The sequence below is a fragment of the Medicago sativa genome, chromosome 1 (genome assembly GCF_051527215.1).
Source record: "Medicago sativa cultivar Bolivia chromosome 1, Bolivia_mono, whole genome shotgun sequence".
NCBI lineage: Eukaryota > Viridiplantae > Streptophyta > Magnoliopsida > Fabales > Fabaceae > Medicago > Medicago sativa.
Window position 1 is genome coordinate 52,909,429 of NC_140749.1, and position 72,089 is coordinate 52,981,517.

The 72,089-nt window shown below is 33.1% G+C and overlaps 3 protein-coding genes and 3 long non-coding RNA genes across 10 annotated transcripts; 2 read left to right on the forward strand and 4 right to left on the reverse strand.

Annotated features, from left to right (window-relative positions):
- Nucleotides 1-12,597: 12,597 nt before the first annotated feature.
- Nucleotides 12,598-16,219, reverse strand: LOC146955308 (uncharacterized). 3 transcript variants are annotated; one of them, XM_085721040.1, is made up of 2 exons: nt 16,150-16,219; nt 12,598-13,874 (listed from the first exon to the last, which is right to left on the reverse strand). In XM_085721040.1, exon 2 carries the CDS (start codon nt 13,858-13,860, stop codon nt 12,826-12,828), a length of 1,035 nt encoding a protein of 344 aa, XP_085577166.1. In that variant the 5' UTR covers nt 13,861-13,874; nt 16,150-16,219; the 3' UTR covers nt 12,598-12,825. The 3 variants fall into 3 exon arrangements, with proteins under 3 accessions (XP_085577166.1, XP_085577162.1, XP_085577171.1); XM_085721036.1 differs by having other exon boundaries at nt 14,355-16,219; XM_085721045.1 differs by having other exon boundaries at nt 14,172-16,219.
- A 1,704-nt stretch (nt 16,220-17,923) lies between these two features.
- On the reverse strand, nt 17,924-20,572 carry LOC146955309 (uncharacterized). Its single transcript, XR_015016580.1, has 2 exons — nt 20,374-20,572; nt 17,924-18,706 (listed from the first exon to the last, which is right to left on the reverse strand). It is a non-coding gene; the product is annotated as an uncharacterized LOC146955309 (long non-coding RNA).
- A 2,374-nt stretch (nt 20,573-22,946) lies between these two features.
- Nucleotides 22,947-26,748, forward strand: LOC146955310 (uncharacterized). Its single transcript, XR_015016579.1, has 2 exons — nt 22,947-23,001; nt 26,500-26,748. It is a non-coding gene; the product is annotated as an uncharacterized LOC146955310 (long non-coding RNA).
- A 2,612-nt stretch (nt 26,749-29,360) lies between these two features.
- Nucleotides 29,361-31,568, reverse strand: LOC146955311 (uncharacterized). The gene is made up of 3 exons (XR_015016578.1): nt 31,412-31,568; nt 31,229-31,322; nt 29,361-29,575 (listed from the first exon to the last, which is right to left on the reverse strand). It is a non-coding gene; the product is annotated as an uncharacterized LOC146955311 (long non-coding RNA).
- An 11,103-nt stretch (nt 31,569-42,671) lies between these two features.
- On the reverse strand, nt 42,672-47,270 carry LOC146955312 (E3 ubiquitin-protein ligase ORTHRUS 2-like). The gene is made up of 8 exons (XM_085721050.1): nt 47,014-47,270; nt 46,088-46,758; nt 45,771-45,870; nt 45,598-45,659; nt 45,386-45,488; nt 43,898-44,048; nt 43,597-43,787; nt 42,672-43,112 (listed from the first exon to the last, which is right to left on the reverse strand). The coding sequence occupies exons 1-8, from the start codon at nt 47,260-47,262 to the stop codon at nt 42,825-42,827; spliced, it is 1,815 nt and encodes a 604-aa protein (XP_085577176.1). The 5' UTR covers nt 47,263-47,270; the 3' UTR covers nt 42,672-42,824.
- An 8,535-nt stretch (nt 47,271-55,805) lies between these two features.
- LOC146955313 (uncharacterized) lies at nt 55,806-61,006 on the forward strand. Of its 3 annotated transcripts, none has more exons than XM_085721054.1 (2): nt 55,806-55,928; nt 60,112-61,006. In XM_085721054.1, exon 2 carries the CDS (start codon nt 60,117-60,119, stop codon nt 60,753-60,755), a length of 639 nt encoding a protein of 212 aa, XP_085577180.1. In that variant the 5' UTR covers nt 55,806-55,928; nt 60,112-60,116; the 3' UTR covers nt 60,756-61,006. The 3 variants fall into 3 exon arrangements, with proteins under 3 accessions (XP_085577180.1, XP_085577187.1, XP_085577183.1); XM_085721061.1 differs by lacking the exon at nt 55,806-55,928 and adding an exon at nt 58,101-58,242; XM_085721057.1 differs by lacking the exon at nt 55,806-55,928 and adding an exon at nt 59,375-59,543.
- Nucleotides 61,007-72,089: the final 11,083 nt, after the last annotated feature.

Consider the following 72,089-nt stretch of genomic DNA (forward strand, 5'->3'; position numbering starts at 1 on the left):
TAAATTTTGTACCAATTCAGAAACTATTTTCTGAAAATTTTGTTCTTCATAAGAACTTTTAACAGTATAATAAAATTTATATGCTAAAGAAATTCTAAATACAGAAAATAAATAAAATAAATGTATCATGATTTAAAACATATTTAAATAGGTCTTTAATTAAATACGCTCCCACTATTTTACTCAAATCAAATGACCTTCAAAACACTTGATTCGGAAAATCCCGTTGGAAGATTTTCTAGTGGGTTGAAATCCATATTTCACCTTGCTTTAAGTCAACGGGGGCTGTACTCAAAACTCAGTTATTTACGTAGGAACTCCTTCCAATTGTATCTCATACAACTTTCAAATCATTGAGTGAATAACTCCTTACTCTAATCTATCATATAGATGTTCCCAAACATTGCTTCTAAATTTATTTTAATCTTATTAAAATTAATTTAGTTAAGTTAAACCCAAAAGAATAACACTTGGGTAAATTGGATTACCGCACCGCAACTTACTAGTATAGAAAGTGCACCTCGCGGAGGCGAAACCTACACATTTCGATATTAGTCTTGAAGGGTGTTAAACTTTTGGAAAGCATTAAACTTAATATTTTGAATTGAAGGATTTTTATTAAGTTTGATCTCACCTCACCACGGCTTATATATCATATATATTCGCACTCCAATAATAACATGCATAACGATTATACAATAATAAAAGTGACATGATTATGGCCATCCTAACGCTATGACTCTCTCAAGCCAATGAGAGAATCTAAACTAATCCTAGAAACGACCTTGCTTCTCCAAGCTTGACCTCCAGGACTATCCTAACGTCATGAGCCCTATTACTTCTTTGCATTCTATTTACATTACATATGAAAGAAACTCGTTTTACATACGAGGGAGTGGATGAGAAGAGAATGTACAATAGAGATATAAGAGAGAGGCACGACACGCAGGCCGTATTTTAATATCCAAAAGAAATAAAATAAAAGGACTAGGGCCATAATCATTCACATGATAATAATAACAAACACACTTTTATTATTATTAATTATACCTTATAATTAAATAAATTAAATTAAAATTTGACATATGATCACACTACGCAGATTAGCTGGGGGTTTAATTGAGTACCAAAATATATTATATTGAGTACAAAAATATATTATATTAAGTACAAAAATATCTCATATTATGTACCAAAATATATTTTATTGAGTACCAAAATATATTATATTATGTACCAAAATATATTTCAGATCAAGTATTAAAATATATTAGATTGCATACCAAAATATCTCAGATTGTGTTCCAAAATATTCTAGATTGCATATTTCGCATCAACACTTGACACGTTTATGAACACCCAAATCGTTTCGGCAAATATTATGATCAAATCCAAAAGATCATATATGATATTGAAACTCTTTCAAATCATGATTCTTTTAAATTATAAACAAATCAAGTTAAAGTCATGCAAATCGATTAAATAATTTCAAAAGATCATATATGACATTGAAACTATTTCAAATCATGATCTTTTAAATTAACTATCAATTTAGGATCGTTTATTACCTTTCAAACAACTTTTGAAAAACAATCCAAAAGGTAGAATTTTTATTTACTTAATTATAGTAATATTGACACTCAATAATTATTATAATTAAATCTGCTTTATTTAGGCAATCAATTTGTTTCCAAAACAAATCACAGGGCTAAAATTAAGCAAATATTTTATTACCAAATTCAAAAATCATATCTGATATAGAAACTCTTTCAAAATCATGATCTTTTAAATTTACTACCTTTCTCCAATTAAATAAATTAATTAAACATAAATATTTTCAAGGATTGTTTGTTTAGCATGAACAACCGGATCTATGATGCTTCACCAGATTCGGATATTGAAGCTCACTCTCACGAATTGTTCAAATTCACAACAATCTCTTTGAAAACAATTGATCAAATGATACAACCATAATAATACAACGCTTGTATAGTTAGGTATCCTAATACAACAATCAAACATCAATAGTTTTAACAATTGTTTGTTCAGTATGGACAACCGGATCTTTGATGCTTCACCAGAATCGGTATTCGAAGCTCAATCTCACGAGTTGACTACAAATTCACAATCAATTATATAAAACCTATTGAACGAATGATATCATCAATATATCACATATAATGATGTTGTATTAAAATCATATATCACATATATGATATTGATCAATCAATTTTAATTAATATTTAAATTTAAATAATAAAATATTAACACTTAATATTCTATTTTATTAACGGATTTGCATTCCAAATTAATTCTTTATAGAATATCAAAATATTAGCAAATCAAATATTTGCGAAAATATTATTATCTCTTAAAACAATTTTAAAAGATAATCTAATTTGATTTGTTTCCAATCATGTTCCCGTCGATATGTATAATCGATATGTCGATACTTCACCAGAAACGGTTTCTGAAACATCAAACAAATCGAAAAGCCATGCACAGAAAACATGATACGATGCCAATTTTAATTCTCTTTATTATTTAATTCCGATTCAAAATGTTTAATCATATTAAAACATAAAGCAGTAACAAAGCAATCCGATTCATGGTTTCGTAATTGGCTCTGATACCACTGAAGGAAAATCGAATTGAAGAATGGAGTAGAAGCAGCGGAAAATTTTTGATTTTCATTCCTTGGATCATTACGAAATTCAAACATGAATCAGTGATTCGATTGTTACCTTGAACTGTGGAATCTGAAAGCTGGAACTGGAAACTGGAATCTCGATCATAGCCAAGCAAGCAGCAAAGCCTCTAGCAAGTCCACACGAACAGTGCTCCTCCAAAACTCGGTGCTAGCCAATGAATTGGAAGTGCAGAGAAGAAAGGGGTTGCTTCAAAACGTGTAACCAAAAACTTCAGCACCAGAGTTCTATTTATAGAACTTCTAGTGTGCTCTGCAAGTCATAAGTCACTATTGGGCTTCAGTAAGCCCAACAACGAGTTTAGTAATTTTGCCAACTAATTAGCGTTATTTACTAAACGCACCCCTTATATAAGTCATACTTATATATTTCTCTTTTGATTGTTCTTTGTGTGTGACCCTATAGGTTCTAGTCACGTTGGCAATAATATTAAATCTAATATTTAATATTATAAGCAATGAGCGGTATCTAGCAACACATCATTGCTACCCAAGTGACAAGAATGTCAAGTGATCTGACGAAACCTTTCCATGATAATACTCATGTGTACACTTACTCCTTTGTCTCGATATCTTTATTGATCCCAAGGCATAGATATTGTCACCCTTGTATAGATCAATGTTTATATTCCTTGATTCCGAAATATACTGAATAACGAATAAGTCAAATATCTTATATTGACTTAGTTCGGCATGGCCATGCAGTTTTACAGTCATATTTCATCAAGAGGCCTAAAGATATATCTCCCGTTTATGAGGAGGGACAAATCCCATCTAGGACACTCATGTCCCTCAGCATGCTTCATCAAGTACCCATCAACCAACGTTATGGTTATCCTTTTACAGACAACGTTAGAATGGCAACAAAGCACTTGAGTTCACATCTAGGGATCATAGTGGTTTCAGGTCTAAGAGCGATATACACTATTATCATTGTGAGTATATCTTATGACAATTGCATAACTTACTATGTATTATTCTCACGGTGGGTCAATCCAATATAAATATTACTCCTAATATTTATATCTATGTGAAGACTTGATAACTCTTTATCCATGATCTGTGAGATGTGATCATCAGTCTACCCACATAATAGTCTCTATGCTTTAATGATATCCCACTTCTCAAAAAAGCTTGACTACGGATTCTTTTAGAATAGTTTCCTTATGTTTAACGGGGTCTCACAATTAAGTTATACTTAATGTTCCATTAAATGGACTAACTATTCTAGGGACTTTATTATTTTGAAACAAAACAAAATCAATAAAGAAACGCCTTATAATTTATATTTTCACAATATATATATATATATATATATATATATATATATATATTTATATCAATATCATGATACAAAGCCAAACCCAATCAATATAGATTGGCTTTTAGGGCTTACTCCAACAGCTGCCCCTCTCCATCTCTGAGCATATTCTCGGAAGGTTTCATCTGATTTCTGAGACAAGGCTTTAAGAGAGTCTCTATTTGGCCTCAGACGGGTATTGAATTCATATTGACTCTCAAAAGCAGCAGCCAGATCCTCAAAAGTATGGATGTTGTCTTTACTCAAACTAGTGTACCAATCTGCTGCATCATCTGTCAAGCTACTCTGGAAGCAATGGATCATTAGTGCATCATTGTCGGCGTAGTTAGCCATCTTTCGGACATACCGGATAACATGGTTGTGTGGACAAGAAGTCCCATTGTATTTGTCAAATTCTGGCTCTTTGAATTTCTTAGGAACCTCAAATCGGGATACCAAGCATAGATCACGAGCTTTAGCAGGAGCACCATTGTTTCCTCGGCTAGCCTTGACCTCACGGAGTTCTCCAGCCAACTCCATCAACTGTCTTCTCATAGCTTCCATTGCGGGATCTTGTCCACGCGGAGTATCGACATCAATTACCTGTTGCACAGTGTGTACAATAGGGTCTGTAACAACAGTAGTCACCTGAGGCATAGTAGTGGACACAGGAATCTGTCCTTGACCAGCACAACCAGAGACACCAGCAGCAGTATTAGGAGAATAGTAAGCTGAGAGACCATAAGGACGCCCATTGGGCATAACAAAACGAGCATCAGTAGCCACAGTAGATAGTGGGATAGACGGAATTGCTTCAGTAGAAACTGGGACAGATGTGGCTGGTTGTTCTTGTGCAGCCAGCAAAGCAGACATAGTGTCATGGGCCTTAGCCAAGTCTTCCTTCATAGCAGCCAATTCGGCACGGAGCTGAGCATTTTCTTCTTCAAAGTTAGCCATGATTCTTCTCTTGTGAAATCTTGTCTGATGAATTCTATCTGGTTGGTAGACTTTGCGGGCACGAGCCACTTTTCAGACTGCGGCGGACAAAACCAGGAGGCAATGAGCACGAGAGAAGTTCTTTGTGGCCAATGAATGCATATGATGCATGAAATGTGTTAATGCATATGCAAAAAGACTCTTTTTTGTGTTATCGAAGGGTTTTAGACAAATTAAAAACTTGTAAACATTACTAAACAACAATTAACATAAACGGGAAACAAACAACCAACATATAGTTTTACAAGACAATTCTGACATAAACAAATGGAAATAACAACAGGAAAAAGAAACCCTCAAGCATAGGAAGTGGAAGCATCATCCTCAGACTCAGACTCATAGCTGCAGTATCGTGCATAGAAGTCACGGGCACCCCTAGCCCTCTTGGAGTCCCTCATAAGCATCCTATCTTTCTCTTCAATCTCTCTCTTAGCCTTAGCTAACTCTTTCTTCAGTGTCAAGACCTCATGAGTCTTCTGCTCATCCTTTCCATCCAAAGTCATGATCAAGTTCTCAGCCTCATAGTATCTAGCCCTCCACTGATGTTTCTCCCGACTCTCCATAGCTAGATGCTCCTGATACATCTCCTGGGTAGGTGGGAGTAGAGGCAAAGGCATGGTAGGAACAGATGCAGACACATATCTCATAGAGGGGTAAGGCATACCAATCTCCTCAGCTTGGTTTATCACCCACTGTGTATAGGCCTCATGAGCAATACCGGACCTTACACCCATATGCTTCACCTCTTTCTTCCGAAGCTTAGTCCAAGCTTCCATGAAATCCTCTCTTATTCCTGTGGGAGCATTGGAGTAGTGAAAGAAGTAAGGAGCTGTAGCAAGATTGATGGGCTTATCTTTCATCGGGAAACCAAATTGTCGCAAAGCAAGCTCCGGGTTGTAGTTGATTCCACCCTGGGTACCAAGAAGAGGTACATTAAGAAACTTATCACCACCAAAGATAATTTCCTTAACCCTAGAAGCGGGAGTGAGCCAAACCACTTCATTAGGAGTGAGAGCCATAATCCTCTGTGAAATAGACCAACTCTCCGGATTGTCATGGAAAGACTCCGGAAGGTGCGAAATAAACCACCTATAGAGGAGAGGCACACAACAAAGAATATATCCACGACCTTTGTCGGAACGATCGTGAATAGCATGGTATGTGTCAGCTAGCAAAGTAGGGACCGGATTCTTGGAGTGGAAGATCATAATAGCATTCATGTCCACGAAGCCATCAAAATTCGGAAAGAGGATAAGCCCATAGATGAGAAGTGCAAGAATAGCCTCGAGAGTGTCTTGACAAGTGGTATTGAGGTTGGCTTTCCCAAGAAGATACTCTGAAGTGAACCCTCGGATGCGTGCCTTAGTGACAAGATTCTTGGAGACATCGGTGGTCTTGAGATAGAGATCCTTAGCAATGACCAATGGAGTAGGAGGATTTTCAGGTCCTGAGAAAGGTATCCCCTTAGCAATAGGTAAACCCATCAAGGAAGAATAAGCCTCTAGAGTAGGCACCAACTGAAAGTCTGGGAAAGTGAAGCACCGATACCCCCGATCATAGAATTGCACTAGAGTGTGCACAAGCTTCTCATCCACATCAGTCTGGAGAATAGTAAGTAAAGCCCCGTAACGATGTCGGAAACCAGTCGGATCCTTAATCTTGAGTGCCAAATCTCTCAAACTAGCCAAATCCACTTCCTTGAACTTGTAGGACTTAGTCATCTTCATCCCTACAATGTTTACAAATTCAACTTGTCTAAGCCCTTCGATAACAATGCATGGAAAAAGTTTATGCATGTATGCATGTATGCATGAATGCATGATTATGTTCAAGTTCGGAGAAAACATGGGGGGTTGAAGTTCAAAGTCGAGGAGTCATGGGTGGACACGGTGTCCGGTGAATCTAGGGCTTTAGGATAATAGTAACCGGGTTCTAAAAAGGTTCCCAAGGTGCAACCTCTCCGACGTATATCACGGTGTCACGAGACAACACTCGCTTCATGATTATCCGTGGAAGGTCTAACTTGAGTGTAGTATCGCGTGACAACTAAAACTCGAGACAACACTCGGTTTAGCCTCCGCACTACGTCCTAGAAAATGGCCATGGATGGGTTTGGTTATCTACGGTTCATAGCGTCATAGAACAATTAGAAGTAAAGTGCCTAAACGCGACAACACGCGCCGACAACATCACCCCCAAAATGCCTCAGCTATGTGGGATTGATCGCATAATCCAAAACACGAGGCAACCCCCGGAATGAATTGTCGATTATATCCCTCCTAAATCCTAAGTTCACTCAGCCCGGGTGCAGGACTTTTGATATTCTCACCCCACACGTTTGCAAGAAATTAAACATTTATTCACATAGGAAAGCAAGTAAAAGAAACAAGTAAAAATACAAGCGCAAGCGTGGAAATAAAGACTAGGCGTAACTCTCGAATCTCCCCAGTGAAGTCGCCAGCTGTTTTATCTTGGTTTTCGGGTGTCAAACATTGATTACGTTTGAACCTTTTAAACCGGTGATATCTTATTTTTTCTTGGGAAGGGAAAAAGTAAGGAAAACCCTTGAGAATCGAGGTCCGGGAGTTGTTTTCGCTACGGGAAGGTGTTAGGCACCCATAACGACTATAGTAACCTATAGGAACCGTCTTTAATTTCTACGCGCGCGCTTTATTTTTAAATGCTATTTTGAAATGATATTTACACCTAAGAGTTACTAAATGAAGAATTGGAGGGAGAAGAATGTGTTTGAATTTTTATTTTAGTTGAATTGAAGGAATTTTGTTCCTTGCCTACGTACCCGATTAAGGGATCAAATCCACCGTAGTTCTCTTCCAAAAAATGTTTTTGTTTTTGTTGGTTGATTTTAAGTTTGAAAAATTGGATTTTGAAGAATGAGAGAGAGAGGCCTCAAGGGCATGAGACTTATGAAATTGTGAGGTTGGATTAGTCATTTTGCAAAAGAAGTCAAAGTTTGATTATTTTTCATTGAAGTTTGATTAAGAAAATAAAAGGAAAATTCAATGGGGTTTTGACCCCAAGGTTTATTATGAAAAATATTTGAGTGAAGTTTGTTCAAGTTTTTTGGGAAAATGATTTTTCTAAGTATAAAGCCTAACCATTCATCTAAACATACAATCCTAAACATACATCTAAACATGCATATTCTAGCTATTTATCTAAAGTGAGGTGTGTGCATGTGTCGGTGCTTGTGTCGGTGTACATCATTAGAGTCCATTGTCCTTTACATCATACCCTAGATACATTCTATGGCCTCTTTGCCAAGAAAATTAAATTGCATGGAAGTAAAATATTACAAAAATCCTAAGTATTACATTCTAAGTCTTGGCAAAATTTAAAGTGCAAGAAATAAAACTAAGGCCAAAGGATGAAATATGCTTATGAAACATGAAACAAAAAGGGTTAGTAGAACCAATGATATAGAAACAAAATGACAAATGCATAGTAAAACAAATATAACTTGCAAGTAAAGTAAACTAACAACTTTAGTAACAAAAAAAGTGACAAAGGGACTTGAAATTCAATATACTTCTAAAGCAAGTTTGAGACCTAAATTCTCACAATATTGGAAGTTTTAGGTGACTTATTTCAAGGAAAGGAATATGAGAATCAAGGAAGATCGACATGCCAAAGATTATAAGATTTTCAAGTCCTTTATGCACTTTATTTCACAAGAGCATTTCACATTATTTACAACACAAAGTCCACAAAAATCTAACTCAAAACAGCAAGCACATGCCACATTTAAAGGGAAATTCACTTAAAAAAACACATGTCCATGGCCACAATTATGCACCAAAATTCAAGGATAAAACACACCACAAAATTCGCAAGAAACTTAACAAAAAGTGCACAAACGCGAACACATATATTTTGGAGCAAGTGTCAACATATAATTGCATTCAAAAACAAGTATCAAGTGCCAAAAATTGATCACAACAAACTTCACAAAACTTTAGAAATTTTTATCGAGACTTGAACAAAAATTAACACATGGAACTAAAATATTTTTCACATATTGTGATCAATTTTTGACATGCAAGATATATTAAAAATTATCAAGAAAACATAAAAAGACTACTAAAATTTTTGTGGAATTTTTAGGCATGAAAACAACACACAGAGGGGGTGCAAAAACACTATGGGGGTACGCAAACAGTACAGCAGAAAACAACAAGAAAGCCAGCAATTGGGCTTGCAGCCCAAAACGTATTGGGCTAGGGTTCATGGGTCTTGGAATGGGTCGGATTATGGGTTAAAGGAATGGGCATGGCATAAGACTTGGTCTGAAGCGAAAAGGAGGCTTCACGTTAAAACACATGTTCTCTTCTCTCTCAAAAAGCCTGGCCGAAAGGCCTTCTTCTCCAACAACTTTCCGGCGGCGGTTGGCCGGCCAGGGGTGGCGGCGCCGCCGCCTGGACTTCTCTTTTCTCTCTAACAGTTCCTTTCTCACTCTAGAATCGTTCCTCTCCCTTCTCATCCTCAAAACTGATCGTCCCTAACCTTTGCTCTGATTCAACAATTTCCATTATTTCACACATCCAATTTCATGCTGGTTTCACTAAAAGCCTCGGATTTCAAAGAAAATGGACACAAGAAGGTGAATCTGAGATTAAAGACAACAAAAACGAAGAACAAGTAATTTACCTGCTGAAATATGCGTTCAGCTCGAGTTTCTCTTTCTTTGTTACAGGTTTAGATCTTTCCTCGTTTCGTCCATTCCGATTTGCTCATTGCTCGCGTTTGTGTCCTTGTTCAATCTGGATTCGGCTTGACTCACTGATCTCGTCTTGTTCGATTCCTTTAATTTCGGTTCTGTTTTCTTGTTCCCTCCTTTCTCCCTCACGTGATTCAGGATTTGTCCAGAACGGTGCTGATTCCTCTTCGCGCCTCAACCTTGATCCGAATTCGACATTGTTGTGCTCGATTGCTCTTCTGTTCGATGCGTTGCTGTGTGATTCGGAATTGGTGTCGACGATTTGCGATGTGGTGAAACTGTGGCAGGACGAATCTGCTGTTGTGCGATTGAACCAGCTTTGCAATTGAATTTGGAAGTTGAATCCGTGATGCGAAAAAGAATTGGAGGAGATGAATCGATTGTGGAGCTTGTTGTGAATTCCGGGGATTGTGATTGCGCGTGTTCGATCAAAAAGTTGCTCTTGAATGTGGTGGATTGAAATCGGTCATGGTGTGTAGTTGAACATGGTGTGGAATTGATGAGTTTTGATTGGTGGAAAAAGGTAGTTAAGGTGGTTTTGGTGGTGGAGGAAAGTTGTTATGGTGGTTGAAGGTGGTGGTTAGGGTGGTTTGTGGTGGTTAGAGTTTGTTAGAGGAGAGAGAAAGTGGAAAAAAGTTAGTTAGATGGGAGGGAAAATTGAGAGAGAAAATAATTAGGAATGTTGTGATTTTTTGTGGAGTTTTGTGAAAATGATTGAATGTGTTGCAAATTGACCTTGACTTTGACTTATATAGGTGATGTGGTAAGCTTTGGACCAATGACTGGCTGCCACATGGCACTGGACTTGTAACAAACTCTTATGGACCAATAGCATTTGGACACATGGCACTTGGACTCTAACAAACTTAAAAAGGGATTAAAATGTAAATAACAAAAGTGCGAGGACTAAAATGAAAACTAAAACTAAAATTGAATTGAAAAAGTAAATTGAAAATTAACGTAAAACGAGACGATTAACAACAACAAAGCAGATTAAAACGAATCAGAAATATTATGTGAAATGACCAAAACGCCCCTAGGGACTAAAATGACTCGAAACGACTCAAATGCAATTTTAAAATGATTTTTCTAACAAGGGATTAAAGCAAGAGTTTATACAAGCGAATTAAAAGACTCAGAGACAATTTTTAGAATTTAAACAGGGTTTTAACACATGAAAAGACTAAAACGCCCCTAGGGGCAAAATTGACTCAAAATGACTTCAAATGCAATTTAAAAATGGATTTTGACATGAGATTGAAACAAGGATTTATACAAACCAATTTAAAAGACTCAAACAATTTTCAAGGATTAAAATGAGTAGAATGCAGGAAATGACTAAAATACCCTTTTTCATGAATTTTGCAAATGATATTGAAATAAAATGCAGAGAAAGATGCAATTGATCAGAGACATATCAAATGACTTATAATGCAAGAAAAGAAGAATTGAACAAGTATTTTTAGGTCCAAAATTAGGGTATAACAGGAAACACTATTAGGATTGAGTCTCTTGGTTACGGGAAGAAGCTGGGATTTGGGTAGAATTAGGCGAGAGACTTATTCTTGTAATCCATCTCTTTGTAACGCTACTCATCATATAGTGGAACGGAGGGCTGCTCTCTCCCCCAGACTAGGTCAATTTGGACCGAACTGGGTCAACAAATTCTTTGTGTTCTCTCTTCCTTTTCTCTCGCTGTTGTTTCTTACTTTTGGCTTGTGTTAATTGTTCCATACACTTTGATTTTGGTTGCTTAATTATCTCTTGCTCCACACATCAAGTTGTTATTGGTGTGAGTTTTCTCATCGAATCCTCAACAGTGTGAAATTGCAGATGCCATTGGGACACCTTTGGTCATTGATAACACAACTAAAAATAGGGTGTTTGGACATTATGCAAGGTTATTAGTGGACATGGACCTTTCCCGTAATATTTTTCATGAAATCATGGTGGAGAAGGAAGGGTATGCATTTCCCGCGGAGGTGGTGTATGAGTGGCTGCCTGAATTTTGTACGCATTGTAAAAGTATTGGTCATAGTGTAATAACTTGCAGCTGGTTGCACCCACAAAAAGGAGACAAAATCGAGAAGGTTTAGCATTGGTTAATCCGTTGCTACTCTCAAAATTTTGAACTTTTAACCTTACAAACGGTTTAGTCATGGCTAATCCGTCGCTACTTTTAAAATTTTCCACGGCGGCCATACGACCGTGGGTAATTGTTCGTGGTTAGTGACATATTTTCTTGTAGCGGAACTAATGGGAGGAACTCATTTCCTCCACCTATTATTAGTATAAAGTCATTTTAGAGTTTTAAAATGTTTACTAAAAATATTCTTTGGAAACAATTCACCATGTCAAGTTGGTTTGACATAAGTGACAAAATCATAAAATATTAAAATATCTCAAATTTTATTTTAAAATATCTCATTTCTTAACCAATGTGTATATAATAATGTGATTTATTACACAAGTGATAAACATTTGTAGTACAAGTTTTGTGTTTTTGGTCATCATCACTTTCCCCAAACAACTCTTGGGTGTACCTCTTTAATTTGGTATTGTAGGTTTTCCCCATTTCCATGCCCTTCATATTGACTCTTCATTGGTTCATATTTTTCTAGCATTTTTTTAAAAATTTTCTTCGATCCTTAATATGGATATTGTCCATTTCTCTTGTGAATTAGAGAGAAGAGGATAAAATAGACTCCTATTTTCACTTTGGTCGCATCCTAGATGTTCGGGAAGTTTATGTAGACACGGAGAGAATTTAAAAGCAGTTATCTGATCATCATTAATAAAATTACCAGTTCAAAAGTAGCAGGATAATGCTAAGAACACACAGAAAAGAAAAAACAGTTGCAGAGAAAAGTAAAATATAATATAAAGATGAGTTTAAGTACTATACAATGCCAAAGTTCCAGAACAAATCTACTAGAGAACCATGTCCTATTAAGGTTCAAGAGGAATCCAAAATATATAAACCCCCAAAAAACTACTCCAGCTAAAGAAGTGGCATTCTCATTCTTCTTCATTCAGCAACCAATTTCTTACCCACCTTCAAAAAAATCTTTACCCTGAATAATTTTAGTTACTTGGTTTAGGTTTAAGTCCTGATGCCAAACGTACAACTTCATCAACTGCGTTATCATAGCCGGTTTTGTAAATTAATGGAGCTTCATCCTTAAGCTTTTTGATTTCAGCATTCAACTTGTCAACTACTTTCTTGTGAGCATCTTCTTTTATTTGTAATTTCATAATGTCATCCCGTGATTGTTGCAAAGTTTTCTTCAATTTGTTCAATTCATCTTCAAGAGTTGTCATCTCAGCCATCTTCTTCTCATATTCAGACAACTTCTTTTTCAATTCAGTAACTTGTCCAACATAAGCCTCTTTTTCCATTACCATCTCACCATACTTTTGCCCCATCACGCGATGAAGCGAGGTCATTTTAATGGAATCTACCAGGCTAGTTTTGAGTACCCTTATAAAGTCCACGTCTTTAAATTTTTCAGAAAACTGTTCCTTAATGAAATGCTTATCAATAAGGTCTCCAAATGGGAAATGATTATCCCAGACCGATGTAGCATCACCATTACCACTACTACTGATGTCATTGAACACAGATATCCACATTTCATTCACCCCTTCAGAATAACTGAGCTGGCTGCTTCTAGGAATTTGCACAGGCGGTGAAATGGAAACATTCACCCCTTCAGAATAACTGGGCTGGCTGCCTCTAGGAATTTGCACAGGCGGTGAAATGGAAACATTCACCCCTTCCGAAGAACTGGGCTGGCTGCTTCTAGGAATTTGCACAGGCGGTGAAATGGAAACATTCACCCCTTCAGAATAACTGGGCTGGCTGCTTCTAGGAATTTGCACAGGCGGTGAAATGGAAACATTCACCCCTTCCGAAGAACTGGGCTGGTTGCTTCTAGAAATTTGCATAGGAGGTGAAATGGAAACCTCTAGTCGAGGACGTTTTGCAATATTTAGGACGGGTGTGGCAGGGGAATTATTGGATGGAGCTTCTTGTGGAGAATTCCTTTTCCGATCAGCCACCCTACCTTTTCCGTGGAAGTCACGTAACTCTTTCCCAGAAACTTCTTTGACAAACATTGTAGATGTTCTTCCTGAAAAATCAAAATGGAAAGCCATGTTAGAACTAGAAAACAAAAGCGAGAAAATTAATGAACATTAGAGGAAAATACTCAAGCACAGCCATGGGACCTCTTCATCATCCTCCAACTTAATAATAGAGGAAACTCTTTAATAACAGGGGACAACAATTGTTGTAGACCTAAAAGGAGGTAAATTGGACCCAACCAGAATAATTAAGCAGTAACCAGAGGCTAACTAGTAACTAGCTCAGATGCTAAAGAATTTAATTATAAAACCTTTACGTGACGAAATACAAGCTGTGAGAATACCTCCTCTAGGGATGTTATTGAGGCTAATTAGTAGCTAGTTCTTCCCACCCTTTTCTCATCCTCTTTACCATCAATGCCTAACTCACAAATGCTAACCATTTCTGCATTACATTATGCATACCACTTGCAAGCAAATAAAAGGGGACAAAAAAAATTATAGGTTATTTTGAATTGAAAGCATACTTCCTCTTTTGACTGAATTCTTCATGGTTCATTTGCCATATACAGCACAACAGAATGACTTGCTCCAAAATGTTTTTGAATTGAATTCATCAACAACTTATTAATTAAAGGACTGAAACCTATTGGCAACGATCAATGAAAAACCAAAATCACCCATATACAACATTTGACTGAGATATCATAATCTAAGAATATTGTTGTGCATATTATTATTTATGATCAAACATATTAAATATGGAGCAGAACCTAAAGGATTGAGATTTATGAAATTAGAAAGAGAAAGAAAACTCTTCCCCTGTATGGCTTAGTAAGATGTCAATAATCGCAAGAGAAATCACTGCTTGTTTGGCTCATAGCCTCATACCGCATCCTCCGACTTTTCTGGAGACTAAATTGATTTAATGAATGATTCTTACCTTGGGATGTTTATCATAAATAACAGGTAAACCACAAATCAACTATAAACAAACCTCAACTATGAATACTATTGGTTAATACCCATATAATAGTATAAAGAAAACAGGACAGGTGACGACAAAGTAAAGGAAACAAATTTGACAAACAGTTAGGCATCACCCACAAACAGTTATGAAGACAGTCTACTAAATTATGCGAAAAAACTGTTAATCCATTATATAATATTACCAAAGCAAAGACTGAATAAAAAATGGATGTTTGTCGTTCAAAAAAAAAAAAAAAAAGGATGTTTGGACAACTCAAGAAGAGAAAAGCACCATCCATTTACAGTTAGCATAAGGCTCACTAAAGAAACCTCTAGTGGAAGACTATGAATCTAATTGAACAGAAACTCTTTAAAGCACAAGGAATGCACAGAAGGAAGAAAAAACAGTTTTCATTCAACATGGAGTAAACCACCAAATTAGTCCCTGACTTTGTATGAAGCTCTCAAAGAGGTCCCCGACTTTATGAATATTTTAAAAAGGTCTTCGACTTTGACAAATTTAATTCATTAGTCCTTCAAAGTATATGCTAGGTACTAAATCGATATTAAGTGGATAAACTAAGGGGCCACATTGATAGTGATTTGTTAAAATTAGGGACTTAATTGATAGAGACTGATGAAATCTAAGGATTAACTTAACAGTTTAATGAAATCTGAGACCTTTTTGAAAAATTCATAATCTTAGGAACCTAACTGAGAGTGCCCTGCTAAGTCAGGAACTACCTTTGTGGTTTCCTATGCTTGAGAAATTCATCGGGAAACAAAATAAAACAAGACCATTAATTTTCATGAGGACCCCAATTCTAACATTATGTGACTTTTGAACAGTATCTAAGCTATAAACAGTAAAAAAATAAAAAAAATATAAATCTGGTATCTCGGACAAGGTCGGACTATTCTGAGGGTCCAATCCCACCGTCCACCTGCGGATGACCCATTCAAAGTCAGAGCTTTGCACTGTATGAACTTGTCCACCGAAATTAGGGGAATCGAACCCGAGACTTTTAGAGGAGCACACTCTAAAGTCTCAAGCCAACAACACCACACCAACGCAAATGGGTTTATAAACAGTAAAGTTATTTAATCGAACATGCATGAAGAATTGAGTTCAACCTAATACAAGGGACTTAACACATATTCAATCCACCCTTATGCTAAACTAAAATCAAACCACAACAAAGTCAGAAATTACAACACTTGTTAAATCAACACAACATATTGAGCTTAAATGCGCAATCATTAGTGAAAAAATGCATATGAACTCAACAAGAAGCACATGCAAGCACACACATAGCACTCAAAAGTAGAAAAATCCATGAGAAGAAAACTCACCGAATCTTCCAGCTGATGGTTAGCGTGTGTAAACTCTTTCTTTCTCTTTCTCTCAGAGAGACGTTGCCTTAAAGTGTGAGGGAGTAATAAATAAAGTGTCGTGTAGTGTTTTTCCAGGTTTTGTTTTCCCCATTTTACCCTCAGATTTAGGATTTAATACCTACAATATCCTAAAATGGCTTCTATTTGGGCCTTGAATATTTGCCTATGAGGAATTTTTTTGAGAATTGTTCTTTAGGCCCCCCATTGTTCCTCTGAAGTTACTCAGTTTCTATTGGAAGCTAGCTTTCCCGTGGGTGGCGTAGCTACATAGATTAATGAACTCAACTATGTATCTCCTAGAAGTGGGTTAGCAACTTCTCATTTTAGTTTAGGATTCTTCCTATGTGTAGGTCATTTATGGCATGTGGGAAGAGCTCGTGCAGCTGCTGCAGGATTTGAAAAAGGAATTGATTGAGATTCTGAGCCTGTTCTTTTTACGACTCCTCTTAATTGAGGTGGTACTGATAAAGACAGTGTTGAATGACCCAAACAAATCAATGTTAATAAGTTTCATAGGTTTGGAGGTTGAGACAATGTTTTTAAGATTAAAATAAGTTTTAATCTCCTTTGGCTAATTGCCTTTTACGTTCTCCAATCTTCTATTCAGACTTCTAAATTGGACTCTATATTCACAAATTCTGCCTTTCAATTTGTTTGAGGATGCTCCACAGACGTGAAGTGTTGCTTGACTCCTAGGTCCTTGAGGATCTGCTAAATTCTCTTGTTTGTGAACTAATAAATCAATAAAATTTACTAACAAAGACATATGTGACGTATATACAAATATTGGGCCGTTACATACTTCGCTTGGACCAATCCCCCGACAATCTCTTTGGACGCTACGACTTTCTTTGGGGATTGTTGTCGTCGCCTTTAGGCGACATAATTTGCCAGCGGGTCAACATTATGCCGATGGCAAACAACAATGGGATCGATCCCGAACATCTCTTATGATGAACATGCAAACAAATCCATGTAGCCCGTAGACACTTGAAGTCCTTGCTCGACCAAATTAGATAAGTCGACCAAATAAGCTACGCTTCCTGTAAAGTTACACTTATGCTACTATTTCACAAAGTCTTTTGAATGAGCTTGAAATAGTTGTTTTTGGTTGTGTGACCTAATACAATTGGGCTACATGTGTTTGTTGGTTTTTGCTTGAAGCCAATTTGACGAGATAGTTTTAGGTTAGCATTGTTTTGTGTGGTAGTTAGTTTTTTTTTTGTGTAACATTTCAATTCTAGTTTTTAAAAAATTAGGTGATTTAAAAAAGTCTCAATTGATTTTGCAATAAAAGTAAAAAGAAAATAGTACCAATTCTAGTTTTTGGGACTAAGTTCACAGCAAATTATACTTTCAGAGACTATTTTGATATTAAATAATAATATATTCCAGGGACTAAATGAACAACAAATTATATATTTCATGAACTATTTTGACATTAAGTAATATCCTTTATTCTTAAAAAAAAAAAAAAAGTAATATCCTTTAGAAATGAAATTGTCATTACATTATATTTTTATTCCAAATCAGATGCATATGTCGCACACTCGCACTCACATAGGGACATGAGTTATTACAGTGATAGTGGATTAGATAATTCATGAACTAATTTGAAATTTTTATTGAATCAGACACTAAAGTGACAGAGAAGTGTACTGTTAGAGGTTAAAATGACTATTTACTCAACATTTGAATATAAAAGAAAATAATTGTAGAAGAAACAAACACGATGGAAAACATTTGGTATACATTAAGTTAACTAAAGGTGAGTTTATAGATATGATACACAATCCCTGTCTAAAGGATCACAAAATGAAAGCCATAGAAGTTAAAAAAGCTTCAACTACACAAGGTTAACCTCATTCATTACCTTTCAACATCCTTCATCTAGTTATACACTATACATTCTATCCAAAATAAAGTTGAATAATTTTAAATCATCCAACTTGTTCAAGGTTTAAGGTTAGGTATTGAAGTTAAAAATTGTATGACTGCCTCATTAAAGCCAACATTGTGCTGCACTGCAATTTCATCCTTCAATTCTTCAATTTTAGCGTTCAGCTCTTTAATTTCAGCCTCCAACTTGTAAACAATTCCTTCTTTGGTGTGCAATTTTCCTAAAATCATGGAGTTTTCATTCTTCAACTTTTCCTCTCTTTCCATTAATCCACTCTTTTCGAAGATTAACTCTTCGAACTTTCTCTTTAATTCCCCTATGTTATTCTCAGATTCAGACAACTTCTTTTTCAATTTAGTATTCTCTCCAATGTGAGCCCTGCAGGTCTTTTCCAAATCACAAACCTTTTGCTCCATACAACGAGCAATCGAGACCAATTGAACGGGTGTTGCTTGCAAAACACGGAAGCACTTTTCTAATCCCCACTCCTCATATGCCTCATGATCCTTTTCTGTGATAAAATTGTCATCCCAGATTGATGTAGAGTAGCCATTCTCAGCTGGTGTAGTCTTTCTCTTTCTTTTGCTACGTTTTCCACATCTCTTGGGATCCATTCTTTTTGAAAAAAGTATCAACACAGAAGATGATAAGGAAAATATTATTGATTCCTCAAATAAACAAGAGTTTGTAGAAGTTTCATAGCTTGAACAACAACCAAATAACCCACTAAAAACCTATGAAACATTTAATAAGGTACGAACATCGGACACGAAAATGACGGTAAATGTAGACAAATAGTCATTGTCAAAATATAATGCTTTGAAGTGACATAACTTGAAACAACCTAAGTTTTTGTTTTCTAAACAAATGTCAATAATTCCTTATAACTTATAGGCTCTACATGATAGTTTCATAGGGAAAGGAAGGACAAATCTTTGTGGGAAGAGGAGCAGGGTGAAAGGGAAGGGAGTGAAATCTCATATCAGCTTATTTCGAGAGAAATTTATTTAGGGAGAAAAAAAATTGATCATGATTAATAATGTATTTTAAATTTGAGAGTATTTTTATGGCTTAATTGCATTTTTAGCCCCCTAACTTTTTCAAAGTTGCGATTTTGGCCCTCTAAGAAAAAAAACTACAAAACCGCCCCCTAAGTTTTGCAACTGTGGCAGTTTTGGCCCCAAGGCCAATTTTGACTCGGTCTACGCTGACGTGGCACCCTAAGTGAGGTGCCACCTGTCTTTTTTTTTTTTTTTTGCCTTGGGGGGCCAAAACTGCTACAGTTGCAAAACTTAGGGGGCGGTTTTGTAGTTTTCTTTTTTAGGGGCTAAAATCGCAACTTTGGGAAAGTTAGGGGGCTAAAACTGCAATTAAGCCTATTTTTATTAGAGAGAAAAGTTTTTTAAAAAATTTCTAGAACCCTCATGCTTTGTTTGGGAGTTTGGAGGGGAAGGAAAGGAAAGACTTTAAGGGGTGCAAAATATGAGGAAAAATATAGAAATTTTTCAATTTTTTTCAAAAAGTAGTTTTTTAGAGAATGATAAATTAATGCATATGATTACTTTATTTTTAATTTTTAAAAATATTATAACAACATAGATTAAATTTGAAGAATTCTTATTAACCCTCCAAAACCCCCCAAAACCCTCCTCCAATACAATTTTTTAGTTCCTCCAAATGATGAGGGTTTTGTATTATGAAGAAAAGTTAACCCTCCAAAGCCCTCCTTCCCATTTTCCTCTATTTCTTCTACTTGCTCATTCTTTTTTTCCCAAGCCTTCCCCTCCCTTCCCCTCCAAACTCACAAACAAAGCCTCAAAAACCCCTCTCCAATACAATGTAAGGAGAAATTCTTTTCTAAATAGGTAGTGGTAACAAACAATAATCCTAATTTAAAGAATAACAAATAAATGGGAAATTCTCTAAAAAAAACAAATAAATGGGAAATGATTCTCTCAAAAAATTAATGGAAAATGATAAATGCAAAACAAAAACAAAAATCTAACAATATGGCATCATCATACACTAATTTAAAGGTTAAAAATTGTTACTCTATGTTTTAGAATGTGATGAATCATGAAATTGAGACAATAGAGAAAGAAAAGAAAGCATAAAGGTAATAGCAGGGATGAGAAAAGAAAAGAAACAAACATGTAACAATATGGCATCATATACACTAATTTAAAGGTTAAATATACACAAGGATGAGAAAAGTAATCTACACAGCAACAATGAAAAGCACTAACCGCAAGCGCAAAGGAAGAACAATTCTTATTTCTTACCGATGATGACAGAATGGAGGCCTTAGCTACAAATAAAAAATGAAGGAAACTTTGTTGGGGAAGGGATATTATGCAAGTGAAGTGACTAATTGCTAGATTACTGACGCAAATAATTAATCCACGGTTTAGGTTTACTGGAAAATAGAAACATGATAATCCAACGGTTCTAAATTGAAAACAGATGATGTGATAAATCCAATGTATGTCCTTATGTCAGAAAAATGAGTGGAGTAAAATAAATACGACACTATTCATATGCTTTCCAAAGTTTACATCATAGAAAATTGAGAAATGATATTTCAACATTCATTTGGTGACAACTTTTGTGACAACTTTCTCTATCATACTCACATTATTTTTTTTATTTTATCTCTCTATTGATATGGTTTCCGTGCTAATACTACTTTTTCTTTGTAAATTATGGTTGTCAAATAAGTTGTCATCAAATTGGTTGTTCAAATAACACTCCTCTGAAAAATTACTTGAGTAAAATAGTATGATACTGTTCACCTATATTTATGTCAATTATTGACTAAGGTAGTGGAGTAACTATTCAAAATAAAGATTAATAATTTTGGGACGGGTAATTTTAGGGGAAAAGACTAATAGTTTAATGGAATATTTAACGTTACATAAAAAAGGCTTAAATGCAGTTTTATCTCCCTCATTTTGATTGAATTTGGATTTTGCCTTTTATTTTAAAACTCAGAATGTTACCCCTCCTATTTTTATTTAATTCATATTTTTCAGGATTTTGCCCCCTCCCCCCACATTTGAGTTTATTTTGATTGATCTGGTAATGCTGACTTAGGTTAAATTATATTATATAAATATCTACATAATTAATTAATTTATATAAAATGTTCTTTTTAATTGTTTATTTTTTTAATGAAAAATTTTGAATTATTTTTTTCTTTCAAAAAATTAGAAAAATACTAAAACAATGTATAAAAAATACAGGATAAAAATGCATAAAATAAGTATGAAAATAGCAAATATTTAGAGGTTCAAACTTGTTTTTTCATGTATTTTAATTGAAATTTTTCTGCTATTTTTATTGTTTTTCTATTTTTTTGGTTTTTTTTTTGCGTTTTATTATTTTCTTTTTATTTTTTTTCTGAATTAATATTTTCTGATTGTTTCTTTATTTTTCTAGTATATTTCTGGTTCTTTATTTTCTTTTTTTTAAAAATTCTAGTCTTACATTTTTTTTATGTTTATCCTACATTTTTTCTGTATTTTTTCTTTTGTTTTTTCCGAAGAAAAAAATTGTTCAAAATGCTTTCAACAAAAACAATAACAACAACCAAGCCTTATCCCACTAAGTGGGGTCAGCTACATGGATCAAATGACGTCATAGTGTTCTATCAAAAACCATATTTGGATCCAACTCATTTAAGCCAAGAAAAAAAGGAATATCAAGGGAACTAATAATATAATATTGAAATAGGCAATTGTATATAATTGAAAGTGTCCATTCAAATAAAAAATGGAGGAGGTGCAGTCATTTTAGTCCCTCTAAATACACTTCACTGCCAATTTAGTCCACGTGGTTTGTTTTAGTTCAGCGACTTTTTTTAAGGAAAAAAAACAAACCAAACCAAACTAATGTGGTTTGAACTGGTTCGGTTTTTGTGAGAGAGCACATTATTTAAAAATTTGCCAACCAAACCGTGGTTGAGTAAAAAATTATCCAGAACTCATTCAAACCAAATGTTATTTTTGCGGTTTTTTTGTTTGGGTTGGTTCGTTTGCGGTTTTATATTGGATTGGTTCAATTTTGAACACCCTTAAGTTATACCATGGCTTGGATAGTCATTTGAAGGACAACTGTGAGTACTTGCTCTTTGGTAGATTTGTGCTATAGACCATGGTGGTTGTTCACCTTTGGTCCATCCTCTTTTGTGTCACAGACCATGCTGGTTGTTCACTTTTGGTCCGTGTTCTTCCGTGTCATGGGCTTCTTCGGTTGTGCCTATGTGGGTTTGGTAGCTCTCATGTTGAGGAGCCTTTTAGAACTAATTAGTGGTTGGGTGGGTGTTCTCACACCATAATAGAGAGGATGTTAAGGTGCTAATACCTACAACCATACACACTTATATTTACAGGTAATTACATATGTACGTGTATGTACTTGTAACTAGTTTTTCCCCTGTGCAATGCACGAGCAAAAAGTGATATATTGTACGACATTGAATTGTTGACACTTAACATAACAACAAAATACATAAGATACATTGTCATTCATATATATTTTAATATATTGTTATCTTGTAATAACTAACAAATAAAATGAATGCCACATCAATCACACCATTTTAGTTCGGTACCACATTAATGTCTTTTAATCATCAATGACCAAAATAATGGCTCAAAACAATTATATAGAGTAATAGAAAGAAAAAAAAGTAAACAAAACAGGTCCTTGTAGACAATATATTTGCTACCCCTTCATAGCTCCAAATAATCTGCAAAATAAATGAAAGATACATCAATTCAATTTGTATATCTTAAATAATGATGATAAAAACCTATAATATTCACCTATTATTAACATTTTCAACCCTTTCTTAGCAGCTACTCTTGACATGGCAACATACAACTGTCCATGTGTGATTTCTGACCGAGGTAAGTACAACCCAACCTTGGACAATGATTGACCTTGACTTTTGTTTATTGACATGTAATTGTTACCAATAAATGCGGCAAATACTTATGGACTTAATTAAATAGAAACTTAAAATCAAATACATGTTGCTCCATGTTTTGAGGGAATATGAAAATTTAAACTTAATTAAATAGAAATTTCAATCAAATACGTACTTATAACCTCCTATGTTTTTCGAGGAATATGAAACTTTAGACTTAATTAAATAGAAACTTAATTCAAATACATGTAACTCAATGTTTTTAAGGAATATGAAACTATGGACTTTTAATAGATATTTAAATCAAATACTTATAGCCTCCCGTGTTGTATGAATTGATCAGTAAAGAGTGGCAAAATATTTAGTCAGTTAACTATATACAATAACGTAAGATATGACAATAGACTCATGTTAGTAGAGGAATTAGTAAGTTGTATAATTAAGGAAATTAAGGAATTAAGTAACTAATAGTGACCATCTAATATTAGCATTGAACAAAGAAAGCCATGCAATTTCCCTAGCTTCCAGTTTCCTCCCTCTCGCATCTAAAACCAAATTGCATGTAGCTTTAAACTTAATTAAATAGAAACTGTAACATCCCATTAATTCTCACTAGACTCCAGAGTCATTTGGACACGTGAGAGGATAAATACTTATGAAAGGTTAATTATTAAAGGGAATATTTAATTGTGATGTGTTAGTTAACTGATAAATGGAGAATGCACAAGAATTATGAGGATTGCAAGTTAAAGAAGGGCAAATTAGTGATTTCACCTAAAGGCTATATAAGGACCAAACCTCATGTTTCTTTCATTTCTCTACTTCCTCTTTCTAAACAAAATAAGATTCCCAATCTTCTCTCTCGCCCTCCCCCTTTCATCCACTCTCCACCTAATTCATCAATCTAATCTTTCTCAAAGCAACATGCAATTGCATTAATGTGATTCTTAGAGTTTTGGGCTTAGTATATGTCGCGGTGATTTTCGGAGATCAAACTATTGATTAGCGTTGACTCACAATTTTTTTATTCACCACCGAACATTAATTTTTTCCAAGGAAAAGGGGGAAAAGTTTGAAATAACCCACATTTTAAAGACTTTAGGTTTGGGGGTTAGTTACGTAAAGGGAAGGTGTTAGCACCCTAAACGTCCGAGTATCCTACGGGAACCTCTTGATTTTATTTATCTTTTGGCTATAACTTACTTGCTTTAAAAAAGAATTAGAGTGATGATTAAAAAGAAAAGAAAAATTTGTTTTTTTTCTACATTTTTTGATTTGGAAGGACAAGGTCCTTTCCCTACGTACCTGTGAGGGATCAAAACCTCGTAGTTTGGGGTAAAAAGCCGAGTGATTTGTTTGATTTTTTTTTTATTATTTTTTGGAAAAAAGTTTTAAAAATAAGAAGCCAAACGGAAAAGAGGAAATTTGTTTGGTATTTTTTAGTTTCAAGAAAAAAGTTTAAATATACTTAAATGCATTAAAGTTTTTATTAAAGAAAATTAAATAGAAAAATCTCTTGATGAGAATCAAGGTTTTTTAGGAAAAGTGTTCTTTTTTTGAAATTTCTTTTTTGGACTATTTGAATGTTTTTTTTATTTATTATTTAAAACCTAAAAATTAATGTGACGATAAAATAAAAGCGCGAGAGATTTTCGTAATGACGTTGGATCAAAACGAAACCCCTTCCCCCTGGATATTAGACTAATCCAATTTTTTTTTTTTTTTTGCATTTTATATATATATATATATATATATATATATATATATATATATAAAAGTTGAATAAATAAATAAAAGACAAGGCATGCTTTTTTCCTTTAATGGATTTTGATGGGGATTTGATGGTGTTTAATGATGAATTTTAAAAGAGGAATGTGAAATTTGACACTTGAATTGGCTTGGATTGTGGCACAGCTGGGAAAAAAAAATTCGGACCCCTCGATTAGAAGAGAGAAATTAAGATGAATAGAAAAGCAGATAAGAGAGAATAGTTATAATGTTTGACGATAATAATAATGACCAGTATTGAGAGAATAAAACCTTGATTTATAATGAATTCTTGGTGAGGGAAGTTTATGAAGTCGAAAGTAATGACGAGGTGGGATAATAACTTTAGATTAGAACGAGGTTCAAATTAGGAGAATGGTTGACGTATAAATGACGATGAATGTGAGGACTAAGTAATAAGATGTAAAGTCACGTTAATGAGAAGAATAAGTATGAATGAGTTAATGACGATGGTAATGTAGAACCTAGTTGTAAAGAGAGGAGATGTTATGATAACGAATAAGTAAACAACTTAAGGCTAAGAATGAGGAATATGGTATGATATCATAATAAAGTATATATAGATCCTAGAATAGATGAGAAAATAGAGAATGTCTGTGAGATAGATAATAAAATAAAATAGAGGGATAGTGACGTAGAAATGTGTCGCGCGTAAGGGTTGGATTAATGAAGGTATAATGTGGTGATATAAATGTCTTGAGAGGAACAAAATGGTGAGGAATCTTAGGACTGTAATGAAGAGTGATGATGAGTAATGTTATGTAAACTTATAAATACGTGTGATGAAAGTTGATGAGGTCTATATCATAAAGATGTTGAGAGTGATGATGTCTATATTACGATATGAGAACTGATGATGTTTATATTATAATTATGACAAGAATGGTGAAGTTTATTTCTAACAAAAGATGGGAGTGAGAGAGTTAAAGATCATAGAAATAAGAATAGGTGTTGTTTGTTTATATGGGTGATGAACTTGGAGATGTTTAAGGAGTATAAGGACGATAATGGTGACGTGTATTTTTAGTTGATGAAGAAAATAAAGAGGTTTAAAATAATTTTTGTAGTGATGTTGTTGATGTTTAATAATATTTGGTGATGTAAGTGGTGATGGTTATATATGGTGATGTTTAGAGAGTATGGTGATGAAATGGTGAGAATATTTACAATTGGTGATGAAAATGGTGATGTTTAATTATAGTGATGTTCTTGTTTATGTTGTGGTGTTTTGCATATTAGGGAGAGTCGTGCAATAAGGAATGATGTGTTGAAGCATATTTACTTGACGAGTCGGTCCCCATGCATGCATAATAGAATTCAGTCTAGGAAAAATGGTGATGAAAAGTCCAGTAATATATCTCTGGCAATTTGATGATGAAAAGTCCAGTAACATATCTCTGGCAACTCAGTGATGATAGGTGTGGTACCACATTCATATAGGTCTTAGGATGAGTCCATATGCATTTAAATGACGTACTTGTTCTTGTTATTTTTTAATGTGAAGTGTGATGTGTTGGTGTGATATACGATATGTTGAGAAAGAATAATAGATGTTGATGATCTTGTAATGGTGGAATATTGTTCTTATGATATTTCAATATTGTGAATGTTTCCTTATAATTTGTTATGGCTGGATTTCTCACCCTTTTCTTGTTGTTGTATTTATGGTGTCTGTACCCGTGGGGTACAGATACTTAGGAAGAGGAGATCTAGTTGCAGGACGCTTAGAAGGCTGCAACAGAACTTATCTTCTGTCAATTTTATTTTAGTAATGATTAGACATGTAGTCGAATATGAGCTTTAATATGTAACACCATGGTTGGGGTTGACGATGAATTTATTTATATTTGAGTTTAAATCTTGAGATCTATAGTTATTTCTATTTCGATGTTGAATGACAAGAGAAATTTTTATTAATGAGATCAGAGAATTGTTGAAATTATTATTTAAAAGAAAAATTTATGTTATTATGTGATATCATGTGATGTTTTGTAACATCCTAATTATTAAATTTATTCGTATTATTTAATAATTATCGTCGGGAAATAGGGTGTTACAATGGACACTTATATCAAAAGAGGATGAAACAAGCTTTTGGCAAGAAATGTCGCCCCCGTGAAGGAGACCTTGTGCAAAAAACATATATGTATCTTATTAACCAGACTCCAGGGGCAAGTGGACGCCTAACTATGAAGGCCTGACATTCCTGACTTGGTACAAAGAGCCTTTGGTTTCCATTCTCAACATCCCTGACCATCTTCATGCAAATCTTACAGACAAAGTTAGTGACTTCATGCTTAACTCTCATTGGTGCATTCCATCCCCGGTGCTGGATGTCTTCCTTGCTTTAGGTCATTTCACGCAGCAAATTACTTTTCCAAGTGTTGCTAAAGATGACAAATTAATTTGGAAAGGTAACTCAACTGGTGTTCCATCTTTTAAGGATGCTTTCCGCTTTAAATACGGTCATGGGCAAAACATTAGCTGGGCCAAATCTACTTGGAGCCCGGACATTCATCCGTCCTTATCTTTCCTAATCTGGAGACTTATGCATGACAAGATGCCCACTGATGAAAATTTGATGCTCAGAGGGAGCTCAATGCCTTCAATGTGTTCTTCTTGCCAATGTTGTGCCGAAACCACTACTCACTTATTTTTTGATTGTACTTTTGCTCTAAAATTGTGGTCTTGGTTAGCTGGCATTCTTAATAAATCCTTGCAATTTAATTCAATGAGTGAAGTATGGTCTCTTTTGGATCTTCATTAGACTCCTCAATGTAAAGTGGTGGTCAAAGCTTGCATCTTCAATATAGTTAATACTATTTGGTATAGGAGAAATCAAATTCGTTTTCAAAGGAAAGTGATTCATTGGCGCAGTGCAATAAACTTGATCATCTCCAAAGTTTCCCTTGCTGGTAATTTGACATCCAAAACGGCTGCTTCAAACATATATGAATTCACTATTATGAAGTCTTGCAAGGTGAATATTCGGCCTCCTAGAGCGCCCTCCATTAAGGAAATCATTTGGTCTCCTCCTTTGCCCTCATGGATTAAAATTAACACAGATGGTGCTGCTATTAAAAACCCCTCAAGATCTACTGCAGGGGGGATTTTTCGGAATTCTGATGGTGCTTGCTTGGGAGGTTTCACTCATTTTATTGGTCCGGCGGATATGTTGTTCGCGGAGCTGACTGCCGTTATGATTGCTATTGTGATTGCCGTTTCCAGGGGTTTTTACAACTTGGCTCGAATCTGATTCTCAACTTGTCATCATGGCTTTCAATTTGAAATTGGTTGTTCCTTGGGAACTAAGAAACAGATGGGAAAATTGCTGGCAGTTGACTCGCAACATGAGGTTTTGTGCTTCACACATTTATAGAGAGGGAAATACTTTCGCCGACAGTCTTGCTAATTTTGGTTTATCTCTCTCTTCATTTGATATATTTTGGTTTGATGTTATTCCTGATTTTGTCAGGGGAGAGTACATTGGGAATAGGTTGGGAATGCCCAACTTTAGATTTACTACCTTCTGAAAAGGTCTTGGTCTATTCCCCCTTTTCTTTCTTGTACTTTCCTTTCTTTTTCAATGAATTGAGCTCATGTTCTTTACTTAAAAAAAAAACTATGAAGGCCTGTGTGCAATGACTCTTGCGATTATGGATGGTGACAAACTCGCACATCTTGTGAACGCCGATGCAATCAAGAAATACTTTGTCTAAAAATATAAGAACAACTCAGTAAGTCGCAAACCTGAAAAGATGGCTTAAGCAAAAATGAGCGTCTCAATGGACTGAAAACCCGAAAGGGCTGTCCAGGCAAAAATTAGAGACATAAAACAGAAAATGATTATCCTGATAGGTTGAAAACCCGAAAAGGCGATCTATGCAAAAGTTAAGGATTATGACAAAGAAACTGCATCGGGTCAGACATGATTCACTTGGGGAATTTCAGCTGTCAAAAGACCTCCGATTTGAAGCATCTGCAAATCAAAGACTCGGAGCGGTGGAATTCAAAGTTGTTAGGGAGAATAACAGTTATTGTTTTCAATGTACGTTTCTCATATATTTACCATTTTCCGAATTTTGCAAAGATCCGTGGAACCACGCCATTAGCAGGCCACCACTCAATTAATCAAATTTGAGCATGTGCCCATTTATTTGGAATTATAAGTAGAATGTATAATTAATCTTCAGAGTCATATATTAACATTATCTAGGAAAATGGATACTTATAATTATGTAGAAACATTGTCAAAAAATTATGTTGGCATTTTTGTTTTTAATATCTTATATAATAATACATTTTCAAGGTCAAAGAAATGGAAAGGTAAAAAACATAAATTAAAGAGTACGGAAAATTTTGATATAGAATTAGATTATACGTTTATAACTAACATACAATATTTTTCATATTAATGGTTATCTGACACCCTAAACTTAAATCCAAGATGAGGAAATCAATAGTTTTTGGTAACATTTTGTAAGAAGTATAATATTTAAAATAATTCTCAGAAGAAAAAAAATCAAGACACTTATTCCATCAAAACAATAATTTGGATAAAACTTATTCCCATTGTTTGTATTTCAATGCATAAACTCATTATTTTTTTCAACCAGGCATCACCTATCAAAGCGTGAATTTACAAGGAACAATGACTACAAAATAGAACATTATAAATACAAGTAAAAGTGGATAAACATCTTTGATAGTCACCAACACACTGGCTTCCTCTGAACGTTGTTTAAATTTGCGGATGATGCAATTTCCTAACACAAACCGCGAAAATATTGTTATATTAGTAGTCTATAAAAAATTTATATTAATACTCATGATCTCCTTAATTTTATAATCGTCCAGCAAATATTGAATGATGTTTTGCATATAAACTAAAAATTTATTCAATATAAACACTACATTGATGTTTATATATTGAAAATAATCATGAGTTTTCAATATATTATCATATCAACCTTTTCATATATGTATATAAAAATTTATTTATGGAGATATAAGCATATAAAATCTGCAATAGATGCGGTGTAAACACTGAATATTGTTTTGCATATAAAATAAAAAGTTATTTAATAGGAACACTATATTAATTTTGATTTTAAAATAGTTATGAGTGTTTAAAATTTTATCATATCGACTTTCTCATAATGTATATAAAAATTTCTTTATGCAGATTTAAGTACATAAAATCCGCAACGAGTGCGGTGCAAATATTGAACAGTGTTTTGCATATAAAATAATAAGTTATTTAATAGAAACACTACATTAATTTTGATTTGAAAATAGTCACGGGTTTCCAATATTTTATCATATTGATTTTCTTATATATGCATATATATTTATTTTATTCATATATAAGCACATAAATTCTACAATGGGCGAGGTGCAAACATTGAACAGTCTTTTGCAAATAAAATAAATAGTTATTAAATAGAAACACTGCATTAATTTTGATTTTGAAAACAGTCATGAGTTTTCAAAATTTTATCATATCAATTTTCTCATATATCTGCATAAAAATTTGTTTTCGCATATATAAGCAAATAAAATCCATAACGTTTGCAGTTTAAATATTTAACGGGAAATAATTTTTTTTTGAGTGAGTAAAATAAAATTTATTTAATAGATACACTACATTAATGTTGATATTTTGAAAATAGTAATAATAATAATAATAATAATAATAATAATAATAATAATAATAATAATAATAATAATAATAATAATAATAATAATAATAATAATAATAATAATAATAATAATATCTTTGGATTAAACATAATTTTTGCGTTGATTTCAAGCAAAACAGATTCTAATGACGAAGATTGCAACAAAAAATGAAACTAATCAATGGAAGTGTTGGTGTATTAAGAGAGGAGATGGTAGGGTTATAAAATTGGAAATTTATACTTAAATTGCTAAATCAATCGTATGAATATATATTTTTTTAAAACTCGGTATCCGATCCAAGGACTGACTAATCTGAGGAGATCAATCCCACCGCCTACTTGCGGGAGCCTATTTAAAGTCAGAGCAAAGCTCTGTGTGCACTTGCCCACCAAAATTTGCACCAAAGGTAATCGAACCTGAGACCTTGAAAGGAGCACACTTCAAGATCCCAAGTCAACCATTAGGCCAATCCAAAATGGGGCGATTGTAGGAATATTATCTTGAAGTTGTAACAAAAATGAAGAATATTCTTGCATATCATTGTACTATCAAGATTGAGTTTTGCATCTTGTTTCAACTACCTTGTTGATTTATTTCTCTACCTACCTTTTCTTTTCTGTTGACACTATTGCTTTATTTAATATTAGGGATTAATTGAATTTATTTTCTCAAAATATAAAAAAAATTATGAGTATAAACTTATATTTTTTTTAAAAAAAGTATTCAAATAGACTAACCTGCACTTACAAAGATTACTAATACACCTCACAAAATTATAAGGGGGACACGTAAAGAAGTCTGGACAATCACCAGCGACGGTGCACTTTAGATCTGCAAAGTAAAATAACAATAAATCAACTTTATCAAAAGGTAATGAAAGGTTGTGTATAACATAAAGAACAAAATGGAAAACCACTTACCTTTACCGGTTACAACAAAAATTAGAGAAAGAAATATAATCAAAGCATAAAGAGACTTGGAAATTTGAGCCATATTTTTCCTCTTTTCAATGTAATGACTTGAAACTTATTTCAACACTTTATAAGTAAAATATTCGCTTTGTTAATTTCAGGTAAATAGTTTTTACCCCTTAGGTACCGCAAGAAGCCATTAATAATCGTAGTTGTTAAATGTTACTAAGATAGATCAAGATGTCGTATTTACCCTTTAGCTCACTTAATTGATCACTTAGCCTTATTAAATTCCAAAAAAATCTTTAGATTTTCTTTTTATTCGAGATTTTCATGATAGCCAAGGGAAAAATATGAAAAGACAAATAATATTGATGTACGATAAAAACATTAGGTTTAATCCCACCGTGATCTTAGCTCAGTTGGTAAGGATATTGCATATTATATGCAGGGGTCGGGATTCGAACTCCGGATACCCCACTTCTCCACATTAAAATGTGTGAGCTCTAGCCACTAGGCTACTTGACAAAAAAAATAGTTTAAAGTTTATGCATCAATTAGGTGACAACACATTTATTTATACATTAAAAATGATAATTTGTTTTTGACAAAATTATAAGATCAAATTCGTGACAACCAAAACGAAAAAATGCGATATTTCGTATTTATCATTAAATAATGAAATTCAGGTTCAGTTAAAAGTAGAGATTTAAGAAATCTTTTAATAAAGATAAATGATATCACAAAATTAGATATTCTTTCAAACAAGATTGGAAGTGTTAATAGCCACCAATCACAAAATTAGATATATATTTCATATTGACAATGAATCACAAAATAGCCACTAATCATTTGCATAACCTTTAAAAGTATCAATATGAAAAAAGAAAACAAAGGTTGAGGGCCAAAAATCACACCTACAAAAACAAATCTAAGGAAAAGAATAAGCTGTTAGTCTATATGGCCTATAAGGTTGCTGTAACACCCATACTAAACGTACCTATGAAGTTTAACATGTGCGTTATAATCAGTACTGGATACATTAAAATTTTCAACAATAAAAGTTCGAATGAATATTATATACAACAAATCACTTTCGTACAAACAAACATATAATACATCTCGTCCATACATAAAAATATATCCTCCAAGGTCCATGACATCCTGCCACGATATGAACGCTCACTTGTTGAGATATCTATCCGGCTTCGATCTTGCCTATCATCCTGCTTATCTGAAACAAATAAGGATTGGGATGAGACATAATGCCTCAGTGAGTTCCTCTAAATCCTAGGCTATAGGTAACCTCGGGGGAAACCTACGGTCACCACGTGTCTACATTACAACCTGACGGTAGATTATACGCATGCTTTCCTAGACGGTCGTGCATGCTAGATCGGTCATAGGTGTTATACCCTAATTTTGGACCTAAAAATACTTGTTCAATTCTTCCTTTCTTGCATTATAAGTCATTTGATATGTCTCTGATTAATTGCATCGTTCTCTGCATTTTATTTCAATGTTGTTTGCAAAATTCACATAAAAGGGTATTTTAGTCATTTCCTGCATTCAACTCATTTTAATCCTTGAAAATTGTTTGAGTCTTTTAAATTGGTTTGTATAAGTCCTTGTTTCAATCTCATGTCAAAATTCATTTCAGAAAATATCAGTTGAGTCATCTTTTAGTCAGTTTAGCCCCTAGGGGCATTTTAGTCATTTCCTGTGTTATAATTTCTTTCAATCTTTTAAAAATTTGTTTAAGTCCTTTCAAATAGTGTGAATAAGTCTTCATTTCAATTCTATGTCAAAATCCATTTTAAAATTGCATTTGAAGTCATTTTTGAGTCAGTTTTGCCCCTAGGGGCATTTTGGTCTTTTCATGTGTCAAAACCCTGTTTAAATCCTAAAAATTGTCTCTGAGTCTTGTATAAGTTCTTGCTTTAATTTCCTGTCAAAAATCCATTTTAAAATTTCATCTGAGTCATTTTTAGTCGTTTTAAGCCCCTAGGGGCATTTTGGTCATTTCACATAATATTTCTGATTCGTTTTAATCTGCTTTGTTGTTTTTAATCGTCTCGCTTTACGTTAATTTTCAATTTACTTTTTCAATTCAATTTTAGTTTTAATTTTCATTTCGGTCCTTGTACTTTTGTTATTTGCATTTTAATCCCTTTTTAAGTTTGTTAGAGTCCAAGTGCCATGTGTCCAAATGCTATTGGTCCTTAAGAGTTTGTTACAAGTCTAGTGCCACATGTCCCACTCCAATTGGTCCAAGGCCTACCACATCACCTATATATGTCAAACCATGGTCAATTTTCAACACCATTAATCATTCAATCATTGGCACAAAAATCATAAAAAAATCAAGTTCTCTTCTCCCTCTCTTTTTTCCTCACGTGACCATTTCCTCTTCCTCCCTAACAACCCTCTCTCTCCACCATAACCACTTTTTCTCCACCACTCCTCCTCCCTAACTAACCACTTCACCACCGTAACCAACCCTCCCAACAGCCTCCAACCACCATTCAAACATCCTAACCACCCTAAACCGCCCCAATCTTCATCATCAACACCCAATCCCCGATCCAATTCATTCTTTCGCTCCTCCACTTTCGTTCAACAACAACAAGCCAACAACAGATTCGTTTTCGCAATCCAAGAACAAAATTCGAATCCACCGAAGCACAATTAGTATCTGCATCGTCCAAATCCATACAAAATCGAATTGGTTTGAAAAGGAAGAGAAGAAATACGAATTGTAGTGGAACCAATGAAGGTGAACGAATCGCAAGGCAAGGCATAACAAGAGCACAACGAATCCAAACCGGTCTGTGAAAGAGAAAGGAAGAGCTGTTCCATTGAGCATCGAAACCGGATCAGATGCTTAAAACTCAGGTCCAATTTGAAGGTAATTGATGCTAAACCTTTTGTTTCTGTGTTGTGTAAACCGAATATATGTTGTTCCTTTAAAGCTTTGAGTCGTTGATTTCAAGTGTAGATCTAGAGTATTCTATGACTTTTTTGTGAGAAGTGTTTTGAGAAAGTAATAGAGGACGAAAAGAGCTTCATTTTGATGTGTATTTTGTTGAAAACGGAGGTGTTTGGCTAAACTCCGGCGGCGGCGCCGCCACTCTAAGGTGGCCGGCCACCGCGCCGGAGTGATGATGTTGGCCGGAGAAGATGAGCTTTCATCTTCTTTCTCTTTTTACCCAGAAACGTAAAACAAGAAGAGAGAAAGAAGTATGTGTGAAATGAATGAAAAAAAACCAAGCCCAAGCCTTTTATACTCATACCAACCGAACCGGGTTTTTTAACCCATCACCCAACCGATCCATGACCCATCACCCTACCCGTTTGCATCCTGGATTGGGCTTGGGCCCTTTTTTGCTTGCAGTTTTGCTTCAGTTGAGTTTTTCTTGCTATTCCTACACGACCTGATGCTGTTTGCACCCATGTCTCATCCAAAACTTTCAAAAAATCCCCAAAAATGTGCGAATGATTTTCTTTATATTTTTTGAGGAATCTTGGTGTATTTATACGTTAAGTGTTGGTCAAAAAAATGAGGAAATAATTCGTTCCTTTGTTAATTCAATTCTTTTCCATTTCTTGAAAAATCTTGTTAAGAACTTCCAAAAAAATTGTGAACTCTCTTGCAATTATTTTTGATGCTTGAAATTGGTTTCTCATGATATTTTGGTATTTTGAAAATTGATAAAAATATATAGGGAGATTTCTTGTGGCTTTTTGACTTTTTGATAATTTCTTGTGAAAATTTTGCATGTTCTTGATCCCAAAGTCTTGCTATGGCATATTGATCCTTGGTGTGAGAGTTTGCAATGTGTATACCCCTGATTTAGAGTTGTTCTTTACTGTTTTGGAGTGTGATTTGTTAGTTCCTTGTGTTATAAGTCATGTGAATAATTCTATGTGGAATTAAAGTGTAAAATAGGCCTCAAGTGCTTCATAATTGCTTAGTTTAATGCTTCTCTCTAATCCTCATGGTTAAAATTGAAATGGAACCTTTAAAAATTGATTGAAATATGAGGGTTAGGAGTGGTGAATTGGCTTTGCTTTTGTGGTCAAGTTTTGGGTATGTTTTGCCTTTGTTTTGGTGTATCTTGAAGTTTTGTGATGTTTACTTGATTACATCTTCTGACCATATTACATACTATGCTACTAACCATTTTGTTCATCATTTCATAAAGCATTCCCATCTCATCTCATATTCACCTTTATCTTCTTGCAATTTAATTTGTACCAAGACTTAGAATGTAATACTTAGGAGCTTTTGTAATATTTTACTTCATGCCATTTTTAATTCTTGCAAGACCATAGAATGTATCTAGGGTATGATGTAATAAGGACAATGGACTCTAATGATGTACACCGACACAAGCACCGACACATGCACACACTTCACCTTAGGTATATAGCTAGAATATGCATGTTTAGATGTGTGTTTAGGATTGTATGATTAGATGAATGTTTAGGCTTTATACTTAGAGAAAATCAATTTTCCAAAAAAAATGTGAACAAACTATCACTCAAATCATTTTCAAAATAAACCTTGGGGTCAAAACCCCATTGAATTTTCCTTTTATTTTCTTAATCAAACTTCGATGAAAAATAATCAAACTTTGACTTCTTTTGCAAATGACTAATTCAACCTCACAATTTCCCAATCTCATGCCCTTGAGGCCTCTTTCCATTCTTCAAAATCCAATTTTCAAACTTAAAATCAACCAACAAAAACAAAAACATTTTTGAGAGAGAACTACGGTGGATTTGATCCCTTAAACGGGTACGTAGGCAAGGAACAAAATTCCTTCAATTCAACTAAAATAAAAATCCAAAAAACATTCTTCTCCCTCCAATTCTTCACTTAGAAAATTCTTAGGTTTAATATCATCTTTCAAAATAGCATTTAAAAATAGAGCGCGCGCGTAGAAATTAAAGACGGTTCCTATAGGATACTATAGTCGTTATGGGTGCCTAACACCTTCCCGTAGAGAAAACAACTCCCGGACCTCGATTCTCAAGGGTTTTGCTTACTTTTTCCCTTCCCAAGAAAAAATAAGATATCACCGGTTTAAAAGGTTCAAACGTAATCAATGTTTGACACCCGAAAACCAAGATAAAACAATAGGTTCATCTTACTTGTCATAGGTCTTTACTAACATAATACGTGTCATGGCGGTTTAAGGGAACCTAATACCGCTATGCCAAGAATCGCTAAATGCACCCGAGGCCTAAACATAACATTTTCATGACACGGTCCTAAACCAGACAATTAGGGAAACCTAAGATCGTCATCGATATACATTCATATCTTGCTCTAATGCATGTCTTGCTCATAGCTAACATCATATCATAACGTATTCATATCGTATCATACATTGTCATATTCATTCATTCATTCATTATGTTAGCGTTGAACAAACAATCATTATCTTGATTCATTTTACGGAGAGCCCCGGGGTGGAGTAGCCCCAAGTACAATCCCATACCTCCCTCAGTGAAGTGCGGGCCCCCCTTGCGGAGCTTATCCCATTCTCACGACACCTACGTTTTTCTTACTCAATGACATGCATGCCCTTCTCGTGGAGCTTATCCCGTTCCCATGAAGAGAACCCCTTGGGATCCAACCTAGCTGGATCACATATGGCACCTACATCATTCATAAAGTTATAGCCTTAATCATTCATGTAAGGTTAAACCTATACATGTTTTCTCATTTACCTCGAATCCGGGATCGATCCGATTAGCGGTAAAATACCTACTTAATCAAACATGTTCATTCTTAATCATTGTGGAGAGATTAACTTTCAATCCACGGCTTATCATGCGTGCAGACTCATTCTTAGACATGTTCGAAGAGAATATACTTTGCGTCTTACTTTCATATTCCTATACTCGTCATACTTAGGGATTCATGTTATCTTTCTAGTTCTCGATGACTATGTTGAGGCTCTACATTCATTCCCTTTCTTAATTCATCATCTACCCGAGTAATTCAGCTTAAACTCTCTTATGCCATCCTTGCCATACATGCTAAGATTGCCATGATTTTCATTTCAAGAATCATTTGATGTTATGTGCATTGCCTAGATGTTGTCTTGGGGTTATAAAGTTGTAAAACGTCAAATGAAAGGCTTCGGAAAGCACCACCGACCCTAGAATGGGCCAACATGCCAAAAGCATATTGGCCCATCCAGAGACTTTCGCAGATGGCGTGATTTTCTGGGCAGCTGTCTGAAGAATTTCGCTATTAGCGAAATATTTCGCTAATAGCGAAATATTTCGCTAATAGTGACTTTCTTCGGGTCTGTGGTGTAAAATTTGCAATTTGACCCAAAAATCGTCCAAATCGATCCTGCAATGCACTATGAACATCCAACAACTTACATATCATTATAAAACATTTTTCATGGCAATTTTAACATGAACAAAGCAAGATCAAAGGCAAAGGTACAAAATTCATATTTTCTTAAACTTAACATAATTCATGTTTTTCTTGCAAAATTAGCACATAATCCCAAGGGAGGGTTCTATCTAAGAAATCACCTAGCATGCTTCTTGTGTTTGCTTCAAGTTCCAAGCTTCCCAAGTTCAAACCCTAACTCCAACTTCCTCAAATCATGCTAAAACCTCTTCCTTTTGATGTTTTCTTGTCCAAGAAGCTTCTACAATCCATATTTAATCACCAATTTCATGTTTTGTGTAGCTTTGATGACTTAAAGAAGGAAGGATTGGGGCGGCCTTAGAGAGAAGGAGGAGAGAAATTCCCTTCTCAAAAACCTAGAGAGAGAAATTCCCTTCTTCAGTACATCATATTCGGATACCAATTATTGCTCTTGTTAAATTGACCATTACTTTGAGTCACAAGAAGAAACCTTCCGAATCCTACATGTATTCTTCTTATCATAGAACATATTCTTTCTTTACGACTAACAGTTCTTGTGCGCATCAGACATCACTGACTATAAAAGTCTCATTACTTACTTAACATTTCGAGAACTCCTCGCTCGTCTCAAATACTTTTCTCAAAGATTCTTACTATCAAATTCCATGTTCCATGGTTACTGTCAACAAATTACCGTTTAACTTCCGTTGCGCCACTCTGATTCCCACCGGTTAGCTTTAACCAATACTCTAATCCATTGAGACGAGTGAAACTTCACATTCTTTTTTCCTATATGTTACCATCCTCTTGAACTCTTTCTCAATACCTTTCATGTGGCAACCAACGTCACAATCTTTCACTCCTTATTGCCTCGTAAGATTGAATCTCACGATAGATATCATATACTCGTACATACCTTCCTTGAATAATCAACATTGTATCTTCGTATCCTCTCTTGCTATGCTTTGGTTAATCATACCAATGCTTGTTCGTTGATTTTTTTCTCAAAGAAAACTTCACAAATTAGCACACGGGTCATTGGCGTTGACGATCCCTCTTTATATAAGAACATAGTAAATCTGGGTCCCAGTTGTTGCTCTAAAATCACGGAATGAGTTGACAACACAACTGTGCCATCAAATCTTAGTTCCAGTGAGTTTAGCCCACTCTACATGAGTCGTAACAGACCGGTACTTGCAAAATTTCATTTAAATTCAAGAACGTCAACTCCAATCACCCATATGCATGTATTTATTTTCAAAATTTGGCAAACTTTAGAATTCATCATTACACCAAGCCTTAGTAAGTCAATTAAGCAAAACATAGATTCGAGGGATACTCATTGCTCCAACAAAATCCAGAAATCTTGTGATTGAACATAACTCTTCACCACTTTTACTTTCCGTCTCATGTCTTACATCCATAACGTCCATTCCATATGCTGAAACCTCTAACCTCTTGGTCTAAGCTCCTTCTTAACTCTTGACACCTTAACTTCTAATGTTATCTTGAACCAGATTGATTTCGTTAATGATTGCCCATGCACTTTCTTCTTTAGAAATCATAGGATGTAATGTGCATTCGATACTTGATGTTATAAAGGGTGTTTATTGTGTAAAAGATTGTGAAAACAACCTCCTAATAGCTACTACTGACCCTAGAGATGAACTGTCAGTTTTCGGAAAAACTGAAATTTTCGCCCCAGGTTCGCTATCAGCGAAACCCTCTGGAGTAGTTTCGCTATTAGCGAAATTTTCGCTATTGGCGAGTTTCTTCAGCTAAATTTCCCAAAAACCATACTTTGTATAAAATTCTTATTTCTCAAGTAATCCAATGCACATCATCCATTCTGAACGTCATAAAAAACAATTTTATAACTTTTGCATGGCAAGCATTAACATCGATCGATACAATTCACGACACATTAGAAACTATAGTCTCGTTCGTCATAGGACTTAACATAAAACTTTCACATCGAACCTTATCTTCGTCCACTATGAGTGGTTAAACTTGTTTCTCTACCGATTCACTCATCATTCCAAAAGTTAGAACCTTGTCCACTCTGGACATTCAGATCTTTGGCTTCGTTCTCATATCTCTATCCCTGAGAGCTTACTAATTTCATTAATACTCAACTATGTCGGAGCACTACATTTTACTCTTAACATACTTATGCTCCCGGAGGAAACAAACTTTGACTGTCCAGTTCACCAGCCACCTTCTGGCACGATTAACTCTTACCTTCATTTGCTCCGATTCAACTCTATCACATACTTCATTCCTCCTGGGTCCTATTCAGCTCTCAGGCATCCGTTCTAACCGTCGAGTGTTAAATTGAGTTGATCAGGCTCATCTAACATCAACAACCAGGACATTTACCTGGAACCTAATGGTCCCCCCTACTTTAGTTGTAATTTAATGACCCATGGCAGGATCTGAATCGACCTGCTTTGATACCAAATGTAACACCCATACTAAACGTACCTAGGAAGTTTAGCATGTGCGTTATAATCAGTACTGGATACATTAAAATTTTCAACAATAAAAGTTCGAATGAATATTATATACAGCAAATCACGTTCGTACAAACAAACATATAATACATCTCGTCCATACATAAAAATATATCCTCCAAGGTCCATGACATCCTGCCACGATACGAACACGCACTTGTTGAGATATCCATCCAGCTTCGATCTTGCCTATCATCCTGCTTATCTGAAACAAATAAGGATTGGGATGAGACATAATGCCTCAGTGAGTTCCCCTAAATCCTAGGCTATAGGTAACCTCGGGGGAAACCTACGGTCACCACGTTTCTACATTACAACCTGACGGTAGATTATATGTGTGTGGTCATGCTTTCCTAGACGGTCGTGCATGCTAGATCCGTCATAGGTTCATCTTACTTGTCACAGGTCTTTATTAACATCATACGTGTCATGGAGGTTTAAGGGAAACTAATACCGCTATGCCAATAATCGCTAAATGCACCCGAGGCCTAAACATAACATTTTCATGACACGGTCCTAAACCGGACTATTAGGGAAACCTAAGATCGTTATCAGTATACATTCATATCTTGCTCTAATGCACGTCTTGCTCATAGCTAACATCATATCATAACGTATTCATATCATATCATACATTGTCATATTCATTCATTCAATATGTTAGCGTTGAACAAACAATCATTATCTTGATTCATTTTACGGAGAGCCCAGGGGTGGAGTAGCCCCAAGTACAATCCCATACCTCCCTCAGTGAAGTGCGGGCCCCCCTTGCGAAGCTTATCCCGTTCTCACGACACCTACGTTTTGCTTACTCAGTGACAGGTGGGCCCTTCTCGCGGAGCTTATCCCGTTCCCATGAAGAGAACCCCTTGGGATCCAACCTAGCGGGATCACAAGAGACATGGCACCTACATCATTCATAAAGTCTTAGCCTTAATCATTCATGTATGGTTAAACCTATACATGTTTTCTCATTTACCTCGAATCCAGGATCGATCCGATTAGCGGTAAACCACCTACTTAATCATACATGTTCATTCTTAATCATTGTGGAGATTAACTTTCAATCCACAGCTTATCATGTGTGCATACTCATTCTTAGACATGTGCGAAGAGAATATACTTCATTCGAGTTTACGGAAGATATTCAATTTACGAAAGATATTCATTTGAAGTTTTAATGTTGTAAATTTTAATGTATCCAGTAATAAACTAATGCGCACACTAAGCTTTCTAGATACGTTTAGTGTGGGTATTACAGAGGAGGAGTCCCTTCAAATAAAATTGGAGGAGGTGCATTCATTTTAGTCCCTTTAAGTGTACTACAATATAAATTTAGTTTGTGGTTCAGTACAAAAAATTAAATTAGTCTCTAAATGATCAAACTCATTGCCACTTTATTTCTTGTCGTTACTTTTCTATTTGTTGAATGTTATCGTTGACGTGTGCAAGGACTAAAATGAAAATAACTAAAAAAAAAATTAATAGGTTAGATGATTAAAAATTCCCTAAAACCCTTTGAGTTTCCCTCCATGTTTCTCTCTCACACACATGCGCGCGCGCGCACACACACTTTTCTCCCCTCCCACACCAACACGTTGGTGTCTGTCTCCTCAACTACCGGGAGTGAATGTACATCGACGTCGTGTCATCTTCATCATCCCAAGTGACTATCAATAACAAAAACAAAAAGGTATATTCTTTGTCATATCCTCGTGTTCTTGTTTAGGAAAGTTATGTTCTTTATCATCTTGTATGTTTAGAGTTTAGATTCTAATTTTATGTGATTTTGGGGTAATGAATTTGTTATCATCTTTTTGATGATTCACTTAAAATTGTAGATTTTACTTATCATCTTGCATGTTTACATATTGTTAGCAAAGATTGGTTCAATTAATAAAAAGTTAACTGACCCACAAGTTCGTGAGTTTAATTTCGATTGTCAATGTTAGGACTTCTTTTATAACTAATATATAAGTACATATATTAATGTTCATTACCTTGAAGACTTCCTTGACCTTGGTCCAACTCTCCAAAAACTTTTTCTACCAAAAAATATGAAGCATACTTGGGTATGGCATCTTTAGATAGATGATATCCTTATATATAAATATAAACATTGTAATGGACGTGTATGCAACACTCGGATATGAAAACATAATTTTAATTTGATCAAAAAAATATATGAAAATGTAAAAGGTATTTATTCCTTATCATGTTTAAAAGATGACACCTATAGATATAGATAGGTAATACCAAATAAATACTAATTCTAAAATCCAGTAAATATCTTCTCTAACCATAACAAGCACACATGGAATTTAAACAAATCACAAATATATATTGTCTTTGACTAGAAAAAAAAATATCCAATTTGTATCAGCATTATGAATTAACACATGCTTATATTATACTTAAAAAAATATCTTCTCTATCCTATTATTACTCTTGTTGTTTAATGCAAATCCAAAATAAAACGATGTGATCCAATCCATCACCCACACCCCTACTCGCAATCCATTTTTTTGCTTTCCGATTCCTCCTCATCAATATTTTCTTCCATGTTCACCACAACCTTGCCTTCATTACCTTTCCTCCTCTTTTGTGGAGCATTCAGATCATTCTCGTTAATTTTTTCCAAAAATATTTCACTTGAATCACAAGGTTTTGAAACCTCTATCTTATCATCCAGCATGAGATTTTCATCACTTTTAGCAATTAATTCTTCAAAACTCTCCATTTGTTCAGCCTCTCGTTGGAGTGATTCTATGACATCCATTATTTCTTTATTAACCTATTAAAAAATAAGAAATTATAAGTCAGATAACACCAATACATCAAATTGAAAATTGCAATTAAAAAAGTTATTAGTTTGTTGGACTAAATATTTGCAACAAAACTTCAAAAATAATCAAATGCATAGACACATCAATATTAAGTATTTAAAGACATCATGGTAAACACTAAACACTAAATTCCTTTCTAAATTTCATATTTTCAAATGGTTTTAAAAGTTTCATGGTAAATTAGGACTACTAGTAATTTCGTAGTAATTTGTGGATACAATTAAAAGGAATGGAATTGATTTGAAGAATAATAACCCCTTCCCTATTTGATTGGTGAAAATATAAGTCATAATAAGAATATAGTTATTCACATAACAAATAATCAATGCAATCCAATAGCAAATAATAACACTAATATTAAAAACATTAATATCAAATTCAAATCATATTTTTCTTTCATATGTGTCTATTTAAAAATACTAGTAGTAGTACCTGTGGATTTTGAAGATAATCAACGATGTTAGTTGAACAAGTAGGGCATTTCATAATGTTCTTTTGTTCTCCCTTCGAAATATAACATTGGCCAGAAAAGACACCCTCAAGGCAGACTTTGCAGAAGTTGTGACCACAAGGTGTTGTAAGAGGGGAAGCTAACACGTTGTGACAACTATTGCAAACAAACTCTACAAAAACATTGAACCCACATGTAACAGTGTTACTTAAAAATTTCACTACTATAATTGAGCTAAGAAAAAATAGACAAGGTTACTAATTATCAGCAAGGATCATATACCTTTCAATAACCTATCCTTGATTTTGAAGGACACCTTTTTTTCTTCTGGCGTAACATCTTCTAATTTTACTCGATCAATAGGATCGACAATGTTCACCGGCTTCTTACTAAGTGGTGGAGGCTTCTTCCACAACCAGCAACCCTTTTCCTCCTGAAATTTGTATGAATTCAAATACTGATAGACCTTACAAATCTTTAAAAAAAAAGTTTGAAAAAAATAACATTTGTCTAGTGTTGTCGAATTTGAAAGTTTGTCGAGGATTCCGTTCATAGCTCTCAACAATGATTATACTTTTATTTAAGAGATCACCAAATGGAAGTAAATCTATCAATAAGTTGTGAGTTCTTTAACTCCTCAAAAGAATGTTAAGTACGGTGTTTAACGATTTTTGTGAATTACTAAATATAGAAAAACATAAATAAATGTAGAAAGGAATGGATAAATGTATGAAAAATAATATGTTTTCTGATTTAATGTACTTAAAATATAATGCACATGTGACATTTATAGACAATGAAACAGATCATACAATCCTATTGGCTGTGATCGTAGCCTACAAAGAATCAACTAAAGTGTTATTATTCAATATTCAGCTAAGCTCATGGAAAATATGCAACCTAGATCCCATATTTTGCCTCATTCCTTATGTTTTGTGCCATTTTCTAGTACCTTTTGCACACAAGTTTTTCTCTATGATCATGCTACCTATATTCTAGTTTGTTTGTCATCTTGACCTATAAATTTTGAAAATGAGCTATTGAGGTCAAATTACGAATTCCACTTGTGTTTGACTGATTCATACATTCCCACGCTTCTTGTCAAACTTGGTGAAAATGAGAAAGATTCAACTAATACGTTGGTCGTGAAGTAGTTAAATCCTTGTCTTGATATTCTCTTTTGTTTTAGATCTAGAATGTTTTGTATTTAATTTTTCTCAAACGGGTTTTTGAAACTTATATTATTTATAAAATATTTTTTAGACCATGTTTGTTTATTTAAAAACACAATTTAGACACTTTTTCTTGTATTTTTCACTACGTTCAATTTTGACTCATATTAGTTATTTCACGACACTTACTAGTACTTTTTCATGCAAGTTTATGTCTTTGATCATGCCCCCTATATTATAGTCTTGTTGGTTATCTTGAGGAGCTACAAACTCCAAAATGATCCCTTGTGGTTAAATTATCGGTTCCATATGTCTTGGACTAATTATGACTTTTCCACGACTCTTGTGAAACTGAACTAAGAATGATTTGACTAACCCACGTTTGTCAATTTCTAGTTTGACTAATCTCAATTTCACCATTAATATGTTGTAGGTTGTTTTTGGCTAAACTTTATCATTATGATTATCAGGTCTTACAAATTATGTACAAAAATAATGTCTAAAATACAATGAACAGATGTAATGAACAAAATTGAAGTAAATGCTATAAGACATTAGAAAATATAAGAAAAACATATAAGTAGACAACATCACTTACATCAAAGTCCCATGATGGATCACCCTTCCTTTCAGTAATGTCAACTGCATCCTTAAACTCCTCAATTATAGGTAGTGGTCGGGGACGGTCTCCTAATAAATCACTGCATACCAACAAAATTGATCCAAGTTATCATATTAAACATTTTCACTTGTTTTATTATTACAAAAACACACGTCCATGGAAAAAAAATATGAGGAAAAAAAATCAACCTTGTCCATGGAGCTGGCTCATTGTCACACCTCACAAACAAATACCTGCAAACTTTATAACCCTATCACACATAGATACCCCGTCAATAATAAATATTGAATGTTTGATAAACCACTAGGTCTTACTCAATTTATTTACTTGAATGACTATTGCAAACAATAATTGTACTTACTTGTTTTCCAATTTTGCGCCAACATTTCTCAATTCTATAAACTCCGTCATATCTCACTCCTGCTTTTGGTGCATAAGAGGAATGTTTCTCCTTGTGGGACCTGAACAAAATAAATCAATACATAAACTAAAGATTAATGCTAAACATATATATTGACGAATAGGATAGTTAATTCATATGAATCTAATTCATAATAGTTAATCAAAACAAAATCTCTCGCGAGATATAGCAATGCTCTAAACTAAATATCATATATATTCACGAATAGGATAGTTAATTCATATGAATCTAATTCATAATAGTTAATCAAAACAAACCTAATAACACGAACAGGATAGCCTTTTCGGCAACTGAGTCTCAACGCCTCATTCCTATCTTTAAATTGTTGATCAGATGATTGCCTTTTATTGGTACCTTTGTTACCAGCAGTATCCTTTCCACCACTTCCCGTATAAAGGAACCACTCACCGTGGTCTTCGTCATCAATGTACCCGCCAGAAAGAGCAACTGACTGGGCACCATGACTACTTTGACCAGCAATCCCCGCAATATGAGGAAAATGAGCACCCCATTGCTTACATTCCATCCTATCTCCCCATGTATCACCAACAAGAACCCCTCGACTCCTTGTTGGATCATTCTCAGCAATAATCGGTCCAAAATGATCTATTGGAATCGTCACAAATATCTTCCCACCAACAACATTAGCTTTTCCTGATTTCTTTGTTATCTCAGTCTTGTAACAAGTGTCAGGAAGCTGATCATCGTGAACAATACGAGAAACCTCTGTAGAAATGCTTGCTCCAACACTCTCAGGTCTTGCTAGCTTGGCCACGCGAATGGCGTTCACCAACTGAAAATTGATTTTTGGATTCTTGGTCATCTTTGCTGGAATGACCGTTTTACAATTCAGGCAATTGTGTTTTCCATTTCCATCCTTAATCCATTTCAGAAAACACTTTAGGCAAAAATTGTGTCCACATGGAGTCTGAACCAATGACAACAACATTACAACAACAAAAATCAATTTCAAACAATAATTCTTATAAAACTAAATGATTAAACATTTCAATTAAGGTCGAATCATTTAGATAACTTAACCATAACAAACTAGATTAAGTTATCTAACTAATTCGATGTTAAGATTAAAAGTAATGTCACCAGAAATCATCAGAAAATTAAGACTAAATATTATTAATTTTAATTGTTAAAGAGATAAAAGGGGGAAACAAAAGAAACTAACAGTGACAGGTCTCTCAGGCAATTCCATGCAGTATGAACAATTAATGCTACGATCAAAGATATCAAGCACGACATTGCTTCCAATGTTGTTTTCAGTAGAGGATCCAGCAACAAGTTCTTCATACATTTCCGCCAATTCTTCATCGCTAAACAAAGGTGGACTGGCAACTTTGTTGATGTCATTGGGCTGAGAACAACCAGGGCATTCCCAATCATAGATTGTAGTGGGAAGGAGGAGTAAACATGGCATATGCCATGGCTTATTGCAAGTTTTGCAAAGGAGAGTTTCAAATTCTCGATACGTCTCTTTGCAGGCCATGCATACGCCATTGGAGTCACAAGGAAGCTGCTTGCTATGCTCTTGTTCCATTTGGTATGATGTCTCACTGGTTTGATTTAGCGCTCCCTCTCCCTCTCCCTCTCTCCCTCTCCCTCTCCCCCTCCCCCCCCTCTCTCTCTCTCTCTCTCTCTCTCTCTCTGTCTCTCTCTCTCTCTGATAGTTTTATAAAATGAACAAAATGAAATTATATTAAGAGGCTTTTCTCCCTTTTTATAAGGATACTTTCAATCCTATTTTCACACGAGAGACTACCATATTTTATTTTTTTATTTTCCCAATTGTCTTCATTGTTTTTTCTTTTTCAACATTCATGAATTTAACATTTTATGGTAACTACTCTCCTTTTTGTCAAAAAAAAAATAATGGTAACTACTCTCTTTTGGTTATTTAAAATTATTTTTAATTATACTACTATAATTTAATTTTTTTAATTGTATATTATTTGGAAATCATTCATTACATATTTTTAATTAGTCCGATATAAGTAGACAATTATTATGACCCATTTTAAATTAGTCCATGTTCATGAACATGCACATAATAATACTCTCTTTATTATATTAAAATATATAATTATTATTTACTAATAGTGTATAGAACTTTCTACACATTTTATTCAACTTCCAAATATGTCTCCTCAAATAATATTTATTTACCCCTAAAAAAGGTAATACTTTTTTCAAATAGTTAGAAAATCATTAATTACAGATTATTACCCCTAATAACTTGGTCCATATTCATGAACAAACACATTTCTCATTTTTTTATATTGAAAAAAAAATTATATATGGCTTTTGTAGTATAATTTAATTATTTACCAATAGTGTTAAAAAATTTCTACATACATATTCAACTTTCAAACAAATCACAATAAGTTTATATATATATATATATATATATATATATATATATATATATATATATATATACTCCCTCCGGTCCTATTTATAAGAAAAATTTGACTTTTTAGATTAATTGAATAATTGATGTATCTTGTCTAGAATATAGACCAAATACATCATTTATGCAATGAATCAAAAAAATCAAATATTTCTTATAAATAGGACCGGAGGGAGCAGACGGTTATTATTACCCGTAATAACTTTAGTCCATATTCATGAACAAACACATTTCTCATTTTTTATATTGAAAAAAATATTGCATATGATTATAATTTAATTGTTTTCCAATAGTGTATAAAAATTTCTACATACATATTTACCTTTCAAACAAATCACAATAAGTTTATATATATATATATATATATATATATATATATATATAGTTTTATTTATAAATTATTGTATTTTTTAATAGTACACTTAAAGATCATACTTACTCATATATTTTTTAGGGTAAATATGCCTTTACCTCCTGTAATTTGAGCGAGTTCTGGTATACCTCCTGTAAAATAAAGGTTAGATTTAAACCCTGTAATATAAAGATTCTTTCATTTTAGACCCTGAGGCCATCTGACTGGGCAAAATCCCTGATGTGGCATGCTGACTGTGTAATTTTGATGATATGGCATGTTGACTGTGTATGAAAACAATGAAAAAAAAATAATGGAAACCTTCATAATTTTGAATTAAAATAAAGTTATAAAAAAATTCAAAAATATAATATTATCTAATTTTTTATTTTGAAAATTAATTTCAAGAATTTTATTTTATTTTAAAAAAAACCTTCATAATTTCGTATTTTTTTTAGAATGAATGGTGAAATGAGGTAAAAAAAAAAGTAAATTTGTGTTAATCTAGATGAATAACAGGATACAATGGATATTGATATTGGTTGACACCAGTATATAAGTCATGTTATACTACTGAATAACAAGCCCTTAATTCTATTCTTCATGATTTTTTTTTCTAATTTTTTAATTTCGAAAAAGATTTTATAAAAATTCTGGAATAAAATTTTCGAAAAAAAACCTGAATTTTTTCTATTGAAATTCTGGAAAAAGATTAACTATTTTTATTTTTAAAAAATATTTTCAATTTTTTTAAAAAAAAATTCAAGAAAATTATTTTCAGAATTTTCAATTCTGGAAAAATATTATCTAAATTTTTATTTTTTTATTTTCAAAAAATATTATCTAATGTTTTGTTTTTTAATTATGAAAAATATTTTCCAATATTTTTATTTTTTGTATAATTAATATAAAATAATTTCGAAAGAATAATTTGAACTTTGAAAAAAAATATATTCTAATTATTTTGAAATTTTTTGAAATAAATTGAGTTCCAAAGTGGTATTTGTAAACATATTTTGTTCCAACAAACATGTCTTTTTTTGGATGTGCAAAACTAGAGGAGGTTCAAAGTGAAGCAGGCCTATGGCACATTATACATGACAATTTGGAAACTCCGGATGGTTTTGTAGCTCTTCTCTTTCAGTTACTAGAATCTCTATAACTCCAACAACTTCTTGACTTCGTGATGACCCTTTGGTGTATTTGGAAGCGGCGAAATGACAAGCTGTGAAATGACGTCGAAACCCAAAGAGACAGAGAGAACAAGGAGAATACCACAACACTACAATGGTAGATCACAAATGAGAGGGGTGGATTAGATCAGTATCTTGAGAAGTGAACTGCAATGTCGATGCGGCAATTTTCAAAGATCAAAGATGTTATGGGGTCAATATGTGTCTACGAAGGGATCGAGGGAATTGTGACACCCTAAACCCCAAAATAAATATTAATAAGATTTATTAAAAAATCAAGTTTGATTTGCAACGGAGAATCAAATAAAAACTTTTTTATGAATTAAAAATTCTTTCAGAAGGTTCATGATACCACATTGACTCATAGTACAATATAGTGCATATTTCACCTCATTAATAATAATAATAATAATAATAATAATAATAATAATAATAATAATAATAATAATAATAATAATAATAATAATAATAATAATAATAATAATAATAATAATAATCTATACTATATATAAAGAACTTTCAGCTCTTTTGGGTTGGATTTTTTTCTCCAAAAATACCCTCAATTTTCAATATAAATAACACATGTAACAAATAGATAAGAATAAATTTAAATCTTAAAAAAATGTAACAAACACAATATATATATATATATATATATATATATCTGGTTTTTTTTCCTTTATCATTTAAAAATTGTAACAAAGTATATTTATATTTACTTTTTCATTATCCCAATTATACCCTTAAATAACTTTTTATATAATAAAGATTATTGTTGGTGTCATTAAAAAAAAGAATTTTGATTATATTTTTTTGTTATATTGTTGGTGTCATTGAAATAGATAATCATGATTAGTTTGGTTTGTTATAAATTGAAAGAAACAAATATTATCTTTTTAGTTTTAATCAAAATTTCATAAATAAAAAAAAAGTTCATAATTTTCAAAAGTCAGCGCAATAAAAAGAGCGGAAAGACGGGCACATGAGTGTCCGTCTTTTCGCTAGTAATAATAACATTAAATACTTTGTTTTTAAAAATAATGATTTCTCATACATCATAAATATGATTTTCTTATACAATGACTAAACAAATGATATAAACCTATATTCACATTGCGATTTCACAACCACATGACCAAGCCAGCAACTACAAACAACGAAGGGGTGAGTTTCAAGAACATGTAATATTGTAAAATAAATGAGAAGAACACGTAAGCATTTAAGTCAAAACTGTATCACATCACAAACATAATATACAAAACCTTGAAGAATATACTATACCAACTAAATCCACAATTAGTAAAAAAATATTGTTACAACATAAGAACCAAAGTCTATTGAATAAGCTTAAATTGTTGTTAGTGGTTGTTTGACCTGATACGATTGGGCTACATGTGTTTGTTTGTTTTGCTTATGTATGACAACAAAACTTGTACCCGCCCAAACCCACCCCGATATGACGGTTTTTTTCCTGCTTTAACTGAGTTTGAGTTTTCCTCGATTTAAAAAACGGGTAAAAGATGGGCAACGAGGATATAAGTACCCAAACCCAAAATCGTCCGCAAATGTTGAAAATTATTTTATCACCACTTTATTACTCCTTTAATTGTCATGTTATAAAAATTGTCATTGATATTTAATGAAGCAATTAAATCAGTTGGTTAAAAAAATGTTAAAGTTAACATATTACTAGACTAGACCATCGACCCGTGCTCCGCACGGGTCCTACCGACTAAAATATGTACGAATAAGTTATATCATAACTAGAACGCCGACCCGTGCGTCGCACGGGTCTTTTAAAATTACAAACTGTAGTATATTTTGAACAATCAGTATTTAGTTTTTTTTAATGAGAATAGATTTCTTTTAATGATGAAGGAATATAGTTTGTTATTAACATATGAAACTATATCATATTTTTTGTATTAACCATCTGGTTCGAAGAAAAAAGGAGATATGGTAATCTGGAGTTCGGTCGAAAAGTAAGAAAAGTTTGACCAAAAATTGTCCTCCTAAAATCAAATTCAAGTTCTCTTGAACAATTCATTATTTATGGAATTCATTAACCATTCAAACCCAATTGTTTGATTTATGAAACATTATCATATGACATTTACGATTGCAATGAGAATAGAAAATACAAAGGTGGAAGACAATACATTAGAAGAATTGTCTTTAAAAAAAAGATTGATGGAGAGCATCAAGATCCATTCACTATGCTCGTTTACAACACAATCTCAAACATCTGTGTTCCACAATCATCGATTGGTGTGACTTATATTCCCTTTTCTCTTCTCTTTTCACTGGACTTGGTTGATGGAGTAATCACAGCTTTCAAACAATCCTATACAAAACGATAAAATTAAAATTAAGACAAACTTTGAATTTCCTTTGTGTGTGAGATGGACACAAACTTACATCATAGCCTAAAAGCAAAGTTGGATTATTGCAGAACCATTAAATATTCGGTAAAGCACCCAATATAACAACATAACATTGATTTCAAATATGAAAAGAATACACCAAGTCGATTAATATCATAGTTGATTCTTAGAACCTCCTAACAATATGAATATTAATTGATACCACAACATATAGGAACAGATAAACAAAATATTAAGCACTAAACTGAACAAACAAAACTATCATGCAAATGTATGGAAGGAGGACAATAAACATTGGCACATTGCAGCAACGTTTAAGAGTATGGCTTTGTACAAAAAATGTATGACATAACACAACCAAGATCCTTAAAGCACAACTTACACCAGGTATTGAGGAGAGGATGAGGATATAGGACGCCGAAGTTTGGCTCACAAAAGACTCATGTCCACATTGTACACATCAGACAAAAAACATACTGAGCTATCAATTTCTTTCAAAAGGATAATCACAACTAACTATTATAACACCTTTAGATCCTATTAGAGAATCAATGTCAACTGATCAACACAACTAATATTAGTTACTATGCACATCTTTTTACAAATTTTTCTTCGCATGCTTCTAGTTTTTGATAACCCAATTCTTTTGAATTTATTTTTAAGTTATGAAGATACTTTTTTATGGAAGAACACTATAGTTAAAACTATTAACTCCTCAATGATAGCTGTATAAACAAAAGTAGAACCAACAGAGTCCTCGAAATAGTTTCTAAAGAGCAATACATATTACAATATTTGACCAAAAAAATAAAAATATTTGTGTGACAATATTATGGTCTTGGTCACACGGCTAAAGCATAGGATCATAATAAATTACTTTTAAGTTAAATAAATATGCATAGATATAACATGGCTTATAAAAACATACACGTACATAAGTTAAATGGTTAACATGAGATGTCATATCCTTGTGGGGTACTGTTAATCGAAATCACCTAATCAGAGATGTCATAATCAAAACATGAGATTAATTCAAATGAAACGTAACCAAACCAATATTTTTTTTTTAAAAAATAAAAAGAAAACAATTACAATGATTACTAAAAAAAGACTTTGATAGATCGATAACCAGGAGAAAGGGAATTAGGTCATCAAATCCAACAGATGAGTATTCTGAAGAATAACAATCTAGATCATGATAATCACCGTCCGATGAATTTTCTAAAATCCCTCTGATTTCTCTTCTCGGTTGAACAATCACCTTACACAAATCTCTTCGCTTCATCAGATTCAACATTTAAAAAAATCCGACCAACCATCACTCTATCTCCTTCGCTTCAGCTTCGTCACGTTGCGTTGCCGTATCAAATTTGCGATGCATACCGATGAGGGGGAGAGAGAGAGGGAGGGGCGTTAACAATTGATAAGAGAAGAGATTGTGGGAGCTGTTAAGAATGAGAGAAAATATGGTCATGGGAAAGAGAGAAAATTTGAATATGCATGGAGAACACAAATGCCACGTTGGGAATAATTAGGGGGAAAAATTAGGGTTAATGATAGCTTTAGGGGATAAGCTTTAGTAAGTAAGATAATAAAAAAAAATATGAAATATTCATATGATAAAAATGTATTACATTAATCATATCATCTTGACATTAATATAGTTTGAAAACCGTACATTTTACATTAGTTATCATACATTACGAAATACTATAAAAATGACATTTGAAGTGACATTAGTATTTTCACATTCATCATTGGTTATCATCAACCCCTTTTTTTTTACGTATTCAACCCATCTCTTACAGTAACTCTTGTTAATAGTCATTACAAATAAAACAAACAAAAATTGACTCCTTTGAAATTTGATCCAAGCCTTACACCAATTCCATATTAAGTTTGTGCTTGTGTGGCAATTAGAGTTTGTAATTTCACTCATTAAATCCTACCATGACATTCTCTAGCTTATATGTTCCTCCTTCTTCAAGCATTCCTTGAATCGTTGGCACTAGGAACTTATGAACAGTGGCTTGGATCCGTCCTCGCTAAACAAAAAATAACATGTCATTAACATAAACCATAGTATATGTTATCGTAGTCGCAACTTGAAAAATGAATCATTTATTTATACAATCGATTTATATAATATACCTTATCATCAACCAATATCATGTTCATGAAGATGATATCGTCTGGATTTTCCTTATCACGGATCAGCGATATATGGGCCACACGGACAATCAGCTTGAAATCCTTCTTTCCACCTGTCACAACTGAAATGGGGGTGAAAATGTTTGCCATATTAGCAAGTGCAAGAAGAGTTATATTTGCTTAAATTTTCTTAAAGTCGAGAATGGTTGTATTAGCACAACTAAGTGGTATTTAAATAGATAATTGACAATTCTCTTCGTTAGTTTCAAATGTGATTAATCATAGTCTTCTATTGGTAATAATTACTATTCAAAAGTTTTTAATTGCCATTAACTACGTTCTTGATTGCCATTAACACTACGTCATAATTACTATTCAAAATCGAATCAACCTTGATACGTGTTATTTTTCGAAATAAGTACATCATAATTGCTTTTAATAGGTAGTAATTGGTAGAGTGGTTAGCGCATAATGCATAAAAGCAATTAAAAGTAATTCCTATACGAAAATATGCGACTTTCAAGTTTTTAATTGTCATTAACGACATTTTCAAGCCATTAACTACGTTCTTAATTGCCTTTAACAGTACGTAATAATTACTATTCAAAATTGAATCAACCTTGATACGTGTTAATATTTGAAATAAGTAGGTCATAATTGCTTTTAATAGGTAGTAAATGGTAGAGTGATTAGTGCATACTTTAGTGGTAAAATTCGAGGGAAATTTCACCTTGAAACGCATATCTTCCTATCACTCTATATCGGATAGCACATTATAGTGTAAAAAATGCATGTGTGAAACATTGAAATGTCAGTAGAATAATGCGATAGGAATTAGTGTATGCGTGAAACAGTAAAAAAATATGCGTGAAACATTTTCAATTGCCACTTTCTAAGGGATGTTTATGTTATTTCTGATTAGCAATTAGTGTAGGGGAATTAGTTATTTCTGATTAGCAATTAGTGTAGGGGAATTTTGACCGACTTGATTAGGCTTTAATACGTATTCAATTGCATTAACGAAGTGAGAGAACTTTTTTCAAGTTTGAATAAGCGGATGTAATCAAGTGCTTGAACGGATGAGATTACTCGAGCAATTAGTACATGTTTAGGAGGGAAAAAAGCTAGAGAATTAGGGCAAAGTAGGGAGGATTAGGGCAAACATGATAGCCAAGCAAGTCTAGCTTTTATAATAAAGGATAATGCATTATATCATTGTCTTCGAGGTTGAAGAAAAACTTTTTCTTATTAAAAAAATGATTCATTGTGGGTACGGATGTGATTCAATTTCTCTTAGAATGATTTTGGATATTTAAGAATTATTTTCCAATAAACTAACGGATCAAAATGAAACATCAAATATTTGACATATTGGATTGCGACTTTGAATTGATCACATCATACAATATCATTTTACAACCGTTGGATCACTGTCCTTTTATCTTTGTTTTCACTTAAACCATCGATTTTCATTTGTATCAGAAAATGGAATGCATTGTCACCTTATTTCATAACCCTTAGCAAGCAAGTTTTCTCGTTCCACAATTCAAGCCTCCATTCTATCTCTCATCACTTCACTTCTTCGCATTCTAAAAGGTAACATTTTTAACCTTCTAAATCAGTGTATCATGCTATACTGTTACTAGTTTTGCTTTGTTTTTATCATTTTTCACTTAGGTTTGTGTTAATTTTTGCTATATTGTTGTCATGTTTTTGGGTTTTTTCTGCTGGGTGTTTTTAGTTATAAGTGATGATTTTGTAGATTCGGCTCTGTGTAGATAAACAACTTAATTTGCAGCTTATAACATAATGAAAGTGATTATGTGCTCTGAAGCATAGACACCTCATGCATTAAGCGTGTTCCGGTGTCAGACACCCATTGTTGTCCGACACCCGTACCACACATGTCCCAAAAGAAACTTTTTTTCCTTTGCTTCGACATACTTTTACACTCCTTAGACACTTCTATTGAGTTTAAAGATGTGTTGAAGTAGTATATGCATGAATCAGGTAAGAATTCGATAACATCATTTTTAACTTTTCGGTATAGTTGATGGATGAATCGGGTGAAAATTGTCATATTTTGTTCAAGAACTTTTTTGTAGTGTACCGAATTGCTCAATTTTGATTAACTTATATATAGTTTAGTTCTTAACGTAGATCTTTTATAAATAATGTTCGTATTTTATTTACATACGTGTCGGTGTCATATGTTTTTAAAACTAGCAGTATCGTCCGTATCCATGTCATTTTTGTGCTTCATAGTTTTTGAGTAAGCTATTTCTATAACAACAACAACAATCAAGCTTTATCCCACTATGTGAGGTCGGCTACATGGATCATATTACGTCATAGTGTTCTGTCATAAACCATATTTGGATCCAACTCATATTTCTAAAACAAATGATAAATAACATGTCATAAGTTGTTTTCGCAAGTTCTCCCAGACAGTGTACAAGTACTTATGCGTGTAGATAAACTCAAATAGATAACCATATCACATTTCAAGCACACTTATGGATTCCAAAAAATCCATAAGTGTGCTTGAAATGTGATATGGTTATCTATTATGTCAATTTTAGACCACCAAGTCCATGATCCTCAATCCATGTATGAAACATGAAAATTTCCACTTGAAGTTTGACTCTGCTTTTACCCTATTAACATCAAATCATGGTTTCTCAAATTTGAGAAATATGATGACAAGTGTTGGTGATGAAGTTCTTGTTGTTGTTGTTTATTGTTCTTATGTTGAACTTCATTTTGGAACATACTGTTTAAGCTTAGAAGAAGCACTGTTTCTGGTTCAGTACTACATACATGCATACTGTCTTACCTTAGAAAACATTTTAGAGCTAACCTCGTGCTTGTGACCTGCTAAATGCTTCCATTTCATTAAGAGATCCATCAGATTTGTGGGGCATAATGAATAAAAAGTTGTGACTGATGAGTGTGTGAAGGAACCCAACCAGTTTATTTTCATTGTTAATGTCAACAGCATCATCATTTCCATTCTCTTCATCTTTTAGATTGGGATTATATCCACACTCTCTGATTATTAACAGGGTTAGTTTTTCCTTTGGTTCTAGTCCATATTTAGATATGTATTATTTTTAACATGTACTAAGATAAATATATATTCGTAACAAGAAGATTTATAGGTTAGACATTGTCATGGAATGTTGGTTGTTTTACTTCATGATTACCTAGAGGTTTAAATCCTTAATAAATATGCTTTGTCAAAAAAATAAATCTTTCATTAATAAGTTGTTAAGGAATTAAATTTAAAATCTTCTTTGAGCAAGTGATTTTACTGTTCTGTATATACCTAATGAGTCATGAGGCATTTGGCCAGAACATGAAGTATGCTTTCAGTTGAAAGTCATTAATTGTTTTTGTACCCTATTAATTGCTTGTTAGTGGCATGCTTGTATCCATCAATAACATCCTCAGGATAGGTAATAAGATCTTATGACTAAATTCTTTAGCATGAGCTAGTTACTCATTTTCCCTGAGTTACTTGATGCATAATTTTTCTAGGAGTCCATGTTCCAGTTCCCTTTTGAGAAGAAATATTTAGAATTTCTTGAAAAATTTCCCTTTAGCTGAATTCTTGAATAATGAAGGAAATTTCTTGAAAAAGTTCTAAATGAAGGAAATTTTTCAAGAAATTCTAAATCTTTCTTCTCAAAAGGGAACTGGAACATGGACTCCTAGAAAAATTATGCAGTTAGTGCTGAAATTTCTTGAAAAATTTCTTGAAAAAGTTCCCTTTAGCTGAAATTGAAGAATTGAAGAGTGGAATTGAGTTGCAGTACAAAGCTGGCTATGATAAGGCAGTGAAACAAGTTGTATTTTTTGCATCTAAACTTAAACCATGATCAAGTTGGGTCAATTAAAATTATTCATGGTAAGTTGATTGACCTTTATGGTGATTTGGGAATACCTTATTAAACATGTGTAGTTAGTGCTTTGTTTGGGTAGCATAGATGTTTTGCACTGCTCTTGAAACTTGTAAGGTTTTCTAGTATCATTGTTTTGTGACTCCTTTGTCTTTTGTAGATTGGGATGGGATTATAGCCACATATAAACTCATATTAAGACTAAAACTTTCAATACTTGATTTGTTCTATAGCTATAAGTTTTTAGCATCATTCTGCTACTCAAACTAGTAATTTACATATAAGTAATGTTTTTTTTTATGTAATGGTTTAAACTTTACTGATTGCATTTGCTCTTGCTTGGTGGTCATTATCTATATGTAATTTAAATTTTTAAATTTCATGATACAAAATAGATAAAAAAAGGGTGACTTGGAACACTATATATGCCAACATATTTAGAAGTTAGAACGAGTATCTAATGTACAAGAAAAAAATAAAAATTTAGAAACAGGTATCTATTACCAAATTATTATTAATGTCTTAAGCCTCACAAGACTTAAAATAAACAGGTATCTATTACACTATATAACTCACAAGACTCACTCCTACAATGTCTCTTTGGACAAATATTCAGAAAAAGTGAGAGAATAAAAAAATTATAGAGAGACAAAACACCTTAAGAAAACAAAGAGTTAAAGGTTGATTTTTTTTTTTTTTTTTTGAGTTAACCCTTTATTTTTAAGGGAAGATTTAAGATGATTCTGATATTTTGAAATTCAACGAAGTAAATATAACTTAACAAAAAATTGTTCCACCTTTAATACAACAAACTAATTATATTTTTCTTATTCTTATTAAAAACTCTCAATATTATTTTCCATACATGTCATATAATGTTGAACTAATATCTATACATTATCATTTAATTATTATTATTTTTTTTTTACAATTCTACAAATTCAATTATTACTTAGCGAAAATAAATTTTTTTTTTTTGAGGGGAGCGAAAATAAAATGTTGTTTGTTGCTGTGTACTGTAGTACTAATTACTTCTCCTGACAACCTGTAACGTACTTTTCCTTTTTTAGTATTTTTGGTTTTGTAAAATTAAAATTAAATTTGTATTTTGTTAATGAATAGAAACAGAAATATAGGCTGCACATTTAGAAGCGTTGGATCATTGCTCTTTTAATTTTGAGCAGATTTTCACCATTGATTCATTTGTTTCTGAGTTTAAGTAGAGTCACTTTATTTACATAACCCTTCTCCAGTAAGTTTCCTTCATTTTCATTTTCCATCGGTACGAATCATTCTTGCATTCTAAAAGGTAACTTTTTTTTTTAAACTTGTAATTAGATTACTGTATGATGCCATATTTTTACAGTTTTGTGTTATTTTTGTTATATTTCTCAAGTTTTATGACCCATTATTTACTTTTGCTAATGGGTGTGTTGATTTTGTGTTACTATCCATTTTGAAAAGAATTTCTCCTTACATTATCTGAATTAGAGTATTTGGTGTGAACAGAGTTTAAGGTAGCTAAAATGAAAAAAAAAATAGTTATAGATGAAACAATTTTTGACGAGACTATATTTATCTTACGACTGAATTCCAGATTCTTATGACCTTTTTCCCGAAACCGGTGGGTTAACGTAACATAAAAAAAATAATAACGAAAAAGATAGTTTGTTTGTTTTGGTTGGGTCACTTAAGGAGATTGAGGAGGAGGAGGGCTTTCGTTTAATAATATTATAACAACATAGATTAAGTTTGAAGATTTTGAGTTCTCCCAAATCATGGGGGTTTTGAGTTTGATTTTTAGATTGAAATTTCAATCCCAAATCATGGGGCTTTCGTTTAATAATTTTTCATGTTCTATAATGTTACTTCTTCAGGAAGAATGGATTCAAAGTCTGTGAAAGGTTTACCCGAAAGACGTAGCAATAGGAAGAGGAAGATTGATCATGTAGAGGAATCTCCACCAGAAACTTCAACCAATGTTTCACGGGCTACACCCGCCAAGAATGGTGATGGCACATCAATCTGGGATGAAAATTTTCCATTTGGAGACTTTGTTGATAAGCAATTCATTGCAGAAAAGGATTGTGAAGCATTTGACGTGTGGGGATTAGAGAAGTGTAGCCAAGTTATGCTAGCAGATTCTGTTCGATCGGTGTTTCTTGTCCGTAGTATGGGGAAAATGGTTAGTGATTTGGAAAAGAAAAACAAGGCTTGCATTGAAGAGAATACTGAATTGAAAAAGAAGTTGTCTGAATATGAGAAGGACGTAGATAGCTTGATGGAAAATTTGGAAGAATTAAGCTTGGAAAAGTGTCAATTAATGGAAAAAGAAGAAAACTTGATAGAGGAAAATTCTAAGATGAACATAAAATTACTCGTCAAAGAAGATATTATTGACAAGTTGAAGGCTGAAATTGAAGTGGTGAAGGCTGAAATTCCACGGCAGTACAATGTTGGATTCAATGAGGCGGTCAAGAAAGTTTCAGTTTCATTACCTGAACTTAAACCTAATGTTTAAAATTATTGATATTTATTTTGGATTGAAGTTTACATTGATGAAGGTTATTGCAAGGTAATGCCTCTAAAACTTATGTAGTTGAAGGCTTGAAGCTTTTTGAACTTCTATACCTTTTATTTTAGGATCCTGTGTTTTGTTTTGCATTCTCCTTTGTTGTTGAATGTATGTATTGAAGCATGATAGTGTTGGTCTTTAGTTGGATGCATTCATCTTAATCAGTTAACTGCCAACTTTTTGCATTTATTTGCTTATGTTATGTGCCACCACTGGTTTAGAAAAGGGTTTCTTTTCTTAATGTTGTATTGAAGGATAATTTCTCTATTGAAGACTCTATCTTGGAGATGATTAAAAATAGTGTTTTAGACACAAATTACAAAAGTAAAATACCAATAATGATGTGATAAGTAAACAAGCAGAAACAACATTAGGAATGATGTGAATCATATGATTAAGTTGGGGGATGATGAAGAGGGTCTGTGAATAGTTTATGTTAATATTCCTTCATTACAATTTTGATTTATGGTTTGAACATGAAAAAGAAAAAAAATGATATAAGAGGGTGTGATTTACAAAGCTTGCATTCTAGAGAGGTGTTTCCTCACCTTCCATTCACAACCTGCATGGAAATTCATTCAAATCATATTTGCGGAGGAGTGATTAAATCATGGTGGCCTAACCGAACTCCTCTTTAGAATACTTTCTTCTTCTGATCATTATTATTACCCTCTGGTGCATTTTACTTTTACTTATTATTTGGCCAGGAAGTAGTATTTTATTGGCCTTTGGAGATCATAGACAGCTTTGAGATTAATGGGTGAATGAGAAGAACCAGTGGAAGTGAGATCTCTTGATGGTGTTCTTGGATCTGTGATCAGTGCTAAATTGATGGTTTAGTTAGATATTTTGTAGTGAAGGAAGAGATAAGGAAGGTTAGTACTGACTGCTTTTGAGCTTCAATTCCTTTAGGATTTTGATGAGTATGGCTTGAAATGGAGAGAAAGAAAACAGAGAAAGAGATATGATTGGAAGTGGAGAATTCAAAATTCAATTTAGATTATTTGTTTAAGTAGAGTTTGATTGGATTAGGACATCATCTCCTCACCCTAAATGTTGTTTCATTTAAAAAATGTCATATTTGTAGTACAATGTAGATTATTTTTACAATTACATTCAAATTTAAACTTTTACTATTTCCGTGTTATACAATCAATTTTCAAATGCATTTACAAAGTTGTTGTCATGTGACTGGAAGGTCACGAGTTCAAGTCCTGGAAACAGCCTCTTGTGTAAAAAGCAGGGTAAGGCTGCGTACAATACACCAAATGGTGGGACCTCTTCCCGGACCCTGCGTATGCGGGAGCTTTAGTGCACCAGGTTGCCCTTTTTTTTTTTTTTTTATTTACAAAACTAGGGCGATGCGGCAAAGTAATAGTATATTTGTAGATGTCTGGTGTAAAATTAGTTTATATTGTATGCTCTTTAAACATGTTTAAGTATATGTGTGGAAATGAAATCGACGAGTTTTGGGTAGAATACATAAAGAAGAGAAATGGTGATCTTCTAGGGAAATCTCAAAAGGATGTTCTAACTGATGATTCTTTTGATCTGGGTATAATCTTGAAGATCCAAATCAATAGATTAAATCAGAATTATACACTAAGAAAAATATTGACAAGACTCAAATTTATTATTTGAAGTTTGCAATTAAGAAATTGATGAAATTCCACTGCACTACAATGCTATAGTTTGAGAGCCACCCGTGGCGGAGCCAAAAAAAAAAGTTGGGGTGGGCCATTAAAATTAACCGTTGAAAAATTGTTTAAAGTCTCGCAAAATAGACCTATAATTGAATTATTTAAATTTTTCGGGTGGGCCACTACACCACTTTGCGGGAATTTGGATCAACCGAAACCTAAAACCGACATAAAAATGTATAAAATCTCACAAAATAGACATATAATTGAATTATTTAAATTTTTCGGGTGGGCCACTACACCACTTTGCGGGAATTTGGATCAACCGAAACCTAAAACCGACATAAAATTGTATAAAATCTCACAAAATAGACCTATAATTGAATTATTTAAATTTTTCGGGTGGGCCACTACACCACTTTGCGAGAATTTGGATCAACCGAAACCTAAAACTGACACAAAATTATATAAAATCTCGCAAAATAGATCTATAATCGTTGATTTTTTAATTTTTCCGGATGGGCCGTGGCTCACCCCAGCCCATGAAGGGCTCCGCCACTGAGAGCCACCACATATCATGGTTGTATGACACTTAAAAAGACTATTCCTCCAATTTCGAGCCATACTGCATAATCAGTACAAAGTTCTAACAAGAGTCTCCATTCTTCTGGCATTTGCAGCACAAAGTTCTACCAAGATGCAACCAATTTATTAGAAAAATGCAAATAAAATCGTTTATATTGCAAAAATACAAGTTGTGAACATGATCAATTGAATGCTGTTGCCTAATTTATTGTCTATGTTTTAGACTTATGAGAAAAATAAAGGAGGGATTATAAGCAGTGGCGGAGCTAGAAAAAAAAGCTCGGATGTGCCACTAAAATTAATCATAATATATAAACACTATAACCGTTGAAAAATTATTTAAAGTCTCGCAAAAATAGACCTATAATTGAATTATTTAAATTTTTCGGGTGGACTACAACACCACTTTGCAAGAATTTGGATCAGCCGAAATCTAAAACCGACACAAAATTATATAAAATCTCGCAAAACAGACATATAATCTTTAATTTTTTAATTTTTTTGGATGAGCCGTGGTCCACCTAGCCCATGAAGGGCTCCGCCACTGGTTATAAGAGATGATCGCAAATTCTATGAGAAAATAAACGAAGTTGTTGTGTAACAATAATATAAGTTAATTATTATAATATAATAATCAGAGTATTAGGTAACTGGTCTTTGATCAAAATATACTCACGTTCATTAAACGCATACAAGAGATGGTTGGTTAGATGATTCATGTATTAATTAATTAATTAATGATCTACTATGTTATAATAATCACTTGCATATTTCTATTTATTGTTAGGGTGTTGCTAACTTATGCCGGCACACGATAAGAAACTAAATGTAGAAATTTAACTTTGCAAATTTCGCATGCATAACCTTATATTTTCAATACAATAATTATTATTTAATTCTATTTTAAGACCTTTATCTTGTGACTTAAGAGCACAAGTTAACATTTCCCTTATTGTTATTCAGCAACATATTCAACTCATTTTAATTTTAACTTTAAATAAAAATCAATTAACTTTAAATAAAAATGACTATAATTTTTTCCACCCTATGAGTTTCTTGCGTATCTTATTCGGATTCTAAAATCTGAAATGTTTTAACATAATTTGGATGTATTCATGGATGTTTATGTTGTTTAAATCCTATAATCTTAATTGTATATGACATATATTATCAATTTAAATCCGTTGGAGAATTCTATAAGAGATTTGCGACATAGTCTAAAGACGCGCATGAAATACTCATGTTAATAGGTAAATCCAAAATACAATTTAAACTTAAATCATTTTTTTAAACACTTTAGAGGTTTAACTTTAGGTTCAACTCCATTGGATCGTTGACATATGGAACTGTTGTTGGAGAAGACTCGAGTGATGCAAGTGAAAAAGTTGTTGATATTTTCTCAGATGTTGCATGTGCTTGTGGTCTTAGTGGTATGTGTCTTGCTCCATTATTTTCTTCAGAAATTATGATGGATCCGATAGGTAAATCCATGGAGGATATCAAGTCCATGGTTTCATCAAATTTAACCTCAGCAGGCGGTGATGGTCCCGGAGGTGGGAGTAAACCCATCAGCATCTCGTGAAAACTGTTTGGTGGGGGAACTAACCCCATCATCATCCCCCCAACATTTGGTGAAGAGGGAAATTCACACGTTAGTTGAATCAGCTCGATCAACTTTTATTGATTCTATCTGTAAACTATGATTCAATGACAAACAATTGTGATAGTCAAGGTCTTCTTTATAGTTGAATTGGTTATAACAATAGGGGCATATGAAAGGTCCAAGACCACCATTGTTTGCCATTTTGTAAACGGGGGAGTAAGACGGAAAATAAATCTAATCTTAATAGAATGATATCTTTTAGATGAACACAAAAAGAGAGAATATATGAAGAAAATTACTAGGTAAAATGTTATATTTATAGTGTAGTTTCAAGTTCAAGATTGGATGGATCTCAAATTACATTTATTTAATTATTAATTTACGAAGAAACTTCTTTCTTTGTAATATTAGGAAATAAGTGGAGGTATATCCACATGATTTGAATTTTTTTAAATAAAATATTTTTTCTAGTCTATATACGTTGCACTCTTTTGAAAAGTATTTTTATTTTTTATAAGATCATTTTTAAAGTACAAGATACATTATCTATCTTTTCGCAAAAATACCCCTATTAAAAATGGAGAATTCAAGCACTAATCCCATAATAATTGAAGGATAATTTTCGAAAGGGAATGTATATTATTTAAAAATTTAACATACAACTACTCCCTCCATTTCAAAATGAGTGTCGCTTTAGCCAATTGCACACTTATTAAGGAATGAAATGAAATAATCATTAGACATAACACTTTTACTAAACTGCCCTTACTTTATAAGAAAAAAAAAACTTAAAGTTGCATTGAAAATTGTGTAAGGGAAAAGTTGGAGAGGGTAAAGTTGGAAGAAACAAATAAAGTTGTATTGGAAATGTAAAGTGACATTCATTTTGAAACAATTTTTTTTGGCTAAAGTGACACTCATTTTGAAACGGAAGGATTATTTTCATTTTATTTTTGTGCAATGACCGATGTAAATAATTTTGTAAACATTCTTTAATACATATAGATAAAAAATACTTTGTAAGTGCTCTTTGAACCTTAAAGTGATTCCTGTATTGGACCTGGGCACCATTCGCTCTTCCTAAATTATTTTCATAAAAAAATGTCTTACATTGAGAGAACGACGTAGTATATTTTTTGGATTGAAAAAAGGCTTAATTGCAGTTTTAGCCCCCTAACTTTCCCAAAGTTGCGATTTTGACCCCCTAAGAAAAAAAACTACAAAACCGCCCCCTATGTTTTGCAACTGTGGCAGTGTTGGCCCCCAAGGCCAATTTTGACTCGGTCTACTCTGACGTGGCACCCTAAGTGAGGTGCCACATGTCATTTATTATTTTTTTTTGTCTTGGGGGCCAAAATTGCTACAGTTGCAAAACTTAGGGGAGGTTTTGTAGTTTTTTTTTCTTAGGGGGCCAAAATGGCAACTTTGGGAAAGTTAGAGGGCTAAAACTGCAATTAAGCCTTGAAAAAATTATTAACTCTTTTTTATATACCCTTTCACAATTTCTAAGAATAAAATAAGGATTTCAATAATCAAATATGTAAAGGTGGTTCGACAAATCATATTACATACAATATGTATGACTCTTTTCTCTAGACGCTGGTATTTCGAGTGGTAGAATTCTATAAGAGATTTGCGACATGTTTTTTATATGAAAAACTATTTTTTATAAATAGTGAAATAATTGCAGAGACCTAACTGCCACGAACTGCACTTCTTCCATCGAAAACTGCATGTCCCCCACGTCTTCAATATGAAAATTGCTGCTTTTTTAATTCAAATTATTTCCATTCGACAACAACTGCTTGGCTTTGACTAGGCTTTGACTAGTATTCTTTTTGCTTTGACTAGTCTTTGCTGAAGATAATAGCTTTAACTCTTGGAAAGAACAAAAGTCAAATCTCATTGACTGTATTAAATGCTCATGTCGAAATCACAGGCTAGCAAACCTTTAGTGCGTCTGAATTTAACCATACACCACAAGGAAAGATGTTCAAGATTGCTCTGACGAGAATATTCATTCGGCCACGTCGGTTGATGTCTCTTTTACTTCTTCTATTGAAGGACACACGATCATGGTCCTTAATTGAGAACATCAACCTTCTGCATCTAAACAACAACAATCTTTGTCTATGAGTCTTTATGTATAATACTTTAAACATTCTCAAGCCTCGTTCAAACCTTCAATCCTAAATGACAAGTCAATGAACATCGTCGATCAAATCCAGCATCTATGCACGAAAGAAAAGCATAACAAAAAATTATATCCCATTTATATTTAAAATAAATTTAATAAAAAAGATCTAAATCATAAATAAAGTTGTTTACATACGGTTTTATATTAGAATGAAAAAATTATATAGAAAATTTGTATCCCCTTTGTATATTGTATAAATGGATGAATTGATTGATTTTGTGATAAAAATTAAAATACTTTTAAAAAAGGAATAAAGAATGTCAAATGTTTTTAAAATATTATAAATAGCATAATGTGTTAAGCAACACCCCCATTAGAAGAAAAAATAAAGTAAAATGTCATATGTATTTAGTTCAAATTTCATATATAATATATTTTACTTTTTTTTATTTCTTAATTCTAATTTCCATATATATCATTCTAGACTGGATAATTGTAATTAATAACTTTAAAATTAATTTTTTTATCTGATATTAAATCAAACATTGATAATATAACACAAAAATCAAATATTCAGTAAACAATTAAACCAAATAAAACAAGAACATTAGAATGAACATATGAAATTAAACAACAAAAATACATATGCGGGATCAGACTAGACACGATCAACCACAAATTTGATTATGCTTTGGAGCTTTTTCTTGTGAAAGTAAAACAAACATATAATCTAAAGACGCACATAAAATACTCATATTAATAGGTAAATCCGAAATACAATTTAAACTTAAATCCTTTTTAATAAACACTTTAGAGGTTTAACTTTAGGTTCAACTCCATTGGGTCGTTGGCATCTGAAACTGTTGTTGGAGAAGACTCGAGTGGTGCAAGTGACAAAGTTGTTGATATTTGCCCAGATGTTGATGTTGTATGTGCTAGTGGTCTTAGTGGTATGTGTCTTTCTCCATTATTTTCTTTAGAAATTGTGGTAGATCCGATAGGTAAATCCATGGAGGATAGCATGGTCTCATGAAATTTAACCTCAGCAGGGGGTGATGGTGTCGGAGGTGGGACTAAACCCATCAGCATCTCGTGAAAACTGTTTGGTGGGGGAACTAACCCCGTCATCATCATCCCCCCAACATTTGGTGAAACGGGAAATTCATACGTTAGTTGAATCAACTCGATTAATTTCTTTCTGATTGATTCCATCTGTAAGCTATGATTCAATGCCAAACAATGGTGATAGTCAAGATCTTCTTTATAGTTGAATTGGTTATAACAATAGGGGAATAGGAAAGGTCCAAGACCACCATTGTTTGCCATTTTGTAAACGGGTGTGTAAGATGAAACAAAAATCTAATCTTAATAGAATGATATCTTTTAGATTAACACAAAAGGAGAGAATATATGAAGAAAATTGCTAGGTAAAATGTTATATTTATAGTGTAGTTTCAAGTTCAAGATTGGATGGATCTCAAAGTATATTTATTTAATTACGAATTTACGAAGAAACTTCTTTCTTTGTAATATTAGGAAATAAGTGGAGGTATATCCACATGATTTGAATTCTTTTAAATAAAATATTTTTTTCCAGTGTATATACTTTGCACTCTTTTGAAAAGTATTTTTATATTTTACAAGATTATTGTTAAAGTACAAGATACATTATCTATCTTTTCGCAAAAATACCCCTATTAAAAATGGAGAATTCAAACACTAATCTCATAATAATTGAAGGATAATTTTCGAAAGGGAATGTATATTATTTAAAAATTTAACATACAACTACTCCCTCCGTTTCCAACTGAGTGTCGCTTTAGCCAATTGCACACATATTAAGGAATGAAATGAAATAATCATTAGACATAACACTTTTACTAAACTGCCCTTACTTTATATGAAAAAAAAACTTAAAGTAGCATTGAAAATTGTGTAAGGGGAAAGTTGGAGAGGGTAAAGTTGGAAGAAACAAATAAAGTTGTATTGGAAATGTAACGTGACATTCATTTTGAAAGAATTTTTTTTGGCTAAAGTGACACTCATTTTGAAACGGAAGGATTATTTTTATTTTATTTTTGTTCAATGGCCGATGTAAATAATTTTGTTAAGATTCTTCAAAAGATATAGATAAAAATACTTTGTAAGTGCTCTTTGAACCTTAAAGTGATCCTTGTATTGGACCTAGGCACCATTCGCTCTTCCTAAATTTATTTACATAAAAAAATGTCTTACATTGAGAGAACGACGTAGTATATTTTTTGGATTGAAAAAATTATTAACTCTTTTTTATATACCCTTTCACATTTTCTAAGAATAAAATAAGAGTTTCAATAATCAAATATGTAAAGGTGGTTCGACAAATCATATTACATACAATATGTATGACTCTTTTCTCTAGATGCTGGTACTTTGAGTGGTAGAATTCTATAAGAGATTTGCGACATGTTTTTCATATGAAAAACTATTTTTTATAAATAGTGAAATAATTGCAAAAAGCTAACTGCCGCGAACTGCACTTCTTCCATCGAAAACTACATGTCCCCCACGTCTTCAATAAGAAAATTGCTGCTTTTTTAATTCAAATTATTTCCATTCGACAACAACTGCTTGGCTTTGACTAATATTCTTTCCGCTTTGACTAGTCTTTGCTGAAGATAATAGCTTTAACTCTATGAAAGAACAAAAGTCAAATCTCATTGACTGTATTAAATGCTCCTATCAAAATCACAGGCTAGCAAACCTTTAGTGCGTCTGAATTTAACCATACACCGCAAGGAAAGATGTTCAAGATTGCTCTGACGTGAATATTCATTCGGCCACGTCGGTTGATGTCTCTTTAACTTCTTCTATTAAAGGACACACGATCATGGTCCTTAATTTAGATCATCAACCTTCTGCATCTAAACCACAACAATCTTTGTCTATGAGTCTTTATGTATAATACTTTAAGCATTCTCAAGCCTCGTTCAAACCTTCAATCCTAAATGACAAGTCAATGAACATCGTCGATCAATTTCAGCATCTATGCACGAAAGAAAAGCATAACAAAAAATTATATCCCATTTATATTTAACATAAATTTAATAAAAAAGATCTAAATCATAAATAAATTTGTTTACATACGGTTTTATATTAGAATGAAAAAATTATAAAGAAAATTTGTATCCCCTTTATATTTTGTATAAATGGATGAATTGATTGATTTTGTGATAAAAATTAAAATACTTTTAAAAAAGGAATAAAGAATGTCAAATGTTTTTAAAATATTATAAATAACATAATGTGTTAAGCAACACCCCCATTAGAAGAAAAAATAAAATAAATGACAAATGTATTTAGTTCAAATTTCATATATAATACATTTTACTTTTTTTTATTTCTTAATTCTAATTTCCGTATATATCATTCTAGACTGGATAATTGTAATTAATAACTTTAAAATTAATTTTTTTATCTTATACTAAATCAAACATTGACAATATAACACAAAAATCAAGTATTGAGTAAAAAATTAAACCAAATAAAACAAGAACATTAGAATGAACATATGAAATTAAACAACAAAAATACATATGCAGGATCAGACTCGACATGATCAACCACAAATTTGATTATGCTTTGCAACTTTTTCTCATGAAAGTAAAACAAACACATAATCTAAAGACGCACATAAAATACTCATATTAATAGGTAAATCCGAAATACAATTTAAACTTAAATCTTTTTTTTTAAACACTTTAGAGGTTTAACTTTAGGTTCAACTCCATTGGGTCGTTGGCATCTGAAACTGTTGTTGGAGAAGACTCGAGTGGTGCAAGTGACAAAGTTGTTGATATTTGACCAGATGTTGATGTTGTATGTGCTTGTGGTCTTAGTGGTATGTGTCTTGCTCCATTATTTTCTTCAGAAATTGTGATGGATCCGATAGGTAAATCCATGGAGGATAGCAAGTCCATGGTCTCATGAAATTTAACCTCAGCAGGCGGTGATGGTGTCGGAGGTGGGACTAAACCCATCAGCATCTCGTGAAAACTGTTTGGTGGGGGAACTAACCCCATCATCATCATCCCCCCAACATTTGGTGAAACGGGAAATTCATACGTTAGTTGAATCAACTCGATCAATTTCTTTCTTATTGATTCCATCTGTAAGCTATGATTCAATGCCAAACAATGGTGATAGTCAAGATCTTCTTTATAGTTGAATTGGTTATAACAATAGGGGCATAGGAAAGGTCCAAGACCACCAATGTTTGCCATTTTGTAAAAGGGTGTGTAAGATGAAAAAAAAAATCTAATCTTAATAGAATGATATCTTTTAGATAAACACAAAAGGAGAGAATATATTAAGAAAATTGCTAGGTAAAATGTTATATATATAGCATAGTTTAAAGTGTAATATTGGATGGATCTCAAATTTCATTTATTTAATTATGAATTTACGAAGAAACTTCTTTCTTTGTAATATTTGGAAATAAGTAGAGGTATATCCACATGATTTGAATTCCTTTAAATAATTTTTTTTTCCTGTCTATATACGTTGCACTCTTTTGAAGAGTACTTTAATATTTTATAAGATCATTTTTAAAGTACAAGATACATTATCTATCTTTTCGCAAAAATACCCCTATTAAAAATGGAGAATTCAAACACTAATCTCATAATAATTGAAGGTTAATTTTCGAAAGGGAACATATATTATTTAAAAATTTCAAATACAACTATTTTTTTTATTTTTGTGCAATGAACAATGTAAATAAATTTGTAAACATTCTCTAAAAGATATAGATATAAATACTTTGTAAGTGCTCTTTGAACCTTAAAGTGATCCTTGTATTGGACCTGGGCACCATTCGCTCTTCCTAAATTTATTTACATAAAAAAATGTCTTACATTGAGAGATCGCCGTAGTATATTTTATGGATTGAAAAAATTACCAACTCTTTTTGATATCCCCTTTCACATTTTCTAAAAATAAAATAAGAATTTTAATAATCAAATATGTAAAGGTGGTTCGAAAAATCATATTACATACATTATGTATGACTCTTTGCTCTAGATGCTGGTACTTCGAGTGGTAGAATTCTATAAGAGATTTGCTACATGTTTTTCATATGAAAACTATTATTTATAAATAGTGTAATAATTTGCGACAACAATTGCTTGGCTTTGACTAGGCTTTGACTAATATTCTTTCCGCTTTGACTAGGCTTTGCTGAAGATAATAACTTTAACTCTTTGAAAGAACAAAAGTCAAATCTCATTGACTGTATTAAATGGTCCTGTCGAAATTACAGGCTAACACACCTTTAG

Excerpts from the sequence above, each read along its gene's own strand:
- LOC146955308 (XM_085721036.1), bottom strand. The coding sequence starts at position 14,379 with ATGAAGAATTCAGTCAAAAGAGGAA. Across the intron at positions 13,875-14,354 it reads GAATTCAGTCAAAAGAGGAA|GAAGAACATCTACAATGTTT; the intron begins GTATGCTTTCAA and ends TTGATTTTTCAG.
- LOC146955312 (XM_085721050.1), bottom strand. The coding sequence starts at position 47,262 with ATGCCATGTTTACTCCTCCTTCCCACTACAATCTATGATTGGGAATGC. Across the intron at positions 45,871-46,087 it reads TATCCTGTTCGTGTTATTAG|GTCCCACAAGGAGAAACATT; the intron begins GTTTGTTTTGAT and ends TATTTTGTTCAG. Across the intron at positions 44,049-45,385 it reads ATCCATCATGGGACTTTGAT|GAGGAAAAGGGTTGCTGGTT; the intron begins GTAAGTGATGTT and ends TACAAATTTCAG.
- LOC146955313 (XM_085721054.1), top strand. The coding sequence starts at position 60,117 with ATGGATTCAAAGTCTGTGAAAGGTTTACCCGAAAGACGTAGCAATAGG.